This window comes from Silene latifolia, unplaced genomic scaffold (assembly GCF_048544455.1).
Source record: "Silene latifolia isolate original U9 population unplaced genomic scaffold, ASM4854445v1 scaffold_132, whole genome shotgun sequence".
NCBI classification, from domain to species: Eukaryota; Viridiplantae; Streptophyta; class Magnoliopsida; order Caryophyllales; family Caryophyllaceae; genus Silene; species Silene latifolia.
In genome coordinates, this window is record NW_027413132.1 from 612,839 (window position 1) to 684,927 (window position 72,089).

At 38.7% G+C, this 72,089-nt stretch overlaps 1 protein-coding gene and 2 non-coding genes across 3 annotated transcripts in view; all 3 read right to left on the reverse strand.

Moving 5' to 3' along the window:
- Positions 1-3,493, reverse strand: part of LOC141637675 (autophagy-related protein 11) — an 8,654-nt gene extending 5,161 nt beyond the window's left edge. The window contains exons 1-2 of the mRNA XM_074447135.1: positions 1,640-3,493; positions 1-72 (exon numbers count right to left, since the gene is read on the reverse strand). The exon at positions 1-72 is cut by the window's left edge and continues 1,549 nt beyond it. Of these exons, the coding sequence (XP_074303236.1) occupies positions 1-72; positions 1,640-2,580 (1,013 nt within the window). The 5' untranslated portion in view covers positions 2,581-3,493. The remainder of the gene's footprint in view (positions 73-1,639) is intronic.
- A 5,188-nt stretch (positions 3,494-8,681) lies between these two features.
- LOC141637688 (small nucleolar RNA R71) lies at positions 8,682-8,788 on the reverse strand. Its single transcript, XR_012541858.1, has one exon. It is a non-coding gene; the product is annotated as a small nucleolar RNA R71 (small nucleolar RNA).
- Positions 8,789-48,305: 39,517 nt separating this feature from the next.
- On the reverse strand, positions 48,306-48,413 carry LOC141637692 (small nucleolar RNA R71). The gene has a single exon (XR_012541862.1). It is a non-coding gene; the product is annotated as a small nucleolar RNA R71 (small nucleolar RNA).
- Between the last annotated feature and the right edge of the window lie 23,676 nt (positions 48,414-72,089).

Genomic DNA, 72,089 nt, shown 5'->3' on the forward strand with positions numbered 1-72,089 from the left:
GGGCGCAGAGAAGAAGACAACTGACTAGCCAGACAATCGTCAACCAATTTCTTGACTGTACTAACATCCTTGCTGCAAAGGATAAAAGAACATATGAGTAGGAATCAGAAACTTGATAGTATAATGAACAGAAGGCCTGTCAAACAATAAAACGCAATGAAGGCCTTTAAGTTTAGACATTAAACAAACTAAAGGTGGCAACAGCCCACAGTTTAATCTAAAACTAGTGGCAGATTCAACGTTGCTCATAATTTCAAAAGCTACACCAGCAATGAAACGAGCAATAGTGAAATGCAAAAACATAACCCCAGTTATACACTTGTACAATAAGAGCGCAAGACTCAAACTCTCTTACAAAATTTAACAGCGTAAAATTTGTTTTCAGAGATTCAATAAAGCCAAGGATAGGATAAAGCTTAGAGATTGAATCAAAATAAGATCAGAGTATAAATAAGGGCAAAACTCCCCTAAAATAAACTTCCAGAAAAACGACCACTAATTCAGCCTTAGAACCTTTGAACATCCATAAATTACAATTCAAGGAAGAAGGTACAAAGATAAGAATATAAGAAGCCACATATCTCTAAAGTCTAAACCAGCCCCCACATATATAAAATACAAGACAAAGCAGATAACAATCATACATAATAAGTCCCTGTATTCTCAATGGAGTAAAAGCAGCTTCAATTGTAAATTAAAACTTGCCTAATTTTTGCTTTATGACGAGGGGACCCGCAGCCACTACCTTTGGTGTGCACTGGGTAAACCTCCTCACTCCCCCCCCCCCAATCCAAAGGATAACACTATGCTTTTCTGCTAGGAGCAACCCAACAAAAATGAAAAAATCGTTGTCATCTTCTATACCTTCTTCACCAGTCCACCAATAGTACTCCACACTTAGGTTACCGAGTTTGTCTCATCAAGAAAAAGGTTGGGTTACCAAGTTTGCTCAACTCCCCAGCAAATTGCCCCTCTTTTCTTAGACCAATCTCTTACCATGTGACAACAACTTATGTTTCATAAACAGACATAAAAAACAATCTCCCTCAAACAGAGCTACTTTCAAATGACTGATCTTCAAAAGCCTTGCGCATTATTTCCTAATCATGAAACCTCTCATACCCCCAGAATAGTGACAGCAGGAAATCTTAGCCGGGCCAATTACCCTCTCTTATTTCCATCAAGCTACTTTTATTTGTTCAAAAAGAATTGCTACTCAATCTGGACTCTAAAATCTAAACCCTACAACTAAGGTAGCAAAAACTCCTAAAAAGAACAACTATACAATAGAGACTAATATTTATTGGCTGAGCAGTTTTGTTTCAAATAAATTAGATCTATGAAATCAATCCTATGTCTCAAATATATTAATAGCTTCACCCTATCATAAGCCTCAGGAATAGCACAACAGTCATTTTAAGCAAATCTAAGAAAAATCTCACTATTTAGTGTCCACTAGATATCCTCCCTTTCAGAAAAGGCAGGCAATATGTCAATGAGAAACGCATAAAAATAGTACATAGTATGAAATCTTCTCGAAAAGATTAATAAAATCGTATACCACATATCCACATTGAAATCCTGCCTGGCTACACAAGAGTACAGAATATAGAACGGAATAAGACTCTAACTCTCTCACCTTAAAGACTGCATTATACTCTTTTGTTCGATGATATGGCCATGATGCTCCTTGATCATCGACTCCAAATCCCTTATTGGCAACGAAGCTTTACTTGAAAATAGATCTTCAACATCATGTTTCAGCTTCCCAAAGACATGCTTGAACTGTGAAACCTTGTTTTCAAACTGTTTGTGTGAAGAATTACAATTCTCCATTGATTTCTTCAAACTATCTTCCTTCACAAGATCCAACAGACACTTTCGAGAAGATGTTTGTAGAACTGGCATAAGCCTACAAGATCTTAAATTTTCAATGTCCCTATTAAAGTTCAGTAGGAGGTCAGAATGAGCACGGTGCTGTTGCGAATAACACTTCAGAAAATCCATGAAGTTCTGGTTCAATATCCTAAAAAAGTAATCCAAGTTGCGCCTAGCAATCTCTATCGCCCTTTCTTGCACCTTTTGCTCTCTCAGCAGCCTCTCACAAGTTTCAAATTTTACAATTGTCCGACTATATATGGCATACCCACATTGGTAATGGTACCGGAATTGGCGTTCATAAGAAGGCAATGCCTTCAATGCAGGATCCATGGCATTATCCAACGGATGAGGATCATGGTTTGGCAAAGGGGAAGGCGGATTTGGTACATCATGATTTTCAACTTGTTCCGGTGGAGGGGGTCCAGCATTGGCCTGTAACCTAGCTCTGTTAAAGCAAAACACTTCTTGGTCATCCGACGGTAGCTTATATGTCCCAAGAGGTACATGAGATTCAAGCTTCATATCCCCACATAAGAGAAGCTGGTCACCAAATTGAATCCCTCCCATTGTTTCAACAAACCTTTGAATCGCCTCAACAACAGTCGATTCATCACAATCGAGCTCAAACGAATGCCCATTTTCCGCTATGTGAATCAAAATCTTCCCACTATTATATCCACCAGCAACATTTGAGCTCATTATGTACTCAGAATACAATAACCCTTTTACTAGCACCACACCCAAATTATTTCAAATTATAACCAATCAATCTCAATTTGGCAACCCACAAACTAATCTAAAACCACTAAAGCAACACAAATTTCAGCAGAATTTTTCTAAAGCAACACAACAAATTTTTCTAAAACCTAGAAAACTTGATTGCTAGATAACTAAGGTTAGTAGTAAGATTAAACAGCAGCAGGAATTAGGGTATCACAAGGGTTTCCTATATTATCAACAATTTGTGATAAATTCAGCAGATAAAGAAGACCCACCTTATATTACTTCAATAAAACCCTAAATTATCAACAACCCGTAAACATAAACTTGATAATACCCAGAAAATCAACATACCCAGATGAAGATTTGTCAATCTAAGATCAAATTCACAACTTTAGTCAAACTACAGGAAATCCTCCTTGTCAATTCCCGCAAGTTAAATGATGATTTTTTTTTTTATGGGAGTTGAATTGAAGAGATAATAATAGAGAAAGTTTGAAACTTTGTAAAGAAAACAATGAGAGAAAGAAGAATAAATGGGAAAAAGATAGAGAATATGAAATATGAGGGGAAGTCACAGGTAATTTACGTAACCTTTTGATGAAGGGTTAAGTAATTAAGTAATAATAATAATTGGAATTGGAATCTACAAGTTTGATTAGGTCTCTATGATGATCTCCCAAGTTTGATAGAAACAGGAGTAAAACTAAATAAACAGTAAATTAAATGATGATTTTGTTTGTTTTATAGAAATTCCAACGATTTAGGGAACACGCACAGAAGAAGCTTCATCAATAAGTTAAAACTTAAAACTGACTGGCAACACCAGATGAGTTGTGGCAGGATAAGGACTTTGTCACTTGGACTTCTCTCAGAATAAATAAAATTGGGTAGACCCATTAAGATCTAACCTGATCCGTAATATAACTCAATCAAATCTATTATTTCCATTTTTTAGGGTCAAGATCCGAAAAATTCAATCTGTAACCCGATTGACCCAAACTCGAAAAGACTCGTTAATTTAAGGTCGATATCGCTAGAACGATGGACCTGTTGAATGATTAACTCTTGATAGTATCTTTGGTGACCTAATTTTCATTTGCCTACACCTCAAAAGCCCAAATCGATGGGCTACTGATAACAAGCAGAACTCACTTCAACTTATTTCGGCTTTCCATGCAAAAATGTGTGTGTCACCATGACTTAACACTTATTTGGGCTTTCCATACAAATACGCGCTACTAATTACGGAGAACTGTTAATAAATTATAACGGTGTATAACATCTAATAAACGATAAATTTAACATTGATAAAATTGTTCAATATAAAATAATAAAGGAAAACAAGCAAGACATTTTTTTCTATTTTTTTTTTTGTGCCACTCCTATCCATCGGCCTGGTAAAGGCACCAAACCCGGGTTGGCCTTGAACAGACTCATAAAGCAAATAAAGAGAGTTCAAAAACGTAACATAATCCAGTAACAAATTAAACGCTATGGATCAAAGGGAAATTTCCCTTATTCTCCACACACTGTAACTTTTATTGCCCTTTTGAAACGGTCTTCTTCCGCCATCCCTTCTCCATCGATTACTTTTTTATCCCTCTTGTAGCGATAGTTCATACGCAAATAAGCCGGAAAGGACTTGTCTTCAACCTCGACTTTTAGCGTAGCTAATGTGTAAGCCACATTAAAGAATGTCTCTACCAACACGGATTTCGACCGACTTGATTTCTTTTTATAAACTTTTAACTTTTCGAAATAGAATCGTATTACTACAATTGAATTTCTTGGTGTCTCATGCTCAGTATCTGTCACTTAAAGTAAACCATCAAACCATGCTAAAATACATTACGTAGCAAATATACACCATTATTAAATACAAAAAAATCCTCTTAACAATTAGTATATGATAAAAATAGGCTTAAAGCATTAATGAACTTCAAAAGTCACATCTATGCTATCTAATTTTTTTTGGGTGCAAATCTATCTATCTATGTTATTTAATTAAAAGGCTACCTTAACCCCATTTAATTTTATTCCACATCACCATAACACATTCAATTTTATTTCACATGGGATTTGTACACCTCATTAATTTCTTTTATTTTTATTTATCTATGATCTCTGATATCTAATTAAAAGGCTACCTTAACACATTTAATTTTATTCCACATCACCTTAACACATTCAATTTTATTCCACATGGATTTGTACACCTCATTAATTTCTTTTATTTTTATTTATGGAATAATAATTAAATCTATATAATATAGTTAAAGAGTAAAGATCAAGCAAGTCCTCCTTCCCATATTGAGTCCATAAGTCCTCTTAGAGGCCCTTGGATCTTGAGAATGGAGGGCTTAGATTGAAAGGCAAAATGATGATTATAGGGGTGATTAAGACTCTCCCTCATCTACTCCCTAATTAAACACTAATCCCACTACATATACCCTCCCCTCTCTCTCTTACCTTATTCTTCTCAAGCTTACTTTTCTCTCATCCTAACAAAAAAAATACTCTCCTCTCTTCTCTCATTTCTCTACCATCCTAACAAAAACCCCAATAAATAAAAAATCCAAAAAAAATAAAAAAAAAACCCAAATAATTCATCCACTCTTCTCTTCTTCATTCACCACCAACCACCACCCACCCGACACCACCACCCACCACCGCCAACTCAACCACCACGACATTACCATGATCTCATTTTTTTATTTAAGTTTCCGTTTTTTTTGGGTGTTAATTTTGATATTTGGTGTCGTTTTTTTCTATTTGTTTTTTTTGTTGGTTTTAATTTATTTATATATGTATTATCGTTTTTTTTTTATTTTGCTAAAATATCGTCTTGTTATTCATTTTTATCTTTTTCAAATTTCGGGTTTTAAAATCTCACTATTGTTTTGTGAGATCCTTTTATTTTAATTTTAGATCTACTAAAATAGATCTTATATAATGTGACACCCTCATTCATTGCGGAAAAGTAAACACATAATTTTAGATAAAAACTGCATGGATATGTTTGTAAGAGGTTCATTTGGGTAAAAACCTGTAATTTTTAAAACCGAAAACGAAACCTGAACCTGTTATAAAAATATCCAAATGGGAAGGTGTCAAACATGCAAGGTCTAAAGTAAATCTCATAAATAAAACATCGCTAAAGTCGCGAAACAAAGTTATACAACCCAAATATGAAAAAGGGAGACATATGTCCCTAAAAAGTATATGACATAAAAAGTGTTTAAGGGTCACAATAAAATAAAGCCAATCTAGGTCCCAAGGTTACTTTGCTCGCTAGCTCGTCCATGTACCCCATATATGCATCACCTACCTGTCAATCGCATTTTATACAAATACGAAAGCCACAACAGTGGGGAGTAACTCCGAGTTCTCTCAGCCACGAAATGTCATAATTAATATAACATGTAAACATAAGAATATGAATATGAATAACACATAGCCTTAGCATATAGATGCTAGACAATCGTGCTTATCATGTGAACAACAATATAACAACACATAGTCCTAGCATGTGAATACTAGACCGACTCATACTACACTATCATGTGAATCACATAACATCCAGGAATCCAAACTCTATCAACCATAGCCGGCTTGCATCTCACCTTCTATGATTCATAGAATCATCAAACAAGAAAGGACAATATATCCAGAGACAGGTATAAGTTCTTAGTACAGTCAATAGTCACTCTGTAACTCGAGTCTATACCACGAGGTAAGGTAAACACCCTAGTCCTAAACTTGCGCACACCTAGCGACATGCGGAAAACTACCGCATCCAAGACCCATGATAACAACACATGAGTACCCCTAAGGAGTCCACCAAAGGGTTGGCTAGTACTTAAGCTGACCACATACTTCTAAGAGTACGTCAGGAGGTCATGCCCTAACTTGGATATAAACCCACCAAGCTAAGACACAAAGGCTATTAAGCGGTGAACATACACTCGTCAAAGACTATAATGGCCTATCTATGATGAAGGCCGAAATACTCACCTAGGACCTAGTCCCAGCTTGAATACTTTAGCCCACACTACACAAGACAAGTAGGACACCCAATTAACCATAAGAGGGGCAAAGAGTCCAAACTTGCACATACAAATGATCATACACACCCTAGCATATGAAAGGCTACACAATAACATATTTAGCTGACAATTGATGTATCACTTTCATATATACTTTTATAGCTCCCTTTATACCATTTTACATACCGTTTCATGCCTATTTTATCATTTATATGCCTTATTTCAATGAATTGTCGAAATCTTAGCTATTTTGTGTTTTGATGCAGAAATGACTCGTTATGAGTATGATCAAGCTAAGATTAGCATGGCGGAGATGGCATAGAAGAATACACGATGCATGGCACGAGAAACGAGGAAGCACGAAGGCTAGAAGAGAAAGATGAGGAGAAAAAGTCTGTGAAGATGGTTCCTCGATCGAGCAGCTGTCCTCGATCGAGTCACCTCTGGCTCAATCGAGGATCCTCTCTGGCGGGCTTATTTCCGGATTTTCCTAAAACGATTATCTTTTGTTATAAATTAGAAACTCGTGTTTTATTGTTAGACTACGCTTTATTTTACTTGGATACTGCTGGAAAACTCTCTTAGAACCCTAATCTTTCCCTTGTATGGTACTAATCTTTCCTCATTAATTAATCGTTGATTGTTTTATGTTCATTAATTATTGTTTTATGCTTTCAATCATGTTTTCATTCTTAATCGTTATTGTTGTTGTTATCATTATGAGTAGCTAATTCCCTCATCTAGGATGAAGGGGATCTAGGTTAATTAAAAAGGGAAAATCGATTAATTGCTATTGATATCGTTAAAGTTGTTGTTTGATTATTGTACTTCTTCTAGTTAATCAACTTGAGGCCTGAGTTATTAATTAGTGTAGCGAATTGATCCTATCGCCGACCGGGTTAGAATTAATATAGGCTGCAATAATCAAATAGATTGTATCTAATTATAGCGACCGCATGTTAGAATCGATCTAAAGGGCATAATTGAGTCGACCGATCTTATGACCTTAAACAACTTGATAGATTTAGCAATTGATTGATAATCCCCGATTGATTGATCTAGTGAACCGTAAATCCTAGACTTTTAATAATATCGTTAAAACCTTCATTTAATTTCCTGCAATTAGTTTATTAGAATCAAAACAAAACAAAACCCCAGAAATCGGTTACTTTAGACAGCTTAAATATTTACAGACTTAGCTTTCACCGCCTCCCTGTGGATTCGATACCTGTCTTACTACTAGTTATTCTTGTTAGTCCTGAAATAGATTTACTTTGGTTTGGTGATACGAGTTTAGCCACATCAAATTTGGCGCCGTTGCCGGGGAGGCAACAATTGTTTAGTCTGTTTGTGTTTATTTTATCTTTTTGTCTCAGGGAACCCAGTTCCTTGAGACCGTTCTCACACTTTTCTTGTTAGTTCCGTTTATGCCCAGGTCTAATAGGTCCGAGATTATTCCTTTTGATCCTGAACCAGAGAAGACTTTTCGCTACAGACGGAAATTTAATCAAGAAGTGGGTCAAGTAGAAGACTTGAGTATACTTGACGTCGAAACGGCGAGCTCAACAGAGACAGCCGATCGGTCCTACGAAGAGGAAGAGGACGAAATTCCTATTCCGAAATTCCGATTCAACCGATATTCCCAAAACTCCCATCATGCCTACTCTAGCCAGTCACTCTGAGCCGACCTTAGATTCTATCCCACAAGGATTTAAGCTGCCCACTACTACCAATGGAACTTTTGAGATTCGGCCATCTTATATCAATTTGGTGGAACGAAATATGTTTGGAGGGACAGTTGCTGAGGATCCTGCGACGCATATGGAGAAATTTGTCACTTACTGATGTTCTATCCCATTAACAGCTGGAGTGACACAAGACCAGGTTAAGCAGGTGCTCTTTCCTTTCTCGCTAAAAGATGGAGCTGCTGAGTGGTTGAGAGAGATGGATATGGATACTGAAGGAGTTACAGACTGGAATTCCTTGGCTCTTGCTTTCTACAAGAGGTACTTCCCACCTCAAAAGACTAATGCTCTGAGAAATCAAATTACTAGTTTCAAGCAAGGAGCTACTGAAGATTTGAATGAAGCTTGGACTCGCTTCAAGCGTTTAGTTCGATCAGTTCCCCATCATGGTTTCCCAAAGTGGTTCCTTTGCAACCAGTTTTATAACGGGTTGTTTGATGATCATCGTGCCCTTTTGGATTCTTCTGCTAATGGGAGGTTTCAAGATAACACCAATAATGGTGACGCGTGGAAGTTGATTGATCAGATTGCTACCCATACCGCAAGGTATGGAAATCCTAGGGGAAGCACGCGAGGTACCGGTGTTGATAGTGCCCTGGCAGCACAGCTGGAGACTATTTCTGCCCAGATTGCTGAGATAAAGACTACCCAATCATTGGGTAGTAAGGAGAGAGTTCATGCCATGAGTCAACAAGTAGAGGAGACTTGTGCTAGATGCGGTTTGGATGGTCATGGTGCAGCTGATTGTATGAGCACATTTGAGCAGGTTAACGCCTTTCAGGCTTACAGACAAGGTGCACAAGGTACACCTTTCTCCAACTTTTACAATGAAAGAACGAAGGAACATCCGTTCCTTCAATGGTCTAGTCAGAATGTGCAAAACCCGCAGCAGTCACAACCGCAAAAGAATATTTACATCCCTCCCAACAATCGCGGTAATCAACAACAAGGGGGGTATCAAAGGCAAAATCAAGGAGGCCAGCAGTTCAATAATCAATATCAACAGCCTCCTCAGCAAACTCCTCAACAAATTCCTCAACAAGCTCCGAACAATGAGATGGCAGAGTTACGCAATCTTTTGCAACAAACTTTGTCAATGCAAACAGGCAGACGGCTCAAATTTCGAGTGATTGCCCATAACAAGATGCTAGATAATCAAGTGGCTCAGATGGCACTTCAAAACCCATCAAAACAGGCCGTAGGTCTTCCTCCTCAAGGTAAACAAGCTCATGAGCAAGCTAATGTTATTCAGCTGAGGAGCGGTACTTCTTATGTGAATCCCGACCTACAAAGCCTTGAGAAAGACGTGCCCATTATTGTTGATGAGGTCCCTTATATGCATCCCAAAGGATTGGGTAATTTGGAGCTTAGTGATGATGAGAAAGAATCTGACGAAGTTGAAACACGAGCTGACGATAAAAGTAAAAAAGACGAAGGAGCTGAACCTGCAAAGGTTCCTCAATCGAGTCACAGGCGACTCGATCGAGGATCCACCCAGCTCGATCGAGTCACCCCTGGCTCGATCGAGGAACCAAACTTGACAGCTGACGGTGTTTCAAAAGTTGTTTCTAAGGTCAAGCATGTGGGGTAATATCCGTATAATACCCTTTCTTTATAGGACTATAACGCAAATTTTACATGTGATTATAGTCATAAAACGAAAAACATAATGAAACGATAAAGATCAAGGAATAACCTTCGGTCCTAGTGCGAATTGGCAATGAGAGATCAAAGTAGATCTCCTCCTAAATGATGCACCCAAGATCGTCCGAGAAATGCCCTTGTGCTAGAGAGAATCCTCTAATTGCCTTGCAATATTGAGAGGATTGTTTTGTGAGTTTTCGTTGGATGAGAGATCCGAATTTCGAGAGGCACTTTTCTCAAAACCCTAATCTTTTGTGTGAAATGAATTAGGTTACAAGTGAGGAGAGGCTCTCCTATTTGTCTCCTCTCATTCGGCCAAACCGTGAGGCCCCTAGGGAAGTGGGCTTCCACTTCCTTTTAGTTTTAGCTCATGGTCCGGTTCGTAAATCGCTAAAATGTATATGACGCGGTTTAGTTATAAATAAATCATCGGTTATCGGTTATTAAAGCATCAACTAATAATACGGATTAGTTGAAATATTAATACATGTCCGACAAAGACAATATTGTATAATTACATTCAACATACATTTAATTAAATATAAAACGCTTATATTTAATTTACAAATTAACTGCTTAATTCGCCTTAGCCATTATTATTTAATCCGTATTAAATAAAATATCTCAACATCACATTTTGACTAATTATTAGTCAAATAACTCAGACTAACTGGTTAGTCAAATTTGGCATCTACATGATTGTATTTTCATACCGTCACATCTCTCAAACGTATCCTATAGGTGTGACTTTTAGGGACCGTTGATCACCGCCATCAGAATGACAATAACGTCAAACTTATCTAGCAAGCCAACCGTTATTGATAAACGTGGACCAACGGATTATGATACAAAAGTATACCCTTTGATCCTTTTAGAGATTTATAAGTCCTTGCACTAAGCGTAAAGGACACCGCCCCAACAAGCTCCCACTTGTCCGTACAAGTGTATGTGCAATGACGTTATCCGCACTAACCGGAGGACACGGCTCAACAAACTCCCACTTGTCCGTACAAGTGTATGTGCGATAACCGATTCTCATATTCATTTAAAATTTCTCCCACTCAATGTAAAACAATTTGCGGATCCGGATCCACAAAGGTCGTATTTTACAATCGATCTGTATCTAGAGTGGTTTCCCCGACTAGAGAGTAACTTAAGCGATATAACGAATCCGTATCCGAGCATGGCCATGCATTTCGATTCTGACTCCTCGAGTGGCCCCGAGAAATATCGAGTACGATAAAGGCTGAATATTTCCTTCAACTCGAACTCCTTCCGATCTAAGCACAGCATGAAATGACCCAGAAAAAATCTACTTGGCCCCCTGTTACGGATGACTGCGAGAAAGAAACCAAAGTCACCCAAAATCTGCCTTAGTCTCAAGAGACAGTCGATAATCAAAAGAATCGACTCTTAGGATCACCATGGAGGTCCTAACCACGACCGGGCACCGAATGTTATAAAACATTTAGGACTCCACGTCGATGTCACAATTGTGTCCTACGAGATATCCGTATAACTCGCCTCTGTGATTGGTCAGTCAACCGGTTGACTTATGGCTCGTTGAACCCACCATCAACCAACGTCACAAAATAATTGCCAGAGTTATCAGCTCATGTGGGCAATTAAGGACTGAAAAATATAATGTTCGTTCAGTTCACTTTGTGGTGTTCAATAATTGTCGTACAATTCCACATGAAAAACAAAATATATAAAATATCAAAACGATGATGTCGTATAGAGTACAAACGAGAATGAATCTAATCCATAAAAGAGTACTACAACTTAGGAACACGTTTAATTCCCATGGAATTAACGTGCCCTTCATGCTTATCTTGTCGTAATGGTTTAGTGAGAGGATCTGCTATGTTGTCATCTGTAGCAATCTTTTCTATCACTACTTCCTTTTGCTCCACGTAATCTCGGATTAGATGAGCTTTCCGTTGTACATGTCTAGACTTGTTGCTAGACTTTGGCTCCTTAGCTTGGAAGATGGCACCACTATTGTCGCAATAGATGGTGATCGGGTCATTCGAACTAGGCACTACGGATAGTCCATGTAAGAATTGACGCATCCATATCGCTTCCTTTGTAGCTTCAGACGCGGCATAGTACTCGGACTCGTCGTAGAATCTCTTTGTAACATTTGTTTGGAACTCTTCCGGTGATCTGCAGCGCCATTAAGAGTAAATACGAATCCGACCGAGATTTCGAGTCATCTCGATCCGTTTGGAAGCTAGCATCTGCAGAACCGGTTGCGCATAGCTTTTGAGGGCCTCCATAAGTCAATGCCCAATCTTTAGTCCTCCGTAGGTACTTAAGAATGTTCTTGACACCATCCAATGTGATTCACCTGGATCTTTGTTGGAATCGACTTGTCATACTCAATGCATATGCCACGTCGGGACGTGTGCATATCATGGCATACATGATTGATCCTATAGCCGAGGCATAAGGAATCCGTGACATGCGCTCTTTCTGTTCGGTGTCTGGTGCACGAGACTTGCTCAAATGCACCCCCGGAGCCATAGGAAGAAACCCCTTCTTGGAGTTAGTCATCTTTGAATCTCTCTAGGACTTTGTCTATGTAAGACTCTGATCGAGAGATAACATCCGTCGTGATCTATCTCGATAGATACGGATGCCTAGAATTCTTTGTGCCTCTCCCGGATCTTTCATCTGGAAATGGTTTTTCAACCATACTTTCACCGAAGTTAAGAGAGGTATGTCATTCCCAATCAGGAGTATGTCATCGACATACAATATTAGGAAGACAATCTTGCTCCCACTCGACTTGATATAAAGACATGGTTCCTCGACCGATCGAGTAAATCCATTTTCTTTAATCACTTGGTCGAAGCGATGATTCCAACTCCGAGATGCTTGCTTAAGTCCATAAATGGAACGCTTAAGCTTGCACACTTTCTTAGGATGTTCTGGATCGATGAAACCTTCGGGTTGTACCATGTACAACTCTTCCTCCAAAAAGCCGTTTAAGAAGGCGGTTTTCACATCTATTTGCCAAATTTCATAGTCATGAAAAGCGGCGATCGCTAAGATAATCCGAATGGAACGCAGCATGACTACGGGTGCAAAAATTTCATCGTAGTGCAAACCTGGCACTTGGGTGAAACCTTTAGCAACTAGTCGTGCTTTATATATATCTTGTTGACCTTCCACAGAATGCTTTATCTTGTAAAGCCATTTGCATTGAAGGGGACGAACCTTAGCAGGTAAGTCAACGAGATCCCATACGTTGTTCTCATACATAGAGTCCATCTCGGATTGCATGGCCTCAAGCCATAGCTTTGAGTCGAAACTAGTCATGGCACCTTTATAGGTTGCGGGTTCACTACTCGTTAAGAGTAGAACGTCATCTATGTCATGTTCCTCGACCATACCAATGTATCTGTGTGGAGGAATAGAGACTCTTCCCGACCTCCTAGGTTCCTCGGGAATATTCACGCAGTAGGGATTGAAGGAATTAGTTCCTCCAATGGTTGCTTGGTATTTGGTTGGAATCTCCACAGGTCGAAGGTTCTATCACTCTTTGCATTCTCGAGAAATTCCTTCTCTAAGAATGTCACACTAGCCGCAACAAAAACACGTTGTTCGGTTGGCGAATAAAAGTAATGACCAAGTGTTCCTTTAGGATAACCTATAAAGTATGTCTTGACCGATCGCGGGCCGAGCTTATCCTCGTGTCTCCACTTGACATAAGCCTCGCAGCCCCAAACCCGTATAAAGGACAAGTTAGGGACCGTTCCCTTCCATAGTTCATATGGAGTCTTGTCAATGACTTTAGACGGACTTGTTAAGTATTAGAGCAGACTTGACGAGAAGAGCATAACCCCACAATGAGTCGGGCAACACGGTGTGACTCATCATGGATCGAACCATATCAAGTAGTGTTCGATTTCTCCGTTCGGACACACCATTCAATTGAGGTGTTCAGGTGGAGTTAAGCGTAGGGCAATCCCACGAGTCCTTTAGGTGTTGATCAAACTCGTGAGAAAGATACTCGCCACCACGATCCGAACGCAGTGTTTTAATCTTTCTACCCAATAGGTTATGAACCCTATTCTGGTATTCCTTGAATTTCTCAAAGGATTCACTTTTGTGCTTCATTAAGTAGACATAGCCATATCTACTTAAATCGTCCGTGAAAGTGATGAAATACCTATAGCCTTCTCGTGCGGTGATTGACATAGGGCCACATACATCCGTGTGTATGAGTCCTAATAGGTCAGCAGCGCGCATTCCAACACCTTTGAAGGAAATCCGAGTCATCTTACCGATGAGACATGATTCACACGTGCCAAATGATTGAAAATCAAAGGCCGAGATAGCTCCATTTTTGATGAGCTGTTTAACGCGTTTCTCATTAATGTGTCCCATACGGCAGTGCCATAGATACGTTTGATCTTTGTCACCAACCTTTAACTTCTTATTCATTACGTGTAATATTTCGGTGGTCTGATCTAAAACATAAATTCCATTCATGGAGACTGCCTTGCCAAAAATCATATCGTGTAATGAGAAAATGCAATTATTATTCTCTATTACAAATGAAAAACCAAGTTTGTCAAGTGCAGAAATTGAAATAATGTTTTAGAAAGACTGGGTACATAATAGCAGTTATATAAAAATAACTCAAATCCGCTAGGAAGCTGGATCACGTATGTTCCCCTCGAGATGGCAGCCAATCGTGCTCCATTCCCGATACGCAGTCCACCTCACCCTTTACGAGGGGTTCGATGTTCGGAGCCCCTGCACATGATTACAGAGATGAGAACCACAACCAGTATCTAGTACCCAAGTTAAAGTAACTTGCGTGGTTAATCTCAATCATATGAATAAAAGTAGGAAAGGATGAAGACATACCAACAGGTTTAACGCGACCTGCTTTTATGTCCTCATGGTAAACAGGACATGTACGCCTCCAATGCCCAGTCTTGTGGCAATGATGGCATTCCATGTTATCGGTTTTGCTCTTTGTCGCGCCTGATGAGTTACTTGCCTCACCAGGTCCACTCTTACCCGACCACGACTTCTTGAACTTCGGTTTGCCTCTGCTAGGTGCGCTTGAGCTTTGCCCTTACCCTTGCCCTTGTTTGTCACAACGAGAACATCTTGTTTCATGCTCCCACTGAACTTCATGTCCTTCTCGGTGCGTACGAGAAGGAGTGCGATTCATGGGGACTTTTCTTCAAATCATTCATATAGTAATTCGCCCTAAAGAGCGCAAAACCATCGTGGAGTGAATGAAGCATGCGGTCAATCACAATGTTCTCGCTGATTTTACAATCAAGCGTCTCCAGCTTTTCGATATTCTCAATCATGCTGAGAATGTGAGGGCTAACCGGTTGGCCCTTCTGGAGTCTCGCATCAAAGAAGCGAGTGGTATGCTCATAGGTCACGATTCTCGGTGCTTTTGAGAATTCCTTAGTGAGCGTGGTGAAAATCTTGTTTGCACCATGGGCTATGAAGCGTTTCTGCAAATTGGGTTCCATTGCAAAAATGAGTACGTTTTTAATCGCACCCGCTTCCATACAGAAATCGTTAAACTTGGCGATCTCATTAGCTCTAGCCGTGGGACCTGGGTTTGGCGGGATGGGCTCTATTAGATATTTGAGCTTCCCATCAGCAACGGCAGCATTCCGTAATGCCGCCTCCCAGTCCGCGAAGTTTGATCCATCATTCTTCAGTCGAGTAGACTGATTCATCTGATTCATGAAGATCCGAAGCCAGGACTCACGGTCCAATGTGGCACTTGGCATTGGGTCGTTAGTAGGACCAGCCATTTTGTTATTAGCAGTTTAAATGTTCGTGTTCTACACTGAAAAAGGAAGAAAAACAAAAACGAAATAAGCAACTCATCGAGGTGATTTAAGTCTATAAAAATTCATTTTAATCGTGTAGACTCATTGCACTTGTATAATTGATCTCCCTCAAGAATGATACAAGTGATCCCAAGACTCAATTTCTGTAAATTGATAAGCCAACTGTTTAGCTAATTCTTCCGGAAGAACTCTTGGTCGATAGATTTCCGTAAATCCTATCTATAGTCCACCATAGTCACAGGATCGTACGAGTGACCATAGTGTTGAGATAAAATAGGTCAATCGGTTCCAACTTACCCGACGTAGAAGGGGTCATATTATGCCTACCGACGAAGAAGGGACTCATTGGAGTTTGACCTAAAAAGACCGTTCTCAATTTTTGTTTATACGAGGAAGATCCCATCAACTAAATTATAATTCATATTAAGTGAACGAATAACTAGCGTTTGCGTGAATGAATTAATTTGGGTGATGGCTTAAAAAAACGTGTGACATGAGAATGTCAAAGAAAACTAACTCGTGACCTCTATATGTGTCAGTTTTCATGCAATAATTGGGTGGTTTGGTTTTTAGGCGGAATATGATGCATATTATCGTTACGAAAAATAAATAAATGAATGCAATACGTAAATAAAAATTCCTAGTGTGGCCTATCCTAGTAAAAAGAACATAATACAACTTTGGAATCCACCGTTGGACCCGAAAAGCTTGTCTTGATGTTCCATCTTTGTCCATGTAGCGGGAGTGAGCATCCGGTCTCCTTCTTTAGTCTTCTCAAAATTACAATTTAAAATTTACAAATATAAACCTATTTACATTCTAAATAAAAACTGTAATTAAAAGAAATAAAAGGAGATACGAGATCTCAAAATACAACCAAGACCGTGTTCCATCATTACGGTAACACGTTCTACTAAGGCCACACTAAGTTACAACCGTTTGCAAAATAAATAAATAAATACGTAATTAAAAACATTCAAAATATATATAAAAACGATAAATAAAATGCATCAACTAAATTAAATTTATTCGTGACATAATTCCGTAATTATGTTAAATTTATCCAAACCACCAAAGATAATTAAAATTAAGTGACAAAACCGCTTCATCAACTTAATTTTAATTCGTGATAATCCGTTACTTTAAATCGTTTTAAAGTAATTTGATTGTTCGTGGGTGAACCGTTTCACTATCAAGCGAGTGCATAATTCGTATTATGCAAAATTGGCCGAAAAAAAAAAAAACAACCAAAAATTTTTTTTTTTTTTCTTCCTGTATTGCTGTACGTGAACAGTACCAGATTTTTTTTTTTTTTTTTTTTTTTTTTTTTTTTTTTATATGCTGTAAAACCGAGAGCATCAAAAAGGCAAAAAAAAATTTATACGGCTCAAAATCGTGAGCAACAAAAGATCAAAACAAAACGGTTTGATAAAACACAATTGCAATTTTAATCTAATCCGTATAGAAATCAAACTACAATTGTTACATCTTCAACATATTGCAATAATTATCGGTTAAAATTACAACATGTGAAGAACGATTGAAAACAAGAGATCGAACGATCTAACAAATTGTGTGGCACGCAAATCAATGCAAAAACAGAAAACAGGCCGTGACATAGGGCCACACGGTTTTCAAAAATTTTTCGAGACAAAAATTTGTGCCACACGAAATTTTATGCAATCATTTTGATAGATCTTTTACACATTGCAATGAATATCGATTACAATACAATATGCAAAGATCAAAATGAAAACAAAGAACAACTAACACCGTGTATACAAGACACGGTTCCCAACAAAACAAAAAAAAACGCAGCATAAAAAATTTCTGCCGAGGGCAAAAAACATGGCTGCCGCACCAAATTTAGAGAAAAAAAAATCGTTTCTAAATCCGTTTGATGAAAATCACATAGAAAAAATTACGTGGCCTCGCTCTGATACCACTTGTGGGGTAATATCCGTATAATACCCTTTCTTTATAGGACTATAACGCAAATTTTACATGTGATTATAGTCATAAAACGAAAAACATAATGAAACGATAAAGATCAAGGAATAACCTTCGGTCCTAGTGCGAATTGGCAATGAGAGATCAAAGTAGATCTCCTCCTAAATGATGCACCCAAGATCGTCCGAGAAATGCCCTTGTGCTAGAGAGAATCCTCTAATTGCCTTGCAATATTGAGAGGATTGTTTTGTGAGTTTTCGTTGGATGAGAGATCCGAATTTCGAGAGGCACTTTTCTCAAAACCCTAATCTTTTGTGTGAAATGAATTAGGTTACAAGTGAGGAGAGGCTCTCCTATTTGTCTCCTCTCATTCGGCCAAACCGTGAGGCCCCTAGGGAAGTGGGCTTCCACTTCCTTTTAGTTTTAGCTCATGGTCCGGTTCGTAAATCGCTAAAATGTATATGACGCGGTTTAGTTATAAATCGTCATCGGTTATCGGTTATTAAAGCATCAACTAATAATACGGATTAGTTGAAATATTAATACATGTCCGACAAAGACGATATTGTATAATTACATTCAACATACATTTAATTAAATATAAAACGCTTATATTTAATTTACGAATTAACTGCTTAATTCGCCTTAGCCATTATTATTTAATCCGTATTAAATAAAATATCTCAACATCACATTTTGACTAATTATTAGTCAAATAACTCAGACTAACTGGTTAGTCAAATTTGGCATCTACATGACTGTATTTTCATACCGTCACATCTCTCAAACGTATCCTATAGGTGTGACTTTTAGGGACCAGTTGATCACCGCCATCTGTATGACAATAACGCCAAACTTATCTAGCAAGCCAACCGTTATTGATAAACGTGGACCAACTGATTATGATACAAAAGTATACCCTTTGATCCTTTTAGAGATTTATAAGTCCTTGCACTAACTGTAAAGGACACCAGCCCCAACAAAGCAAGCCGAGCCCATAACCATTGCACTACCTTTTCCTCATCGATAACAAAAATCCAAGCTGGATAAGCAGTTCGGTAAGTTTATAGAGGTCGTGAAGAATCTACAGGTAAGTGTCCCTTTTACTGAATTGATTACTCAAGTGCCGGCTTATGCAAAATTCATGAAGGAGATTTTGACAAGGAAGAGATCCTTTGATGCGGTGGAAACTATTGCTTACACTCAGAAGTGCAGTGCCATGTTGCCAATTAATACACCACCCAAATTGAAGGATCCAGGAAGTTTTTCTATCCCTTGTCATATTGGTCATCTTTCTATTAGTAAAGCTCTTTGCGATTTAGGAGCTAGTGTCAGCGTTATGCCGTATTCTGTCTGTAAGAAATTAAATATGGGTCCGTTGACAGTCACTAATATGACACTGCAGATGGCCGATAGATCAGTTAAGCATCCACTGGGGGTGTTGGAGGACGTTCCCGTTCGTATTGGGAAGTTTTACATCCCCGTTGATTTTGTTGTCATGGACATGGCTGAAGACAACCAAATCCCTATCATCTTGGGCAGACCGTTCTTACATACTGTGGGGGCGGTTATAGATGTTAGGTAAGGGAGATTGACCTTAGCTGTGGGGGATGATACAATTATATTTAACTTGGAAAAAGCATTGAAAAACCCCATGATAGAAGAGACTTGTCATAGTATAGATGTTGTTGATTTTACTATTGATGAGTGTCTTCCTATGTGTTTGGACAAGGATCCTCTGGAGATTGCCCTGGTTTCAGATCCAGCTGATCAGATGGATTCATGGAGTCCAGAAGTTCATCAGATTGAGAGGCTTCTAACTGGAGAGGAATGCCCACATCAGAGAGTATACAGTTTGGGTACTACGCCTAAGGTAACTGAGGTAAAGAAACCTGAATTAAAACCTCTCCCCTCTCATCTTAAGTATGAATTTCTTGATGACTGTAAAATGAACCCAGTGATTGCCAATGCTAGCCTAACTGAAGGTCAACTATCTGCTTTGTTGACTGTTTTGAGAACTCATAAAAAGGCAATTGGGTATAGCATTGACGATCTCAAAGGTATTAGTCCTGATTTTTGCATGCACCGAATTCATTTGGAAGAAGGCCACAAGCCTAGTGCACAGGGTCAGAGACGACTAAACCCTCCGATGCAGGAGGTGGTAAGAAAAGAGGTACAGAAATTACTTGACGCCGGTATTATTTTCTCTATATCTGATTCTAAATGGATCAGTCCTGTCCAAGTTGTACCTAAAAAGGGAGGTACTACAGTAGTGAAAAATGATAAGAATGAATTGATTGCTACTAGACTTGTTACAGGGTGGAGGATGTGCATTGACTATAGGAAGTTGAACACGGCCACTAAAAAGGACCATTTCCCACTTTCTTACATTGACCAAATGTTAGAGAGATTAGCGTGTCATAGTTATTTCTGTTACCTAGATGGCTACTTCGGTTTCTTTCAGATACCCATTCATCCTGAGGATCAGGAAAAGACCACTTTCACTTGTCCGTATGGTGTATTTGCTTATAGGAGGATGCCCTTTGGTTTATGTAACGCTCCTGCTACCTTTCAGCGTTGTATGATGGCCATATTTTTTGATTACATAGAGTCTATTATGGAGGTCTTTATGGATGATTTCAGTGTATATGGTACTGATTTTGATATTTGCTTGAGAAACTTGACTAAGGTTTTGCAGTGCTGTGAGGAGAGCAACCTTGTTCTCAACTGGGAGAAGTGCCACTTCATGGTTACTGAAGGGGTGGTACTCGGTCACTTGGTGTCAGGTAAGTGTATTCAAGTGGACAAAGCTAAGGTTGAGGTAATTGAGCAACTCCCGTACCCGGTTAATGTTAAAAGTGTGCGTAGTTTTCTTGGTCATGCAGGGTTCTATCGCCGCTTTATTAAGGATTTTTCTAAAATTGCTCAACCTCTAACTCAGCTTCTTCATAAAGATACTCCTTTTGTGTTTACTGACAAGTGTATTCAAGCCTTTGATAGGATCAAACAAGCACTTATCTCAGCTCCCATAATCCGATCGCCGGATTGGAGCCTTCCTTTTGAGATTATGTGCGATGCCAGTGACTATGCAGTTGGAGCTGTTTTAGGGCAGCGAGGAAGGACAAGGTGTTACATGCCATTTACTATGCAAGCAAGACTCTCGATGATGCCCAAATCAACTATGCTACTACAGAGAAGGAGCTTCTTGCAGTTGTCTATTCTTTAGACAAATTTAGAGCTTATCTTGTTGGTTCTAAAGTTATTGTTCACACTGACCATGCAGCTTTAAAGTATCTTTTAACCAAACAAGAGGCTAAACCTAGACTTATTAGATGGATTTTATTGTTAAAAGAATTTGATTTAGAAATCCGTGATAAGTCCAGGTTTGAAAAATGTTATTGCGAGACCATTTGTCAGTTGCGATTTTCAGGAAGAGAGATTTTGCCCATTGATGACTCTTTTCCAGATGACCAGCTGTTAGTTGTAGCTGCAAATACTCTATGGTTTGCAGATTATGCCAATTATTTGGTAGGAGGTATGCTTCCTCCTGATCTTTCTTATCAGCAGAAAAAGAGGTTTTTGCATGACGTGAAGCGATATTTCTGGGACGACCCATATCTGTTCCGGGAGTGCGCAAACGGTATCTACAGACGATGCATTCCGGAAGGTGAGGTACGTGCCATCCTTTCTCATTGTCACTCTTCTTCTTATGGAGGTCATCATGGTCCTTCTAGGACATTTGCTAAGGTAATGCAATCGGGTTTTTATTGGCCTACTATCTTAAAAGATGCTACTACTTTTGTCCGTTCTTGTGATGCATGTCAAAGGACGGGCAATATCTCGCAAAGGCATGAGATGCCTCAAACTGGAATCTTCGAAGTGGAGATTTTTGATGTTTGGGGCATTGATTACCAAGGGCCATTCCCTACTTCTCATGGGAATCAGTATATTTTAGTAGCTGTAGATTATGTTTCTAAGTGGGTGGAGGCAATTGCCACTCCCACCTGTGATGCTAAATCTATTGTTAAGATGTTTCAGAAGATTATCTTTCCACGGTTTGGAGTGCCTCGCGCAGTGATCAGTGATGGAGGCAAGCATTTCAATGAGCGTCATCTTAATTCTCTCATGAAGAAATATGGCGTTACACACCGCAGAGGATTGGCATACCATCCTCAAACCAGTGGACAAGTAGAGATTTCCAACAGAGAGCTGAAATAAATCTTGGAAAAGGTAGTAAGCAAGAACAAAAAGGATTGGAGTCGGAAGCTCGATGACATTTTGTGGGCTTACCGTACTGCATTCAAGACCCCGATTGGAGCATCACCGTACCGACTAGTCTATGGCAAGTCTTTCCATTTACCTGTGGAGCTCGAGTATAAGGCTATGTGGGCCATAAATGAGCTGAATATGGATCCCTCACTGGCGGGTGAGAAACGACTGATGCAGTTGAATGAGCTTGATGAGTTTCGACTGCATGCCTATGATAGTGCTCGAGTGTATAAGGAGCGAACGAAGAAGTGGCATGACAAGCATATTTTGCCAAGGGAATTTCATGTTGGTGAGAAAGTTCTCTTATTTAACTCTCGTTTGCGTTTGTTTCGGGTAAGCTGAAGAGTAGATGGTCTGGACCGTTCACTGTAGCTGATGTGAACAAGTTTGGGTCAGTTACACTGCAAACTGACAAAGGGGAAGTCTTCAAAGTGAATGGGCAACGATTGAAGATCTATCATGAAGGAGTGTATGTCGGGGTAATAGAGGCTTTAGACCTCTTTGCCATTGATTCTTCTCACCGATGAAGAATTACGGTCGTCTTGGGACATAAAAAAACCAGCGCTCCGAGAGGCGGCTCGGATTTTGTAAATTATTAGTTTGTAATTAGGATTTAAAATTAAGTTTTTGTTATTGCTTTTATGTTTCCTTGAACTTTGAGAGATGAGGAGAGGGTGCTTGATATGCTTTCAAGTATCTTTTGCAGGAATTTTGACGGGATTTGAAGCTATGAGTAACAAATGACGAGAAAAAGAAGCCAACCCAACTTCCTCGATCGAGCCAGAAGCGACTCGATCGAGGATCCAGCCAGCTCGATCGAGCCAGCAGCGACTCGATCGAGGCACCTACGCAGCAATTTAAAAAGTTTAAAACGAAAGTTGGGTAGTCAGGAAATTGGTTCCTCGATCGAGCCAGGCGCGACTCGATCGAGGATCCAAAATAAACCCGGTTCCGCGTTTTGTTTTTACCGGTTTTGTGTTTATTTGCCCTTACTTCTTTCAACTTCCTTCTTCTTATTTCGCCCCTTTTTCCTGCATTCTTCCTCCTTTATCACTCTTTCTCTCTATATTCATCATAAATCATCATCATATCTCACTTAACACTTGTGTTTAATTGCTTATTACTTGTTTACATCACTTCTTTGTGCATATTTTCGCGATTCCTTGCTTTTATTGCTCAGGTAAGTCCCGAATTTGTCTAATTTGTCTCGCACAAATCTGAAATTTCTTGCTTATAACTTGAGTTTATTGTATTAAATCTTCCATTGCTAGTATACAATTGCTATTTCCTTGCTTTCTAGCCCCTTAATTGTTGAAATTCATGCCTAATTTGCTAATTTGGGAATTAGGGTTCTTCAAAATCCGGGTAGAAATTATGCATTAAATTGGTTAGAAATTGTGTTCTTATGCTTGGATTCTTCATTATTTGATACATACTCATGTTCCCCTAAGTTTTTGGATGCTTTCATTGTGATTTTGAGTCTTAAAAATTGATTTTTTGACCCATTATGCCAAAAACCGGGATTGCCATATGCTATGGTTGAAGTTTGATTGTTTACTTGCTTTTATGTAGATAATGTCGACTTCTAGGCAAGGAAATAAGAGGACTCGAGAAAGGAGAGCCCCGGTTCAGCAACCCGAGGTGATTCCCGAAGAAGTTGTGTCTTCGGAGAACGATTTGTCTCCTTTGGACGATTACCCATTCATCGAATTCCGTGACAAAGCACAAAAGGACAGGTTTGAGTATCTGTTAACTAAATCTATGAGTGCCACTCGATGCGTTGATAGAAAAATTTTGCGAACATTGAAGATAGATGACATTATGTTTGGCATGTTCAATGAGATTGGGTTGCAGGGTCTTTTCACACTTCATGAATTATCTTACCCTGCTTTGACTCTTGAATTTCTGAGCTCATTTACTTACTTTCCTAGTGACCATCTTATCAAGTTTCGATTGCTTAATGTTGAACGGTCCTTAACCTTTGACCGTCTGTCACAAATTCTGGGAATAGATAAGCATACAGACGGAGACTTGTATGGTGTTGGTGGGCTGTCCTCTATTCGATATTTTCCATTGTTTACCGGTTATGCGGATGCGGATGTCAGTGCTATGGTTTTGTTGGACGTCCAACACGTTTGTCTTCGTTTATTTTTGAGGTATTTGAGCTATTTGTTGTATGGCCGGAACGATAAGAGCAAGACCTCCACTATTGAGGTCTTAATCCTTGCTAGTTACTTGAATCCTTATCGGGAGGAGACATTCCAATTCTCTCCCCCTGCTCTTGTGTGTTCGGCTTTTGACAGGATGATTGGGAGGTATGGGAACCTTGATTGTGGTGCTCTTGTCACCAAGATAGCTAGGGCTGTTTGTGATTTTGAGGGTGATGACCCCTACGAGCCCATGGATGACTATGAGCCACTTGTTGATGATGACCACCTTCGTTATGACATTTCTTATCTTGACATCAAGAATGGGAAGGACCATTACTGGAGGGTCCGGGGTGAGTCTTACATGCTTCTGCCTTGTGACCGTTTACCTGCTGTAGACCCCCTTGAGGAGAGTACGGCTGTGGAGCGACCCCCACCCGTTACTTATCTGATTCCTGAGGACCTTCTGGTCACTTTTCCTGGGTCTAGTACCACTACCACCACCGACGGGCGCCGACGACGTCGTCCACCCACTACCCATCTGCCTGGCTCATTTCAGCCTGCTCCTCCTCCACCTCCTTCAGCCTATCCTGCTTCGGGCTATGCTTTAGGTTACCATTTTGATCCAGTTATTGAACGAGAAGTGAGGATGCATACGGGCATCAACACTGCTTTGACAGAGAAGAGGATATGGGAACAGATGGAGGCCATGTCTCTTGCTTCAGGGAGACAGTATCGGGGTGTGACACCTACCTATTATACCACCACGAGTGATGACAGCCGTGTGTTTCATCTATATGGAGTGACCCCTACAGAGTTCGGGCAGTTTAGTACTGCCTATGGTGCCTTGGGCCGTCCCTTTTACACTCCAGTCCGCCCCCCTCAGGCTACTTCTGTTTTTGCGGAGGACGCCGGTGTCCCTTGCTCCCAGAGAGGACCCTTTGGTCAGTTTCATGCTTCTACTTCCACTGCTGCTGTTCCAGGAGGAGGTGGCCGTGGCAGAGGCCGTACTAGGAGAGCCACCCGTGGTCGTGGCCGCAGTGCCGTTCCTGATCCTGGGTTGATGTCCCTTTATGCCGAGATTGATGGTTTTGATGATACTGATGAAGCCCAGTAGTGACAGCTGGTTACTACATCCCCCTCTTTCCAGCTGGTTTGGGGGAGGCTTCGCACTCAAATTTGGTATTATCTTTCTTGTTTTGTTTTTATTGCATTTCCTTTTTACCCTCTTCCCTTTGTTAGTTGTGTCCCATAGGTTCTTTGGATTTCGTGTGATCATGCTATCTTTGAGGCGTCACAATGAGGACACTGTGACATTTAGGTTTGGGGGAGTGTGTTTATTTCTGTTTTGTGCTTTTATTTATTGTTGTGTGAAAAAATCAAAAAAATTCAAAAAAAATTGAAAAATTATACAATCCAAAAACATGTTTTTACTTATTTTTATTTATTTTGAGTCGAATCTTGGTGAATTGTATAGCAATGATGATAATTTGCTTTGTCTTTGCATTTGAGTCTCATTTAGTTGTCCATGTACATTGTTTTGACTTGTTAGCTAAGATGAACAAAGCTCTTTACTCAAGTCTTGACCGTCACAATATGCCTTATGCCGAGTAGACTTGACTTTATTTTGTTGGTAAACCACTTAAATTTCTGAGGTCTTTAGAGCTTCCTAGGCCGGGAACATTAATAAACCGGTCTCATTGTTATTTAGGCTGATGAGTGTGGTCTCCTTGTGGAGTATGTAATATCAAACTGCATAAGTGTGACATTAGTTTCTTAGCTTTTGCGCGTTCATATGATTAAGTACATGAGGATAGGCGGTTCTTTTTGTTCAAATATGCCGTACATTACCCAATTTTTGTTAGCCCGTTTGAACCATGTAGCCATTTTATATCCTATTTCTTAGCTACATTCCAGAATTTGCCTACCTTTTTCGGGACAGTCGCAGTTGCTTGAGTCCTTATTGTTATAGCTACTTTGGTTGGGTTGGGACTTTTATTGTCATGTGGGTAGTAGCTATCTTTTTGTAGCAATTGTGTGACTTCTTATGTTGAAAAAGAGAAGTATTATGAAGCAAAGAAAAAAGAAAAAAAAAAAGAAGGTCTCGAAAAGAAAGAAAAGAAAAAAAAAGAAAAAAAAAAGAGATGAAAAAAAAGTTTCGAAAAAAAAAAGAATTCAGAAGAGAAAGAGAAAAGAAGAAAAATGTTTGCTTCATTCAGTTTTGTTAGGAGGTCGTGTGTGGTAATTACTGGAGTCTAATGCACATTTGGAGAGCCTTTACATTTCTCTCATATGTTGTCAAAGTTGAGATTATTTCTCCAGTCGGATGTTTGTTTTATTTCTTATTAGATTTGGCTATTGGTCTAGCGCTGCGACTACCGTCTAAGCCTCACATATCCATACGTGCTTTTGCACAAGCCACTTCTATACCCATGCCACTTTACCACCTTTCTGTCCTTGATACATGTACTTGGTCTGTTTTGTGAATGCGTATTAGTTGGAGAATCTCTTATCACATTAGATTGCATGCATATTTCATAAGTCGAGTGAGAGTCTTACTTCTTTCTATCTTACGCATATCTCACCCCTTATGAGTGCATGAGTGAAACCGCGAGAATCCGACAAAATTGTCTTGCAAGGTTGAAAATTATTTGGCTGAGTCTCGGTATCATGTCACATCTTGAGTAAGAGCTGCGTTAGTCTATTACCCGTGCTTTTGAATTTGTTTTATTAGCACAACTTTGGTCATTACTTTGTTATAGATATGGATGATGCGGTCGTTTCTACACCAAAAATAAATACCTAAGTTACTGCTAACAGAAGTCAGCGGCAAGTAGGGTCGATCTCCACAGGGAGGCGGTGTACTATCTATTTGTCTATTCTATCCGTCTAAATGTCACAATTGGGGGTTTTGAATTGATTTAACTAACCAGAGACTAAAGCGAGGGAAACAGATGAGAGAAATTAACAGCAAGAGAGAAGGGAGTATGCTAGGAGTCGGTCCACCGTGGCAGCTATCAGATCTTATACTATCGGGAATATTAAGGCGATTAGACTATTGATAAGAAGAGCTATGGTCGTCACCTTTCGGTCCTTAAACCGCCCTAGAGCGTAAACAGCTTAACTTTCGCCCTCACTGCAATACCCTATTGTAATTAAGCAAGCCTTCCCTTCCAATCTTTCGATCTAGGTCGGGGTTAACTAAAATTATTGGTCTCCTGCATGCATTCATTCGACCTGATAACAATTAAATTGCCTAATACAATTCTTATCGCAGGGCTAATCTATTTAATACAATTAAAGCATCGCTACCACGGCTTCCCTAATCCTAACATACTACGGGATTTAGCTAGACATGGAAATAAGGGGAATAAGCATAAAGGAAATAAGAATAATAAACATCAAATAAAAAGAGAGGAAGGAGAGAAGAAATTACTGATATAAAATGGTCCGGAAAACAAGGTAGAACAAAAGTAACAGTGTATGTGGAAAAGGAGAAGAGTAACGTGCTGAGAGAGAAGAGAAGAGAGAGTATATGATCCTTGGATGATTACAAATGACAACCCTTACTCCTATTTATAAGAAAATAGGAATAGGATTAAACCTAATGACGGAATTAGAGCTTAAAAGCCCAACCCGTCAGCATAGCCCTCTCGATCGAGTAACTAAATCACTCGATCGAGCAAAGGCATAAAAGGAACTGGTCGATCGAAAGGAAAATTAGTCGATCGAATACTTATTCATCCTAAAACCACTCGATCGAGAAGAAGTGTCTCTCGATCGAGCAAATGGGCTCTCGATCAAACAGAAATAGTTCTCGATCGAGCACCTCTCAGCGCGTAATTCCTGCTTCGCGCACTGAACTTCAAACGGCTGCCATTTCTTCGTTACTTGGTCAAACAGGGTGATTCCGGTGGCATTGGAAAGCTAAAAGGACAAACTTTCATATCCAACTGGAATCACCTGAATATCTGTTCTAGAACTCGAGATATGGCTCTTACAAGCAGGAACTAGCAAATTGAAGCACTCTCTTGGCTCGCCTAACTTCCTTACTCCAATGCGCATCTCAAAATAGTACTTTCCAAGCTCCGACTCAACTCATCTCCTAAATGCATGCGTAGGGACATGTTTTAGGCTTGTTTTCACTCCTTTCGGGTTCATTCCTGCAAATAAGACAAAATAACCCAAAGTAGCATATTCGGGGCATTTCGTAGCATAAAACCACGATAAAAGCATAGAAATACGTGCATAAAATAGGCTAAAAAGACTATATAAAATGCACGTATCAAATCTCCCCAAACCAAACCTTTACTCGTCCCCGAGTAAACTAAAATGCAACTAAAGGAACGGAAAAAGATAACTCAGAGCCAGCTACAAATGCCCACTTAAGCCAATTTAATGCAAGCAAACTAACACTTATAGCAGACAGTCAAATGCAAACGAGTTATAGGATGTTTATAATAAAGCTGAACCGTCAACCTTGCAAGACCTTTAATAATGGACTCTCACGGATCACTCTTTCTCTCATGAAGCAAAGGGTGAACATATATATGTAAGAGAGGAAGGAAAATAGTCGCTCACCTAGACTACGACCCACATAAACATGCATGCAACTAATATGATAGACAATTCTAACTACCGTACATACATTCCAACCAAACAAGGTCCGTCACAGCCGAGGGCTTACAAAAATATGGTAAAGTGAGGCAATGGGTAAGAAAAGGCAAAACAATTATGGGAATGTGGAGGTATAGGTGATCAAGCTAGTACCTAAACAAAACCATATATCAACATCCGATTCTTAAGCAATTATGGGATTAAGCACATGCCCTTCATTTGGCATAAAATCTCACCAAACCAAACTAGAAACACTCCTCATATGATATAGAGTAGAACATAGGAGCAGAAACCGTCAACTAACAACTTCTTTTTTTCCTTCTTTCTTCTTCTATTTTTTCTTCGGTTTCTTCTTCTTTTCTTTCTCTTTTCTGATTTTTCCGATTTTTTCCATTTTTCAATTCTTTTTTTTTTCATCAACCTCCTTTTTCTTCATTATTACCAACTCCGAATTGACAGAATACAAGCCAAAATTTGATACTATGAAATATATACCGCAAAACAACAATCTAAACTAGCTTGACAAGGCAGGCTAAATTTGGATGTAGCTAAAGGGTCAACTGGCAAATTTGGCTAATGTGGAGTTAAATGGGTAAAAATGGAAGAAAGGGAATGTAAGCACCTCCCTGCATGTGACACCAACCACTAACCCGAATGTATGACGGCAAAAAGCAATGGAATTTCATATATGTGCAAAATTGACGATACATGTTATGCAAGGAGTAACTACTCACAATCCTACATGAAACTGGTCATAAATGACACCAGTTTATAAGGCTCTAATCCTTAGAAATTATAAGTAGGTTGCCAAAATATCAGGTCAAGTCTATTCGTTCAGCTAAATTAAACATTAACTCGTAGATATGCAATAAGACAAAGCTAATAAGATAATTAATTCAATGCAAGGCTTAAGCAAAAAGACAAATATAGAGCAATTTCATCATGGGAATCTACCGTTCCGACTCAACCTATATGCTAAAATAAACATGAATTTTTTTTTTTTGAATTTTAACAATTTTTCAAATTTTTATTGAATTTTTTGAATTTTTATGAAATAAATAACAATGCAAACAGAAAATTAAACGTGATTACTGAAATGCAATAAAAACAATATGCGGAACGAGATATGGATGCATAACCTCCCCAAACCAAACCGTACAATGCCCCCATTGTACCAAAACATGGAAAGGAAACGCAAACTAGAGGAGAAAGAGAGTAAAATGCGGAAAACTTACAAGATGCGCGAATAAAGGGACCTCCCCAAACCGACCATGAAATGGGAGGTTGCTAAGGGCCCGGAAAACCGTCTCAGGAAGCTAATCCAAGTCAAAAACACTCGATATCCGTCCAATAGTGGTCGATCGAGTGAGTGGGCATCCAAGAACAGCTCGATCGAAAAGAAACTAGGTCGATCGAGTGGTTTCTTACTTTGCAGGTGGTCGATCGAGCGGATTAATTACTCGATCGAATGAATCCCTCAGCAAAGGTGCTCGATCGAGTAGAAAAATTACTCGATCGAGTAATCCTCGTTGTAATTCTGCAAAACGCAAAAAACAGCCCGCAACTAACAAAGGCAAGCTTAATCGAGATAGTCTATGGTATAAAAAACCATTTATTACAATGAAATTAAATAAAAAGCAAAATAAAATCGCGGGTTGCCTCCGGGTAGCGCTAGCTTCGATCAGTCCCAGCTCGACCTTCTTTTCTTCAAGCCTCTCTAATTAATCACAATCAAAACAGCTCAAAGCGCGCAGCAACCTGTCAAATAGCTGCGCATGTGCTACACAACAGCATAAGTAGCACCAAAGTGGAATAACAGAGTAGGAAATTAAAATAATAAACCGTTTAAGTCTAACAAATTTCCTATGAGCGCTCCTAAATTTATCCACAAAATATAGGAGCGCGGGAGCAATTATCAATATATAGGGGTCCCGATTCAGATTAGCAATTTTGAAATGATAAGGACGGTGAAAATTCGTTAAATTATGCGTCCACATGTGAGGGGGTATAGCTTTGAAAAAGGAAGCATGAATAAGACGAGGCAATTTACAAATAATAATGAAATTACCGTTTACTACCTCAGGTCGATCACTCTTAATGACGGAATCATAGATAAAAGAATTCATTACCTCTTCCGTGCTAGGAGTAATTACCGTCTCAGCTGCTTCTTCATCAACCTCCTCAGTGGAATCCATCCCGTAGATCGCAGCTTCGAGTGTATCCGACTTATTTGTGAATAAGGGAGGTTCACCGTAACCTTCATCATCGTCAAATTCGTCATCCAATATGAACCCAAGTGACGGAGTTAAGCTCCCAATGGCCAACTCAGTCGATCGAGCAAAATACTCACTCGATCGACCAACTTCCTTCCGCAACTCACTCGATCGAGTAGCAAAATCACTCGATCGAGAACTATCCTCCTGCATTCCACTCGATCGAGTAAGAATACTACTCGATCGAGGGCTTCCTTCTGAAATTTCACTCGATCGACTAGTTTTAGTCACTCGATCGAGTGATTCTTCCTGCATAGGGCTGAAATCTTCGCGTGGGGTAGTGAAATATGATAGGAACTCGTCGTCTGAGTCATAGAAGTCATCCTCATCATTGGGCAACACGGTTTTCTCAGGGGAGAAACCGCTCTCAACAAGGTATACCTCTTCTTCTTGCATCTCGGCTGCTAACTGAGCAACTACAGACTCGAGCTCAAGGATTTGAGCATCCGCACGTCTATCACTCTCTTGCCTCACTCGATCATAATTCTGCACTTGAGACGCAAGTATCTCCATTAAAGACCTCGATTCCCGCAACCTCTTCTTCTTGTATCTCATTTGCTAACCGAGCAATGTCGATTCGAGCTTTTCAAGTCGCGAAGAAGTGCGTCTATCATGATCTTGCCTCTCTCGGTCACGATCTTGCAATTGAGATGCAAGTGTCTGCAATAAGGATTTCAGCTCCGCAATCTCTTCTTCTTGTATATCAGGAGGATCTTGTTGCGGCGGCCATTGATAGGGTGGATGTGGCGGCACAACTACAGCTGCATTGTGCTCAGCAGAACCACATCTCCCGTAGCAGATCACCGACTGTTCCATATAATGGGACATCGGTGATGGGTCAAAGGTACTCAAGCCTTCCCTTTGACTGTCTTTCACCTAGAACTGTCTAGGTAGTACCTGTAAGGCCTATCAAAACAGCACTCAAGGAAAAAGATTAAAACGGCCTCAAGGGAAAAATCCCTTGAGGCTAAAAACAGATAAAATTAAACAAATAAATAAATAGATTGCCTCCCCGGCAACGGCGCCAAAATTTGATGCGGTCGTTTCTACACCAAAAATAAATACCTAAGTTACTGCTAACAGAAGTCAGCGGCAAGTAGGGTCGATCTCCACAGGGAGGCGGTGTACTATCTATTTGTCTATTCTATCCGTCTAAATGTCACAATTGGGGGTTTTGAATTGATTTAACTAACCAGAGACTAAAGCGAGGGAAAAAGATGAGAGAAATTAACAGCAAGAGAGAAGGGAGTATGCTAGGAGTCGGTCCACCGTGGCAGCTATCAGATCTTATACTATCGGGAATATTAAGGCGATTAGACTATTGATAAGAAGAGCTATGGTCGTCACCTTTCGGTCCTTAAACCGCCCTAGAGCGTAAACAGCTTAACTTTCGCCCTCACTGCAATACCCTATTGTAATTAAGCAAGCCTTCCCTTCCAATCTTTCGATCTAGGTCGGGGTTAACTAATATTATTGGTCTCCTGCATGCATTCATTCGACCTGATAACAATTAAATTGCCTAATACAATTCTTATCGCAGGGCTAATCTATTTAATACAATTAAAGCATCGCTACCACGGCTTCCCTAATCCTAACATACTACGGGATTTAGCTAGACATGGAAATAAGGGGAATAAGCATAAAGGAAATAAGAATAATAAACATCAAATAAAAAGAGAGGAAGGAGAGAAGAAATTACTGATATAAAATGGTCCGGAAAACAAGGTAGAACAAAAGTAACAGTGTATGTGGAAAAGGAGAAGAGTAACGTGCTGAGAGAGAAGAGAAGAGAGAGTATATGATCCTTGGATGATTACAAATGACAACCCTTACTCCTATTTATAAGAAAATAGGAATAGGATTAAACCTAATGACGGAATTAGAGCTTAAAAGCCCAACCCGTCAGCATAGCCCTCTCGATCGAGTAACTAAATCACTCGATCGAGCAAAGGCATAAAAGGAACTGGTCGATCGAAAGGAAAATTAGTCGATCGAATACTTATTCATCCTAAAACCACTCGATCGAGAAGAAGTGTCTCTCGATCGAGCAAATGGGCTCTCGATCAAACAGAAATAGTTCTCGATCGAGCACCTCTCGGCCGCGTAATTCCGCTTCGCGCACTGAACTTCAAACGGCTGCCATTTCTTCGTTACTTGGTCAAACAGGGTGATTCCGGTGGCATTGGAAAGCTAAAAGGACAAACTTTCATCTCCCACTGGAATCACCTGAATATCTGTTGTAGAACTCGAGATATGGCTCTTACAAGCAGGAACTAGCAAATTGAAGCACTCTCTTGGCTCGCCTAACTTCCTTACTCCAATGCGCATCTCAAAATAGTACTTTCCAAGCTCCGACTCAACTCATCTCCTAAATGCATGCGTAGGGACATGTTTTAGGCTTGTTTTCACTCCTTTCGGGTTCATTCCTGCAAATAAGACAAAATAACCCAAAGTAGCATATTCGGGGCATTTCGTAGCATAAAACCACGATAAAAGCATAGAAATACGTGCATAAAATAGGCTAAAAAGACTATATAAAATGCACGTATCAATGGACAACTGAGACTTGTAGGTGCCTAGACATTTGCTCTGAGTTATTCATTCACCATATGTTTGTTGTTCTTTGGTTGGCCTGATTGCTTTGCTTGAGGACAAGCAAAGGTTTGGTTTGGGGGAGTTTGATGTATCACTTTCTGATACCCGTCGTTGTGAGTACCAAAGATAAAATTTATAATCTCCTATTAAGACTAACCTAGGCTAGTGGTAACAGGGTCGAACCACAAGGAGGCAGATGTAAATTTTAGTTGATTTATGTTCAGTCTGAGGTAACTGTTGTGGGAGTTGGATTGAATTGGTCTATAGCTAAAAGTGAACAAAGGTAATAAACTAAATAAACGATTTAAACAGATAAAAGAAGGGTACTAGGATGGTCGGGTCATTATAGCTTCGGCGGCAGCAAACTAAGTCTGTCTGAATCAAACACAGGTAAGGCGGGAAATAAAGAGGTCCTCTCGGTCCACTCTTAACAAATAGCATCTTTCGATCTCGCTATAGGTCCCTATTATCACTAATACTGACTCTCGTCCTGAAAAGTGACTAACGGTCTATACTATGCCTATCTTTCGATCTTAGCACAGTCTAGTCGATTTAATTGATGGTCTATAACTTCCCCTATCTTTCGATCTAATGGGTCGGTCACAAAATAGGTATCTAACTGGTCGCATGCATTCGATTCGTTAAATACAAGATTAAATTCAATTAAAACGAAGGAAACCCTACGAGGTCAGTCGATCGACCGACAATGTCAGTCGATCGACCAACACGCGAGACAAACCGTGTCTAATCTAATGCCGCCTCTGCCATAAATTGCCTACATCCTAGCACTAAAGAATTAGCTACTCATGATGAAAGTGATAACAACAATAAAACTAATAGCAATTACTGAATTCATGCTTAAAGTAAATAACAAACAGCGATAATACGATAATTGGCTTTCGGGATACTAACTAGCAAATCTATACTAATGAAGAAAGTAAAACAAATAAATGGAATTAGGGCAGAAGGAATACCGAGATTCAGAGGAAAGATTAAGAACAAGAACAGAAAATCCAATGCTAAACCGATGTTCCAAACCCTAACTACTCGAATGAATAAAACTGAAAGTTACTGTATGAAATTGTGATAAAAACTTGGATCTAAAACTGAGATAAAAGCTTGATCATAAACTGAATGTTTTATGTTACGTTATATAGCAAATAACGTAACATCTTACTTCCTAAACCTAGCATCATGGGCTTGCGCTTTCTCGGTCTTCTAATTCTCGCCTGGAATAGAAATCGTCGATCGATCGATAAGGCTGGTCGATCGATCGCTCCTCAAAAAAGTAGCTTTCGGAACCGAACATTGGTCGATCGATCGAGGATTATGGTCGATCGACTAATGGAGCTGCTACTTGACTTCTTTTAACTCGTGGACTTGTCTTTTGGGCCTTGGATTGCGCACCAAGCTCGTTCCTTAAGCAATTCCTTTACGTCATTTGCAATGCAGATTACTCGGGGACGGATTTAGCTTGATTTCCCGTTGAATTCTCCACATTTCTGCAATAATGTACAAAATACGGAAGTAGACGGAAATAGGGAGAAATGTAGCATAAACTACAAGAATGAGCTCTGAAATGCGTGTAAAATGGGATGTAAAACATCATATAAAAGACACGCATCAAACTTCCCCAAACCAAACCCTTGCTTGTCCCCAAGCAAGAACTAGACTCGATCTAATGACCTAATGGAACGAGTTCAATCTCAGAGCGAAATGCAAACTGTTAAACCTAAACTAATTTAATGCAAAACCAACAATCAATTAGTAATGCGAATCATGCAAACGAATTACAAAGTCGTTAAAGATTGCTGAACCGTCAACTGTAGAGACTTATCAAATTGGACTCTCACGGGTCGCTCAAATCACTCAAATAAGCACAGGTGAATAATGTATAAGATAGAAAGAAGTAATTTTGTAGTGACTCTCACCTAACTACGACCTATGAAAACATGCCAGCAATAAAATATGAAAATGACCTCTACGACCGTACATACGCATTCCAACCAAACAGATGACCAATGACACATGCCGAGGTATATATGGGATATGTGAGGTATGGGTAAGAAGAGGCAAAACATTTTATGGTAAAGTGGAGGTACAGGTGATCAAGCTAGTACCAAAACGGAACCAAGTGGCAACATCCAACTTCTTGCTCGTAATCAAACGAAACGGTGCTATAGCAAGCACAAAACTCACAATCTCCAAACTAACAAATCAATAAACTCCCCATAGGATATAAATGAAACATGGGAGCAAAAATCGCCAAAAGATAAGGATTTAATTATGCGAATTGATTTCTTCCTCGAATCTCAGTCGATCGACCATATTTGGCAGTCGATCGACCCATTTGAACAGTACAGAACCTCTTTTTTTTCATTTATTTCCGAATCATTTTTTTTTCTTTTGTTTCTTTCTTTCTTTTTTTTTTCATTTCATTTCCCAACCGAGCATATGCCACCAAAAATGAGTAACAATCCCGAAAACACAGACTACTAGCTTGACAAGGGACAACTAAATGTAGGATGTAGTAATGGGACAAAAAAGGGATATTTTTGGCAGTGTGGAGCTTATGGGTAAAATGAGAAAAGGAAACCTCTACCACATGTGTCAACAAACCACAGACCGAATGCATACAGGTATTAAGTAGATCAAATTCATATTCATGCAAATTAAGGAAACATGTCTCATAAAGAGTACTACTCACATTCCTAAATAAACCGGTCATGAATGTCACCAGTTATAGGCTCTAATTCTCAGAAATATGATGTAGTTTTCCAATTATTAAAGTCAAATCTAAGGTCCAGCAAAATAATTTAACGAAAACTCACAGATATGCATATACGATTCTACTAATAACATGTTAATCTAGCAAGGCTCAGGCGAAACAGGCGCAAATGCAAAATCATCATAGAAATACTACCGTTCCGACTCGACCTATATGCTAAAATAAACGTGCATTTTATGGAAATTTTTGAATTTTTTCAATTTTTTTGAATTTTGATGTATATGAAGAAATAAACAACAATAATGCAAAACAAAAAATAAACGTGAATGCAAGCAAATATGCGACGCAAAACCCTTCCCCAAACCAAATCGCACAATGTCCCCATTGTGCAAAATCATATAGTGAAGAAAAGAGAAATGGGAATTTGCGAGAAAATAAATAAACAAGACACAAAGGAGAGATATGGAACTCACAAGACTTTAAGCGCAAAGAGGAAACCTCCCCAAACCAGCGTGAGCTAGGAGGTTTCAGCAGCCAGCAGTGCTATCAATAAGAGTGCCTGAAAGACAGAAAATACCACGTATAAGACTGAGAAAACAATTTTTGAAACGGTAAAATTTGTGCACAAATAAGAGAACTTGAAGAAAGAAGTAATATGACGGAAAATAAAGCGGAGTAGAAAACTCCCTTAGGTCCGCATATCGACCAAACACAGCAGGGGAGAGGTCGTGAACGAATATAGCAGCAGCAGTGGTCGATCGACCTATGAGATCAGTCGATCAACCAGATGGGAGTGAACAGTAGCTCCTGTAAACCTGCAAATCAGTCGATCGACCATAAAGACCAGTCGATCGACTGAAAACACTGCTGCAACCTCCAATTTCTTCGTATTAGCTCAATAATTTGAGCTAACAAGCTCTAAATACCTGCAAGTACACAATAAACCGCGCCCAAAAATTGCGCAAAACCCAGAATAAAGCCTAAAGTACTTAAAAATCCTAAGCAAATAAAATAAAAGCGAAGTTTTCGCGCACACAAAAAGCAATAAAATTGTCTTAACAAAGCAAATAAAGAGAAGTTCGTAACGAGATTGATCAACTAATAGTTGATTAAGAAGGACCACGGTATGGCCCACTTCGTCGGCTTCTGGCTACTAGAGGTAGCCTCAATGGTGCTCATCTCATCAGCTGCACCCTTCTTAGCTTCAACAGTCGGAGAGCTCAATGGATCAACTTCGTCATCCCCCCAAGCAAAGGCTCCCTTGGGTTCAACGGAATCTAAGTCAGACCGTCTCACCTTGGTTGGCTCATCTTCCACTTCCTCATCAGTCCCATAGCTTAGGCATCCAAGGCCTCCTCTTTGAATGATAGGCTTCTTTACAGCTGGCACAACTTGTAGCACTTCCTTCCCCAAACCAGCTCCTGCATTATCTAAAACAACAGATTCTTCCTCCTTCTTGCTCCCAATCTGGGGCGGAGGGGTTAACACAGCAGTAGTGATAGGGACAGGCAATTCAGGAAGCATAAAGTACGATTTCTTTTCAGAAATCGTGTTACAAGTAACAGGCCACATGGGATCCTTCTTTTTAGCAGGTTGGGCAAAAATGATAGAATGTTTCCCAACTTTGAAGGTCAAAGTTCTATAGCCTACGTCAATAACTGCACCAGCAGTGTGCAGAAACGGCCTTCCTAAGATGATCGGTATATGGGCATCCTTAGGCATGTCAAGGACAACAAAGTCAACAGGGAAGAAAAACTTCCCTATTTGGACGGGTATGTCCTCTAGGACTCCTATAGGCTCGACCGCAGATCGGTCGACCATCCGACTGTCATGTCCGTGATAGCAAACCGGGTTAACTTGAGTTTCCTAGCTAAACTCAAGGGCATGACACTTATACTAGCCCCTAGGTCACACAATGCCTTCTCAATTGAGAAGGTACCTATTTTGCAAGGGACAGAAAAGCTACCCGGGTCCTCTAACTTATGGGGCGCAGTGTGAGAGAGATAGGAGCAAGACTCCTTAGTAAGTGCGACAGTGTGCCTTTGTTTCAAGTGACCGCTTTTTGGACAACGGTTGTTTCATAAATTTAGTATAAGCGGGCACTTGGTTAACTAACTCAAGGAAGGGGACTTGAACATTCAGACTACGGATAACTTTCTCAAACTTACTTGAAAGATACTGTTCCTTGGTCGGCACGAGTCTCTCTCGGATATGGGGCATGTGAGGAGTACCTTAGCCCTCTCCTCCAATTCACGCGCGCCGCATCCTTGGACTTAGGCTGAAAGTCCGTCACCTTCTCTTTGTTGAAGCTAGACCCCTCCTCGGACCGTCTCAAATGAGAACCATTGACCGTCATTGGGTCAAACTTGGGACCGGGATCGACCCATCAAAGACACTCGGGTCTTGTCCTAAAATCTTCGGGGACCGTGGTACCCCGAAACAAGTGGTCTCGTAGATTATTTGGCATTAAAGGACGAAATTCTTCAAAGATCAGCAGCGATCTCAGTCGATCGACCACTCTCCTCAGTCGATCGACTGAGATGTACAGTTCCAGAAGCTCTTGTAACCCGTGCTTCAGTCGATCGACTAGGTATATCAGTCGATCGACTGAAATACCTGGCAGACATCTTTTTCTTTGATTTGTTCGTTGAAGCTTTCTCTTGACTTGTTTCCGGCTCATCTTTTCCAACAGCGTCCTCAACCATGGCAGGACCATCAAGGGTGGACCCGCTCCTCAAAGTGATGGCATTTAAGGTCTCCTTTTGTTCAGGTTGAGTGGGTAAGTGTCCGGGAGCTCGAGTGTTACTTTTACTAGCCAGTTGAGCAATTTGGCTCTCTAGTAACTTCATCCCGGCCTCTCTTGCTTGGGACTCCTTCAGCAACAGATTCTTGAGCTCGGAAAATTCAGAATTCTGTGATTGTTGCTGCTGTGGCACATAAGGGGGCTTTTGATATTGCTGTTGCTTTTGATGAGGTGGTATATAAGGTTGTTGCTGCGGTGGAGCTTGAGTTGGGTTAAGGACATTTTGGCTCCTCCAACTCAAGTTCGGATGGGTGTTCGGCTCATAGTAGGTGTTGGTCTGCCTATAGTGTTGAAAGGCAGCACATGATTCGAAGGGACTAGGGCAGTTTTTCGAGACATGGCCCTCACCTCCACACCTTTCACAGACGAAAGGAACGTCTGACACAGCATTAACTTGGTACATCCCACCTTTAGAAGCTCCTCCTAGCTCATACTTGTCAAATCTCGCAGTGAGAGCCTCAAGTGCAGCAACAGAGGAGGATTCAGCAGCTCTCCTCTGGTTCCCTCTAGAATTCCCATACTCGGCCTTGTGGGTAGCTAGATCGTCAATGATCTTTCACCCCTTGGTTGCTCCTAAATTTTCAGCGAATCGTCCATTGGCTGCAGCATCCAAAATGGCCCTCTGATCGTCGTACAACCCATTGTTAAAATGGTTGCACAAGCTCCACTTTTCGAACCCATGGTGCGGTATGGTTCGCACCAACTTCTTGAATCGGACCCATGCCTCGTGGAAATTCTCATCTGGCCCTTGTTTAAAGCCCGTGATTTGAGCTCTAATAGCGATCGTCCTTGAAGCTGAGAAGTACTTCTTGTAGAACGCCAATGCCAATGTATTCCAATCAGTGATCCCTTGAACGGCTCGGTCCAGATCTCTATACCACTCCCTTGCAGCATCACGAAGGGAGAAGATGAACATGGTCTCCTTGATTTGATCCTGGGTCACGCCAGCTGGTGGGGGAATGGAGCATCAGTAATCAATGAAGGTCTCCATGTGCTTAGCTGCATCTTCATTTGCAGCTCCCCCAAACTGGTTCCTCTCGACCATAGTAATGTAGGCAGGCTTTGGTTCGAACCCCTTGTATAAATTGTCGGCTGTCGGCTCAGAATAACTAGCTATACTTGCCTCCTCGGCCATGACTGGAATTTCCGGAGAAGTAACTGTCTCGGCTGAAGAAGTGGAAACGGGCGAAGATGGTGGATTATCTTCGAACAGTTCGTTCTCGTAGTAGCTTGACAGAGTACCCAACTCTTCCTCTGTCGGTAATACTCTTTGTGTTCGTCTCAGCTCGCGCAAGGATCTTTCAAGCTCAGGGTTCAACGGTACTAATTCTCCACCCTGTGACCTGCGCATAAGAAGAAACTACAAAAAGAATATAAGAAAAGTTTAAGGAACAGATGTCCCTTAAACTAAGAAAGACTAAAAATAAAAACAACTAAAATTAGGACTATTGCCTCCCCGGCAACGGCGCCAAAATTTGATACCCGTCGTTGTGAGTACCAAAGATAAAATTTATAATCTCCTATTAAGACTAACCTAGGCTAGTGGTAACAGGGTCGAACCACAAGGAGGCAGATGTAAATTTTAGTTGATTTATGTTCAGTCTGAGGTAACTGTTGTGGGAGTTGGATTGAATTGGTCTATAGCTAAAAGTGAACAAAGGTAATAAACTAAATAAACGATTTAAACAGATAAAAGAAGGGTACTAGGATGGTCGGGTCATTATAGCTTCGGCGGCAGTAAACTAAGTCGGTCTGAATCAAACACAGGTAAGGCGGGAAATAAAGAGGTCCTCTCGGTCCACTCTTAACAAATAGCATCTTTCGATCTCGCTATAGGTCCCTATTATCACTAATACTGACTCTCGTCCTGAAAAGTGACTAACGGTCTAAACTATGCCTATCTTTCGATCTTAGCATAGTCTAGTCGATTTAATTGATGGTCTATAACTTCCCCTATCTTTCGATCTAATGGGTCGGTCACAAAATAGGTATCTAACTGGTCGCATGCATTCGATTCGTTAAATACAAGATTAAATTCAATTAAAATGAAGGAAACCCTACGAGGTCAGTCGATCGACCGACAATGTCAGTCGATCGACCAACACGCGAGACAAACCGTGTCTAATCTAATGCCGCCTCTGCCATAAATCGCCTACATCCTAGCACTAAAGAATTAGCTACTCATGATGAAAGTGATAACAACAATAAAACTAATAGCAATTACTGAATTCATGCTTAAAGTAAATAACAAACAGCGATAATACGATAATTGGCTTTCGGGATACTAACTAGCAAATCTATACTAATGAAGAAAGTAAAACAAATAAATGGAATTAGGGCAGAAGGAATACCGAGATTCAGAGGAAAGATTAAGAACAAGAACAGAAAATCCAATGCTAAACCGATGTTCCAAACCCTAACTACTCGAATGAATAAAACTGAAAGTTACTGTATGAAATTGTGATAAAAACTTGGATCTAAAACTGAGATAAAAGCTTGATCATAAACTGAATGTTTTATGTTACGTTATATAGCAAATAACGTAACATCTTACTTCCTAAACCTAGCATCATGGGCTTGCGCTTTCTCGGTCTTCTAATTCTCGTCTGGAATAGAAATCTGGTCGATCGATTGATATGGCTGGTCGATCGACTGCTCCTCAGCAAACAGTAGCTTCTGGAACCCGAACATTGGTCGATCGACTGAGGATTATGGTCGATCGACTAATGGAGCTGCTACTTGACTTCTTTTAACTCGTGGACTTGTCTTTTGGGCCTTGGATTGCGCACCAAGCTCGTTCCTTAAGCAATTCCTTTACGTCATTTGCAATGCAGATTACTCGGGGACGGATTTAGCTTGATTTCCCGTTGAATTCTCCACATTTCTGCAATAATGTACAAAATACGGAAGTAGACGGAAATAGGGAGAAATGTAGCATAAACTACAAGAATGAGCTCTGAAATGCGTGTAAAATGGGATGTAAAACATCATATAAAAGACACGCATCACTTTCGTATATACTTTTATAGCTCCCTTTATACCATTTTACATACCGTTTCGTGCCTATTTTATCATTTATATGCGTTATTTCAATGAAGTGTCGATACTGCCGCTATTTTGTGTTTTGATGCAGAAATGACTCGTTATGAGTATGATCAAGCTAAGATTAGCATGGCGGAGATGGCATAGAAGAATACACGATGCATGGCACGAGAAACGAGGAAGCACGAAGGCTAGAAGAGAAAGATGAGGAGAAAAAGTCTGTGAAGATGGTTCCTCGATCGAGTCACCACTGGCTCGATCGAGCAGCTGTCCTCGATCGAGTCACCTCTGGCTCGATCGAGGATCCTCTATGGCGGGCTTATTTCCGGATTTTCCTAAAACGATTATCTTTTGTTATAAATTAGAAACTCGTGTTTTATTGTTAGACTACGCTTTATTTTACTTGATATCTTTGGAAAACTCTCTTAGAACCCTAATCTTTCCCTTGTATGGTACTAATCTTTCCTCATTAATTAATCGTTGATTGTTTTATGTTCATTAATTATTGTTTTATGCTTTCAATCATGTTTTCATTCTTAATCGTTATTGTTGTTGTTATCATTATGAGTAGCTAATTCCCTCATCTAGGATGAAGGGGATCTAGGTTAATTAAAAAGGGAAAATCGATTAATTGCTATTGATATCGTTAAAGTCGTTGTTTGATTATTGTACTTCTTCTAGTTAATCAACTTGAGGCCTGAGTTATTAATTAGTGTAGCGAATTGATCCTATCGCCGACCGGGTTAGAATTAATATAGGCTGCGATAATCAAATAGATTGTATCTAATTATAGCGACCGCATGTTAGAATCGATCTAAAGGGCATAATTGAGTCGACCGATCTTATGACCTTAAACAACTTGATAGATTTAGCAATTGATTAATAATCCCCGATTGATTGATCTAGTGAACCGTAAATCCTAGACTTTTAATAATATCGTTAAAACCTTCATTTAATTTCCTGCAATTAGTTTATTAGAATCAAAACAAAACAAAACCCCAGAAATCGGTTACTTTAGACAGCTTAAATATTTACAGACTTAGCTTTCACCGCCTCCCTGTGGATTCGATACCTGTCTTACTACTAGCTATTCTTGTTAGTCCTGAGATAGATTTACTTTGGTTTGGTGATACGACTTTAGCCACATCAACAATCCAACAATATCTCCAATATCAATAATAATCCAAATTCCAGCTAACCAACAATACCATAATCCATGAGAACAAGCTAAAATGGCAAAGAGGCAACAAGACTCAAGCATAAGGCATCCAAAGCATCCAACAACCAACATGTGAAATGATAATCACAAATATCAAGGCATAACATAAAACATCCAATAACAACCAATCTCACCTCAAAGACAAACCCTCGACCCGAGTCCCGCGACGGGTCATTGGTCAAATCGAGGCTGACCGGTTTAAACCTAGTTTGACCAAACTCATTCGGTCAAATGGCCCACTCGTAGTCTTGGCCCATTTTGGCCCAAATCACAACATTCATTACAATATCATTCTCATGCAATATTCCAATTTCTATCATGTGAACACTATCAACATAAAGAAAACATTCCAACTTACAAAATAACTAATTCCACAAAATTCTCGCATAATAAAATAGCATAAATAACCGTCTCACACAAGGGTAAACTTTTCTATAAATTTTTAATCGATAAAACGACGCCATTTACTCATACGGACTCCGAATTGAGTGATTCAAGTGGCTAAACTACCTAATTTTTCGATGCCGTTCAATCTGTCATATTTTTGGAAACATTGGAAACCGTCTCGGTCCGGTACAGATGCGTTCCAGCCAAAACACGGACTTGTCACAACACATAATTCCTCATCCAAATTTGTTCCAAACAATAATATACAAATGGGTAACATAAATTAAACATAAGCATACTCATCTTACTCCATTCATTCATTTATCAACAAGATCGTCTCAAACAACAACAAACAACAACAAACGACAACAAACAACAACAAACAACAAATACAACTACTAATGTGACATTAATTCGTCGAGTGACTCGGAATAGTTACCTTAAGCTAGAAAAAGAGAACAATAAAACTTGAGAAAGAGCCCTAGAAACCAAAATCACTCATCATCTTCTACAATATATGAGTCCCCTAACTCATCTTCAAAATCTTCACCTATACAAACAATAAAAACATGTTAATTAGCCTTAACTCGAAACCCTAGAAAAATGTGTCTTAAACAAAATTGGGGGAAATGAAAATAGAGTTTACTATTAGATGGGGAATGAAGAGAGGATTCCGAATATATAATTTTTATGCGATTTGGTGGAGAAAAGAAGAAGTTATGGTGGATTTAGGGTTTGGTAAGGATGATTTTTGAGATGAATTTGGTGTTTGGAAGAAGGAAGTGATAGAATGAGAATTGAGGAAATGAAAGATGAAGGAGAATCATGGAGGATGGAGGGTGCACGGTTTGGGGTAGGGTGTTTGGGTGAGTTTCAATTGTTTACGTTTTGGTTCGTTTCGACGGAAATTAGAAATATTCGTCGAACGCGATTTCCGAGAATATTAAAGTTCTTAAACACGATTTTACTAAAAGATTAAGTACTCATATGCCCAATATCCAAACTCGTTTACCCAACGACCGTAAGAAATGGGAAAATCCCAATTTTACGACTTTTATCCGAAATCTATTTTATCAAAGGAAAAGGTTTAAATATAGTTTAAATCACTTTTAAACATTTCTAAACGATCAAAAATAATTACATTTCTTCAAAATAAAATAAGATTATATTTTATCAAATAAATTTTATTCCAAATAAATTAATATAAAATTAAAATAGATTAAAATTTTACTTTTAAAATATAATAAAAGTCTTCAAATTTACGGGGTGTTACAATCATCCCTCCTTTTAAGAAGTTTCGTCCCCGAAACTTAGAAGAAGGAACATTGTATATATGTAGGTCAATCTCTTTAAAATCAAGTAAACACAATCTTCAAAATGTGAACGTATGAAATATAAGTGTCTTTTCAATGGAACGGAATATCCTCGTTGGCCGGTCAAGAACATCAACATTCCAAATCAAAGACATAAAAATATATATTTTTACACCAACAAATGAGAAAACCAATTATCAGACGTCTCCAATAACGAGCTTTACCACTCATTGACGTTAAAACCAGTGGAAAACATTAAAACATTTTCAAAAATCTTTAGTTCGAAACTCTATAAAAAGGATAATAACTCCACTAGCTATGACCAAACTCTAACTACGACTTTTAAACAACTAAGCAAGGACTACTAACGCGGAGAGTATTTAAGAGAAGGAGAGGAACACTCGAAAAGATAGCTAAAACTCACAAGAATTAGATAAAAGAAGGAGAATTACCTCACGAGAAAAGTTCGGGATATTTAGCTAACATAGAAGATTCAGGCTCCCAAGTTTCTTCTTCGACATTTCCACAACGCCAAAGGATACGAACTTGGGGCACAACTTTGTTTCTAAGTTGCTTGTTTGCTCTTTCGAGGATTCGGATTGGCCTTTCTTCCAAAGTCAAGTTAGGCTCCAAATCTGGGATTTCTTCTTGAATGATGATGTGTCGTATTTTTATATTATTTTCACCCCTCTTTTAGCTCGATTTTACATGACAATTGCACTTTATAAAATGATTTTATGAGCTAATTCCGTGTTCTAGGTGTTTTGCATGCATTATTGTGTTTTTGTAGAAATGAAGCAATTGTCGGATTTTTCCTATCATTTTGGCATTCACCGAGAATCACGAGGCTACTTGAGACGAGTCTTGGCCATGGAAGGTCATTTTGGGAAGATTCTTGCAACCCCAAGTATATAATTTACTATATTTTATATACTTATTTTCCATAATTTTATATTGATTTTAAGCATTATAGTGTATTGTAATAATAAATTCCTTCCTATAACATTTTACTGCAATTATATAATTATTTGTAGGAAGAAGCTATTTTGATGCTGATATTAGCTAAACAGCTAAGCGAGGCGATGAATAAAAACTGGCAAAACAATTAAGGACTTCAAGCTCAGACTCAAACTCTCCAAGTCCACAAAATAAAAACGAAGTCGTCCAAAATAAAATGAAAGCCAACTATTGAATAATGTTGACAAGACCATCATTTTACAAATGATAAAATAAAGAAGCATATTCGTAGAAGTTGGTGCATTGAACATCAATTCTTGAAGCATTCAATTTGATGATGTTACATTGAAGGATTTTTACGAGCAAAACGCATGCAACATTTACATGGGTGAAGAGTTATTCTGACAATTACAACATGAAACCTCTCAAATTAATTCTTTAATTCATGAAACATTCTTTATGTGAAGAAACTTCATGCACTAAAAGCGCAAAACCGTAGGAATAATTTTATATGTAATGTATTTATATTAATTATTTGTTCAAAACGTACATGTATAATTAAATTTGAAAGCTCAAATGATCGCCTATATAATGGAGGTGATTTGCTTTTGAGAAGTACGAAAAACATAGAGACATAGACAACAAATAATAAAATAATTAGTTCCATATTAAATTCTATCCATTTTCTCATTATTTACATCAATTACCTTTATTATATTTTAATATTGTTTATGCTATTATTTGACCAATTTATATATTGTTACCATGTTCATATTTATTCATCTTATTGTTGTTAGTCTACTCATAATTATGTGTGAGTAGTTTCTTAATCTAGAGGAGGAGAAGCCATGTTTGATTAGCCATTTACACATGTTGAATTAGAGAATTATATTATCAAATTGTTGCTTATAATACATGCTTGTTTCATATTGTTAATCTTTGATTGTTGGCCATAATCGTTGATTAATTTGTTATTCATTTCCTAAGAGCGAAAGTCGGGAATTGAATTAGGCAAAGTATGTTTTAATAGTTCGATCTAATTTGTGCGAGAGCTCCTTAGTAATCGTTCTATGGTTGGGTAATAGACCGAGAGGAAATTGCTAATAACCTAAACAACATTTGATTTTATGTTCGTCTTATTTGACATCAATTTATGCTAATCTACATGTGTGACCCCATTCACCCTAGATCCTTATTCATATTTGTTTACAACTTATTTTTCATCATTGCTTTTACTTTAATCAAATCAAACCAAACCAAATCGTGACCGACCTTGATAGAATTCTACTCATAGCTTGTCATATTGCATCCAACGTCTCCCTGAGATCGACCCCTACTTCCCTAACTACATTCATTTGTTGTTAGCTATGCCTAGGGTATTTTATCTTTGTTAGGTACGCGATAAGCCTACCAAATTTTGGCGCCGTTGCCGGGGAGCACGGTTTTGTTTGCTTTGTGATTAGTTGATTTCTATCTTGTTTTTCTTTGTCTTAAGGAGCACTTGTTCCTTAAGACCGTTACTCACGATCTCCTTTAGGTTGTTGTCTTATGCCCAGGTCCTCTCGGATTGGTGAATTACTTCCAATCGATCCCGAGCCCGAAAGAACTTTGCATAGACGACTACGCTTCTTTAAGGAGATTTCTGAAGCTACATCTATTGAAGGACTTGAAAGTGTGAGGAGATCTTACAAAGAAGATATTCAAATTATTGAGGAAGAGGGGGATTCTATTTCAACACCACCAATCAAGAAGATGGTTCGTTTATCCGATCACTCCAAGCCCACCGTGGCAATGCTTCCTAGGGGCATTGTTACTACCCAAATTGGTGCGGCATATTTTGAAATCAAGCCGGCTTTCATTAGCCTTGTTGAGAGGAAGCAATTTGGTGGGAGTCCAACGGAAGATCCTAATTTACATGTTCAAAATTTTTGCGACTATTGCTCGATGATTAGGCAACCGGGGGTTACACAAGCTCAAATTAGGGAGATACTTTTCCCTTTTTCTTTGAGAGACAAAGCCAAGTTGTGGATTAATAGCCTTGATAGAGCCACAATGGAAATTACCGATTGGGATTCATTGGCTCTTGCATTTTATCAAAAGTATTTTCCCCCGGAGAAGACCCAACAATTGAGAAGCCAAATCACGGGATTCCGTCAAAATGGTCATGAAAGTTTGTTTGAAGCATGGGAAAGGTATAAGGAGTTGCAAAGAGAGTGCCCTCATCACGGGTTAGATCCATGGTTCCTTGCCATTACATTTTATAATGGTTGTTGTGCCGAGTCTCGTCGAGTTCTAGATTCCGCTAACAACGGGAGGTTTGACCAAATTGATACGGAACTTGCTCATTCTACCATTGAATCCATGGCGGTGCATGATTCCCAATACGTCAACTCTCGTAACACCCCATTGAAAGACAAGGAAGAGGATACAACTATATCTCTTTTGAAAGCTCAAGTGGCTCTTCTCCAACAACAAATGGATAACCGAGGAGCAAGCTCATCCCAATCTCAGGAACAAGTGAATGTTACTAGCCAAGTGATGGTGTGTGAAGCTTGTGGAGGTGCGGGACATTGCACCGCTTTGTGTAGGGCATCTATTGAAGAGGTGAATGCTTTTCAAAGTTTTAGACAAAATCTCAGTCCTTTCTCCAACACCTACAATGACGCTACAAAGTATCATCCAAACTTGTCCTACAAGAGCACCAATGTGTTAAATCCACAACATCAAATCCAAAATGTGCCACAACAACCAAGGCATGTTCAAGCACCCCCACCGGGTTTTCAAAATCAAATTCAAAGGCCTCATTATGAACAAAATTTCCAACAAAGCTTTCAACAACCCTTCCAAAATCAACAAACTCAAGGTCAATCATCAAATTACCAACAATCCAACCAAGGATCAAATAAGATTGAGTCTTTGTTGACACAAGTGGTTGAGACACAAAGGAATATGGCCGCCCACATTCAAAAGAGCGATCAAGCTAGGGATGCAACATTAAAAATGCTTGAAACCCAAATAGCCCAACTTGCCACCTCAAGTGCCCAAAGACAACAAGGTCAATTACCACCTCAAGGTGCACAACCTCATAACATCGCAAATGCTATCACTTTGAGGAGTGGTACCACTTATGATGAACCCCTTATGCCTAACGATGATGGTGGGGTAGTTGGTGAGGAAAGTGGTGATGTTGAAGATGGCAACAAGGTTGATAGGTCGAGAAAGGTTGAGGATGTTTCAAAGAAATTTGATGAGCCAATAGTGGTGGAAGATATGGAGGATGTTCCTCCAAAGAAGGATGATCAAGTCAAAGAGCCGGAAAAGATTCAAGTACCTTTCCCTCATAGATTAAAGAAGGCCCAAAAGGAGACTCAATTTGGTAAGTTCATGGAAGTGGTGAAGAATTTGCAGGTAACCGTTCCTTTTACCGAATTAATCACCCAAATCCCTTCTTATACTAAGTTCATGAAAGACATTTTAACTAGGAATAGGACTTTTGATAATGTTGAAACTATAGCGTTCACCGCCGAGTGTAGTGCTCTTTTACAAAATAAGTCCCCTCCCAAGTTAAAAGATCCTGGTAGCTTTTCTATTCCATGCACTATTGGCACCTACACTATTGATAAAGCCTTATGCGATCTAGGTGCTAGTGTGAGTGTGATGCCATACTCAATTTATGAAAGGCTAAACATGGGTGTCTTAAAATGTACTAGTGTCACCTTGCAAATGGCGGACCGTTCTATAAAACGCCCTTTGGGTGTTTTGGAGGATGTGCCCGTCAAAGTTGGAAAGTTTTTCATTCCGGTTGATTTTATTGTTCTTGAAATTGTCGAATATTCACAAATCCCAATCATTTTGGGAAGGCCATTTTGACATACCGCGGGCGCGGTCATTGATGTCAAGAATGGTAAGTTAACATTAGAAGTAGGTGATGACAAGGTCACTTATAATTTGAATAATGCTATGAAGAGTCCAATGCTAGAGGAGTCATGTTATTTCCTTGAAGTTTTGGATGTTGTTGATGTTATTGTAGATGACTCATTGCCTCGATCTTTAAGCAAAGATCCTTTGGAGGCACTTTTGTTGTTGGAATCTTTTTCAGGTGATGGAGATATTGGAAGTGAAGAAATTGATGCTTTGGAGGTGGAATTAGATGGAGAGGAGCTACCATTGGAGGAAAGCTCTCAATTCATAGGTTTGGTTGCTACTTCTACCAAGGTTGAGGTACAAAAACCCGAGCTTAAACCCCTCCCCTTGAATTTGAAATATGTTATTCTTGACGAGTCGGAAATGTGTCCGGTCATAGTTAGTGCTCACTTGAGTGAGAGTCAATTGTCTTCATTGTTGGATGTGTTGAGAACACATAGGAAAGCCATTGGTTATACACTTGATGATTTGAGGGGTATAAGCCCCGATTTTTGCATGCATAGAATTCATCTTGAAGAGGATCATAAACCATGTGTCCAAGGTCAACGTCGTTTAAATCCTAACATGCAAGACGTGGTAAAAAAAGAAGTCATGAAACTTTTGGATGCGGGAATTATTTATGCAATTTCCGATTCGAAATGGGTAAGTCCGGTCCAAGTGGTTCCTAAGAAAGGAGGGACCACTGTAGTAAAAAATGATAAAGATGAACTCATCCCCACTAGAATTGTGACAGGATGGCGCATGTGCATTGACTATAGGAGGTTGAATTTGGCCACAAAAAAAGACCATTACCCATTGCCCTTTATTGACCAGATGTTAGAGAGGTTGGCATGTCATAAATACTTTTGCTACTTAGATGGTTATTCGGGATTCTTTCAAATACCAATTCACCCCGATGACCAAGAAAATACCACTTTTACTTGCCCTTATGGTACCTTTGCCTACCGTAGGATGCCCTTTGGTCTATGTAATGCACCCGCAACCTTCCAACGTTGCATGACTAGTATTTTCTCGGATTTTATTGAGTCAATCATGGAAGTTTTTATGGATGATTTTAGTGTCTATGGCACTACATATGATGCATGTTTGGCTAACTTAACCAAGGTTTTGAAAATATGTGAAGAAGTAGATTTGGTTTTAAATTGGGAGAAGTGCCACTTCATGGTGAATAAAGGAGTGGTGCTTGGTCATCTTGTTTCGGAAAGAGGTATTGAAGTGGATCGTGCTAAGGTCTAAGTTATTGAACAACTTCCCCCTCCCGTGAATGTTAAAGGTGTAAGGAGCTTTTTAGGCCATGCGGGGTTCTATCGTCGTTTCATTAAGGATTTTTCCAAAATTGCCAAGCCCCTTACCGAACTCCTTTTAAAGGATGCTCCTTTTGTGTTTACTGATGCTTGTCTTGAGTCATTTAACAGGATTAAGATAGCTTTGATCTCTGCACCTATCATCCAATCACCGGATTGGAATTTACCATTTGAATTGATGTGCGATGCTAGTGACTATGCGGTATGTGCCGTTCTTGGACAAAGAAAGGACAAAGTGCTCCATGCTATCTACTATGCAAGCAAAACTTTGGATGAAGCTCAAATAAACTATGCCACCACCGAGAAGGAGCTTCTTGCTATTGTCTATGCCTTAGACAAATTCCGCTCCTATCTGATTGGATCCAAAGTCATTGTCCACTCCGATCATGCCGCCTTAAAACATCTACTGTCAAATAAAGATGCAAAGCCAAGGCTTATTCGATGGATCTTGCTCTTGCAAGAATTTGATCTTGAGATTCGTGACAAGAAAGGGGCTGAAAATGTTGTTGCCGATCACCTTTCCCGCTTGAGAGTTGATGATGGAAGTATTCATATTCCAATTAATGATTCTTTTGCCGATGACTCCTTGTTGATGGTGGATTCAAATACTCCGTGGTATGCCGATATTGCCAACTATCTTGTTGGTCATGAGTTGCCACCAAACCTTTCATATCAACAAAAGAAGAAGTTCATGCATGATGCCAAGTTTTATCTATGGGATGATCCTTATTTATTCAAGCATTGCTCCGATGGATTGTATCGGAGATGTATTCCACAATGGGATGTGAAAGGTGTTCTAGAAGGTTGTCATTCTTCCCCTTATGGTGGTCACCATGGACCATCTAAGACCGTTTCTAAGATTCTCCAATCCGGGTTCTATTGGCCTACCATGTTCCAAGATGCCAAGAATTTCGTGATGACATGTGATGCTTGCCAAAGAACTGGGTCTATTTCAAGGAGGCATGAGATGCCTCAAATAGGGATACTTGAAGTTGGAATTTTCGATGTATGGGGTATTGATTACCAAGGCCCTTTTCCTTCATCAAAAGGTAATCGTTACATCTTAGTCGCCGTTGACTACGTCTCTAAATGGGTAGAGGCAATTGCTACTCCAACCAATGATGCTCGTCATGTAATAAACTTGTTCAAGAAAATCATATTTCCACGTTTTGGTGTCCCTAGGGCGGTGATTAGTGATCGTGGCACGCATTTTGGGGAAAAACAACTTGATGCATTGCTTGCTAAGTATGGAGTTTCCCATAGAAGAGGCTTGGCCTATTATCCACAAACAAGTGGCCAAGTTGAAGTTTCAAATCGTGAGCTCAAGTACATACTTGAGAAAGTTGTTACCAAGTCAAGAAAGGACTGGAGTATGAAGCTAGATGACGCCTTGTGGGCATATAGGACCGCTTTTAAGACACCTATTGGCACCTCGCCATATAGGTTGGTCTATGGAAAAGCTTGTTATTTACCCGTGGAGATGGAGCAAAAAGCATACTGGGCAATCAAGGAGCTTAATTTTGATGCTACTTTATGTGGTGAGAAAAGGTTATTGCAACTTAATGAGCTTGATGAATTTCGTTTGCAGGCCTATGAGAGCTCCCGTCTTTATAAGGAGAAAACAAAACGTTGGCATGACAAGAAAATACTCAAGAAAGATTTTCAAATTGGTGACAAGGTGCTCTTGTTTAACTCCCGAATGAAGATTTTTCCGGGAAAATTGCGATCAAAGTGGTCCGGACCATACACCGTCATTAATGTCAACAAGCTTGGCTCTATTGAAGTAATGACCACCAATGGAGAGAAGTTCAAAGTCAATAGCCATCGTTTGAAGATTTATCATAAGAATGCTATCATTGGAGTTGTGGAGGAAGTTTTCTTGGACCTTCCGTCTTTGACAATTAATTCTCAAGCTTCATTACGTCGTGCGGGACATAAAATCAGCGCTTCTCGGGAGGCAACCCGTGTTTTGTTGTAATTTTGAAAAATTTATTGCTTTCGTAGAATTAGAGACTTCTTTTTTAGTTTAGTTGTTATTTGAATTTTACATTTGTAGGTGAAAGAAGAAGAGCTCAAGAGGAGCCAAATGATGAAGAAGAATATGTTGAGATGTTATTCCACCCGAGGGCCCTCACCCATCCTTGTATCCTTGGCCAGAGGGTGGGTTTCCGTCTTCTTCTGATCATGTTGCGGTACTTATAACCCTTGATCCATACTATTGTGGTTCGGATTATGGAGTTGAAGGCTTAGGAGGCGGCTATGGAGGTTATGATTATTATGGTGGCAGCTCAAGTGGTGCAAAGGGTATTTATAACTATGCTAGTGACTACCAAGCTGAAGGTAGTTCCTTTGATGGTGCGTTGGGATCCGGAGGTGATCACGCACCCAATGATGAGCCCAGCCACTGCTGGTGGCCCTTTTCTTGATGACGAAATGTATGACCCCCTTGTACATACTAGCTTGGGGGAGGCTAGATCGTTTAGTAAGTTTCCTTCCTTTGCATTTAGTTTTTCATTCCCTTTCCCCATTAAACGTATTGTACCTTGCTGGATAAGTGCTAAAAACCGTTTTCTACGGTTTGATGGTTGTTTCTGTGTGCACATTGGGGACAATGTGATGTTTAGCTTGGGGGAGGAATTTGCATCTAGTTAGAGCATATTAGTTAGCTTTGCATATAGTTTAGTTGAAAAAAAAAATCAAAAATTTGAAAAATTGTTATTCTCTTGTGACTTTGTGATGCTTACCCCCACTTGAGCTTACTATGTTCTCTCCTTGCTTATCCTAATTGTAGCTTTATAGCTAATGATTCGTACTTATCGACGGGATTTTGCATACATGGGGATGTCTTGACATAGTGAGTGGATGAAATTTAGATCTAGTAGGCTTGATCTTGACATTGGCAACCTAAAAAATTGGTAAGGTAGAGCCTCTAACGACCGGTGCATCTATATCCGGTCTCATCTAGGTGTGTGTAGGTCTCCTTATGGTGTACGTCATGTCAAAACGCATAAGTATGGTCTTTATCTCATTTCTAACGAGCATTGCATTCATATTTTGCGAGCATTTGAAGCCGTTCACATGACTATTGTTGCCCATTTTGAAACCCTCTCACACATTTTCTCATATCTAGCTACATTAAAAACTTGCCTACCTTGTTGAGCTACTAACTTTATCATTTGTGTTTGGGTGCTTATTTGGGATATTGCTCAGCTTATGTCATTGTGAGCTTGGTTGGGCGGGTGCGATTTTCGTACCTTTGTGTCTACTTGAAATGTTATCTTGAGATTGAAAAAGGAGGATGAAAGGAAATTGAGAAGTTGAGAAAAAAAAGTGAAATTTGTGAAGAATGAAAAAAAAAAAGTGAATTGAAAAAAAAAAGAAAGTTGAAAAAAGTGACGAAAAGAAAGAAAATCAAAGAAAGAAGCATGATCAAAATGAAAAAAAATGAATTTGTTGAAAAATTTTAGAAAAGAAGAAGAGAAGAGGTTTGTGAAATAACTTCTATGTTGTTAATCATGATTTTTGGGAAGTTTACTTTTGTTTTGAATTAAAAGGAAGTCGAATTGCTGATTTTGGCTTCATGTCCTCTACTTGGGATTGGGTTAGAGTTTGGATTGAGCATCCATGCACATCTTGGTTAGTTGCTAGCTTAACTTAGCACCACTTTCCATAATTCATTTGTTCCCCCTTCTTACCCATATCCCTTTACCTTATTTTTACCATTGGCTTCTTTCTATGCTTGCATTTGATTGCTTTGACTTGTGGACGTGGAATGATTACCATATTAGGTTGCGGGCGCACTCTCATGAGTCGGAGTAGGTGAGTGCCACTCAAATAAATTGCCTTTTACATACAGATGTGTGCTTGAGTGAACCGCGAGAGTCCATTGTCAAAAGATCATGCAAGAGCCGAAAAGTTTAGATGAAGTCTTTCATGCTACGCTGCCATGTAAATCTCATCCATGTTTTTGCATTCTCCCTATGCCCATGTTGTTTCGGGATTATGATTCATTGTGCTTGTTAGCTGATGTTGGGATTTGCAATTGATAAGATTTAGTGACTCGTTGCCCTTGTCTTGATTTGTATGCTTGCTTGAGGAAAAGCAAGGGCTTAGCTTGGGGGAATTTGATGTGTCGTATTTTTATATTATTTTCACCCCTCTTTTAGCTCGATTTTACATGACAATTGCACTTTATAAAATGATTTTATGAGCTAATTCCGTGTTCTAGGTGTTTTGCATGCATTATTGTGTTTTTGTAGAAATGAAGCAATTGTCGGATTTTTCCTATCATTTTGGCATTCACCGAGAATCACGAGGCTACTTGAGACGAGTCTTGGCCATGGAAGGTCATTTTGGGAAGATTCTTGCAACCCCAAGCATATAATTTACTATATTTTATATACTTATTTTCCATAATTTTATATTGATTTTAAGCATTATAGTGTATTTTAATAATAAATTCCTTCCTATAACATTTTCCGCAATTATATAATTATTTGTAGGAAGGAGCTATTTTGATCTTTGATATTAGCTAAACAAACTAAGCGAGGCGATGAATAAAAGCGGCAAAACAATTAAGGACTTCAAGCTCAGACTCAAAATCTCCAAGTCCACAAAATAAAAACGAAGTCGTCCAAAATAAAATGAAAGCCAACTATTGAATAATGTTGACAAGACCATCATTTTGCAAATGATAAAATAAAGAAGCATATTCGTAGAAGTTGGTGCATTGAACATCAATTCTTGAAGCATTCAATTTGATGATGTTACATTGAAGGATTTTTACGAGCAAAACGCATGCAACATTTACATGGGTGAAGAGTTATTCTGACAATTACAACATGAAACCTCTCAAATTAATTCTTTAATTCATGAAACATTCTTTATGTGAAGAAACTTCATGCACTAAAAGCGCAAAATCGTAGGAATAATTTTATATGTAATGTATTTATATTAATTATTTGTTCAAAACGTACATGTATAATTAAATTTGAAAGCTCAAATGATCGCCTATATAATGGAGGTGATTTGCTTTTGAGAAGTACGAAAAACATAGAGACATAGACAACAAATAATAAAATAATTAGTTCCATATTAAATTCTATCCATTTTCTCATTATTTACATCAATTACCTTTATTATATTTTAATATTGTTTATGCTATTACTTGACCAATTTATATATTGTTACCATGTTCATATTTATTCATCTTATTGTTGTTAGTCTACTCATAATTATGTGTGAGTAGTTTCTTAATCTAGGGGAGGGGAAGCCATGTTTGATTAGCCATTTACACATGTTGAATTAGAGAATTATATTATCAAATTGTTGCTTATAATACATGCTTGTTTCATATTGTTAATCTTTGATTGTTGGCCATAATCGTTGATTAATTTGTTATTCATTTCCTAAGAGCGAAAGTCGGGAATTGAATTAGGCAAATTATGTTTTAATAGTTCGATCTAATTTGTGCGAGAGCTCGTTAGTAATCGTTCTATGGTTGGGTAATAGACCGAGAGGAAATTGCTAATAACCTAAACAACATTTGATTTTATGTTCGTCTTATTTGACATCAATTTATGCTAATCTACATGTGTGACCCCATGCCCCCTAGATCCTTATTCATATTTGTTTACAACTTATTTTTCATCATTGCTTTTACTTTAATCAAATCAAACCAAACCAAATCGTGACTGACCTTGATAGAATTCTACTCATAGCTTGTCATATTGCGTCCACCGTCTCCCTGAGATCGACCCCTACTTCCCTAACTACATTCATTTGTTGTTAGCTATGCCTAGGGTATTTTATCTCTGTTAGGTACGCGATAAGCCTACCAAATGACATGGCTCAGATCACTAATGTACTTCCTCAACTGAGATACATGGAAGACATCATGAACCTTGCTCAAATTCGGGGGCAACTCCAAACGGTAAGCAACGGGACCAATCTTCTCAAGCACACGGAAAGGTCCAATGTATTTGGGACTCAGCTTTCCTTTCACACCAAAACGTTTCACCCCTTTCATAGGTGATACCTTAAGGAACACTCGATCATCAACCTCAAAGGCAAGTGGTCGACGGCGGACATCGGCATAAGATTTCTGTCAGTCTTGAGCGACTTTCATACGCTCTCGAATGATCTGAACCTGATTGATGGTCTCAGTCACCAAATCGGGTCCCAACACATGAGCATCTTGGACTTGATCCCAATAGACCGGACTACGGCACTTCCTACCATACAAAGCTTCATAAGGTGACATCTTGATAGAAGTATGATAGCTATTGTTGTAGGAGAATTCAACAAGAGGTAAGCACTTCTCCCAAGAAGTGTGGAAGTCTAAAGCACAAGCACGGAGGAGGTCCTCTAAAGTCTGGATAGTCCTCTCAGTCTGTCCATCTGTAGCGGCATGAAAAGTGGTACTCATCAGTAGCTTACTACCCATGGCTTCTTGCAAAGCAGTCCAGAAACGGGAACATAATCTCGGGTCACGATCTGAAACTATATCCTTAGGCACTCCATGGTAGCGTACTATCTCTTTCACGTAGGCACCAGCTAGGACATCTAATCTCCATGTCTCCTTGATAGGTATAAACCTAGCACATTTGGTCAATCGATCTACAACCACCCAAACCGCATCTTTTCCGCTAGCAGTCTTAGGTAAAGCCATCACAAAGTCCATGGAGATGGACTCCCATTTCCAAAGGGGAACATCCAAAGGTTGTAGCAAACCCCGGGTTTCGATGCTCAATCTTCACTTTCGACAGGTAAGACACTTGCTAACATACTCTAGGACATCAATCTTCATCCTAGGCCACCAAAACTGTAATCTCAAGTCTTTATACATCTTGTCACCACCAGGATGAATAGAGTAAGGAGAAAGGTGAGCTTCATCAAGGATCTTCTTCCTCAACTCGGCTACTCTCGGAACATACATCATACCTTGGTAACGAAGGTATCCATCACTATCCACCACACAATCCTTAGCTTGCCCAAGTTGGATTTTTGATTGAATGGACTTGAAAGTAGCATCCTCAGGTAGGCAAGTACGGATCTCACGGTAAAAGTCGGGTTCTGCACTCAAGGCACTAAGATAGTCAAAGCCCTTGCCAACAAGGCTTATCCCTAACTTTTAAAATTCTGTGGTAAGTTCATCAGGTAACACACGGATAGTGCTCATAGAGTGACTAGTCTTCCTACTCAAAGCATCGGCCACCACATTTACTTTTCCTTCATGATAAATCAACTCGGCATCATAATCATTCACCAACTCTAGCCATCTTCTTTGCCTCATATTCAATTCTTTCTGGGTAAAGATACACCTCAAACTCTTATGATCGGTATAAATGCGGCAATGAGCTCCAATAAGGTAATGCCTCCATGTCTTCAAGGCATGTACCACGGCGGCTAATTCAAGATCATGAGTCGGATAGTTCACCTCGTGAACCCTCAGTTGTCGAGAAGCATAAGCAATAACCCTTCGGTTTTGCATCAAGACACAACCTAGGCCATGCTTTGAAGCATCACAATAAACATCGTAGTCCACACCATCCTCAGGTAAGGTCAACACCGGAGCGGTAGTCAACCTAGTCTTCAACTCTAATAAGGCATTCTCACACTCATCGGTCCACACATACTTAGACTCCTTCTTCAACAATTGAGTCATCGGTCTAGCCAACTTAGAAAAATCTTTCACGAATCGACGGTAATAACCCGCCAAACCGAGAAAGCTTCGAATCTCAGTCACATTTTTCGGACTCTTCCAATCAACAACGGCCTCAACCTTAGAAGGATCTACCATAACACCATCTTTGGATATGACATGTCCAAGAAAAGTTACTTGATGCAACCAAAATTCACATTTCGAGAACTTAGCATACCACTTTTGACGACGTAGAATGTCTAAGATGATACGGAGGTGTAGGGCATGTTCTTCATCATTCTTTGAGAAAATCAAGATATCATCAATGAACACCACCACACACTTATCGAGGTACTCACTAAAGGTACGATTCATTTGATCCATGAAGATATAGGAGCATTAGTCAATCCGAAAGGCATCACTTTAAATTCGAAATGACCATATCTCGTGCTGAAAGCAGTCTTAGGAATATCGGACTCACGCACCGGAATTTGATGATAACCCGATCGGAGGTCAATCTTGGAAAAAGTAGAAGCACCACGTAATTGGTCAAAGAGATCATCAATTCGTGGAAGAGGATACTTGTTCTTGATTGTCACACGGTTGAGTTCACGATAATCAATGCAAAGTCGCATAGATCCATCCTTTTTCTTCACAAAGAGGACGGGGGAACCCCAAGGAGAAGCACTAGGCCTAATAAAGCCTTTCTCAATCAAGTCATCAAGTTGAACTCTCAACTCCTTCAATTCGGAAGGTGCCATACGATAAGGAGCTTTAGCAATAGGACCGGTTCCGGGAACTAGGTCAATAGAAAATTCGACATCCCTTTCGGGAGGAATCCCGGGTAACTCATCGGGAAATACATCCGGAAATTCACAAACAATGGGAACATCCTTCAAGGAAGGAAGAGAAGGAGAATTAGAAGTAGTCACTACGCACAGGAATGCTTGATGACCCTTCTTCAAAGCATTCACCATCTTCATAGCTGAGATCAACTTCACACCTGTTTGCTTTCTAACCCCTTGATAAGATACGCGAGTACCCAAAGGGCTTTTAAGAACAATATTTTGATCTCGACATTTAAATCGAGCATGATAGGTAGATAACCAATCCATGCCCAAAATAACATCAAACTCCTCAAGTGGAAATCGAAGGAGGTTAGCCGGGAAAATAGATCCCGCTATCGATATAGGGACATCCGAATAAAAATAAGAACAAGAGAAGATGTCGCCGGAGGGTAAAGATATTGATGTACTATCTCCAAGTGAAGGTTCAAGAGGTAAATTGTCGGAGAATTTCATCGATATAAATGACAAAGAAGCACCGGTATCAAATAAAACCGAACAAGGGACATCAAATTTTAAGAACGTACCAGTGACTATGTCTGGGTCTGCCTCAGCCTCAGCACGGCTCATCACAAAGATGCGACCTCTCGGCCTCTCAGGAACAGCAAGAGTAGTAGTAGTCTTCTTCTCAGGACACTCATTAGCCTTGCGTCCAGGCTTGTTGCAGGAGAAATACACAATTTGCTTATCAAAGCAACCAATTCCGGGATGCAAAGGCTTCTTACAATGATAGCACATACGACCCTTAGGATTTTTGTCGTTGTTAGGAGCTAGAACACGAGCACCTTGATTTGCTTGTCCACTTGGAACAAACCTCTTCTTGTTAGGATAAGAGGGGGAAGAAGTAGGCACAGAGGGTCTAGAAGGAGCAACATAAGGCCTAGAAGTGGAGTAGAGTGGCCTCTTGCCAAGGGAAGTACGAGAAGCACGAGCCTCTTCATCAATAGCCCGAATAGAGCTCTCGGCCCATAATGCATCATCATAGATTGAGACAAAGGAAGTAGAATACCTACGGATCAAGCTCTTAAGCTTTGGAGTAAGCTTGTCAAGGTAAAAGAAAGCCTTTTCTTCTTCATTTTTGACAAGTCTAGAAGCATAGTGAGCAAGTTCATTGAACTTGTCGGTAAAGGCTTGGACAGAAAGACTTCCTTGCTTCAAATTCATAAACTCCTTAAGCCTTTGTTGTTTCAGATCTTTTGGATAGAACCTAGCCTCAACTAGATCCTTAAAGCGATCCCAACCAAAGCCAGGCTCAAGAGTGGAAGTAGGACTAGTCATGGACCACCATCTATCAGCTTCTTTCACAAGGAAATGAGAAGCCAATTTCACTTTGTCTTCTTCACGAACATCATACAAGGCAAAGCTTTTCTCCAATTCACGAAACCATTCGGTGAGTGCCACCAGGTCTACTTCACCACCATAAGTTTGAGTCTTGTTTCGAGTCAATTGACTTGCCACCCAAGTGTAAGAACCGGGTCTATCACCTTCTGGAAACTGAGGAGGGGGAGGAGGAGCTGGTTGGTTTTGCTGATTCTGAAGAATCTGAGTAAGAGCTTGCAAGATTGCATTATCAACGTTTCTTGTAGGAGCCATCTTGTAAAAGAGAACATTGGTTAGCACCTAGCAAATAGCAATCACAAAGAGACTACAACATAAGGTCCTAAGTCTACCCATCCTACCCATCTCTCAAGTTTATTATTTTAAGGTCAAGTTATTTACATTGGGGGTGCACAAACGTGCGTCGGGAGCAAATATGCTCTGATACCAACTGTGACACCCTCATTCATTGCGGAAAAGTAAACACATAATTCTAGATAAAAACTGTATGGATATGTTTGTAAGAGGTTCATTTGGGTAAAAACCTGTAATTTTTAAAACCGAAAACGAAACCTGAACCTGTTATAAAAATATCCAAATGGGAAGGTGTCAAACATGCAAGGTCTAAAGTAAATCTCATAAATAAAACATCGCTAAAGTCGCGAAACAAAGTTATACAACCCAAATATGAAAAAAGGAGACATATGTCCCTAAAAAGTATATGACATAAAAAGTGTTTAAGGGTCACAATAAAATAAAGCCAATCTAGGTCCCAAGGTTACTTTGCTCGCTAGCTCGTCCATGTACCCCATATATGCATCACCTACCTGTCAATCGCATTTTATACAAATACGAAAGCCACAGTCAGTGGGGAGTAACTCCGAGTTCTCCCAGCCACGAAATGTCATAATTAATATAACATGTAAACATAAGAATATGAATATGAATAACACATAGCCTTAGCATATAGATGCTAGACAATCGTGCTTATCATGTGAACAACAATATAACAACACATAGTCCTAGCATGTGAATACTAGACCGACTCATACTACACTATCATGTGAATCACATAACATCCAGGAATCCAACTCTATCAACCATAGCCGACTTGCATCTCACCTTCTATGATTCATAGAATCATCAAACAAGAAAGGACAATATATCCAGAGACAGGCATAAGTTCTTAGTACAGTCAATAGTCACTCTGTAACTCGAGTCTATACCACGAGGTAAGGTAAACACCCTAGTTCTAAACCTGCGCAGACCTAGCGACACGCGGAAAACTACCGCATCCAAGACCCATGATAACAACACATGAGTACCCCTAAGGAGTCCACCAAAGGGTTGGCTAGTACTTAAGCTGACCACATACTTCTAAGAGTACGTCAGGAGGTCATGCCCTAACTTGGATATAAACCCACCAAGCTAAGACACAAAGGCTATTAAGCGGTGAACATACACTCGTCAAAGACTATAATGGCCTATCTATGATGAAGGCCGAAATACTCACCTAGGACCTAGTCCCAGCTTGAATACTTTAGCCCACACCACACAAGACAAGTAGGACATCCAATTAACCATAAGAGGGGCAAAGAGTCCAAACTTGCACATACAAATGATCATACACACCCTAGCATATGAAAGGCTACGCAAGAGCATATTTAGATGACAATCCAACAATATCTCCAATATCAATAATAATCCTAATTCCAGCTAACCAACAGTACCATAATCCATGAGAACAAGCTAAAATGGCAAAGAGGCAACAAGACTCAAGCATAAGGCATCCAAAGCATCCAACAACCAACATGTGAAATGATAATCACAAATATCAAGGCATAACATAAAACATCCAATAACAACCAATCTCACCTCAAAGACAAACCCTCGACCCGAGTCCCGCGACGGGTCATTGGTCAAATCGAGGCTGACCGGTTTAAACCTAGTTTGACCAAAATCATTCGGTCAAACTGGCCCAGCTCAGAGTCTTGGCTCATTTTGGCCCAAATCACAACATTCATTACAATATCATTCTCATGCAATATTCCAATTTCTATCATGTGAACACTATCAACATAAAGAAAACATTCCAACTTACAAAATAACTAATTCCACAAAATTCTCGCATAATAAAATAGCATAAATAACCGTCTCACACAAGGGTAAACTTTTCTATAAATTTTTAATCGATAAAACGACGCCATTTACTCATACGGACTCCGAATTGAGTGATTCAAGTGGCTAAACCACCTAATTTTTGGATGCCGTTCAATCTGTCATATTTTTGGAAACATTGGAAACCGTCTCGGTCTAGTACTGACGCGTTCCAGCCAAAATACGGACTTGTCACAACACATAATTCCTCATCCAAATTTGTTCCAAACAATAATATACAAATGGGTAACATAAATTAAACATAAACATACTCATCTTACTCCATTCATTCATTTATCAACAAGATCGTCTCAAACAACAACAAACAACAACAAACAACAACAAACAACAAATACAACTACTAATGTGACATTAATTCGTCGAGTGACTCGGAATAGTTACCTTAAGCTAGAAAAAGAGAACAATAACACTTGAGAAAGAGCCCTAGAAACCGAAATCACTCATCATCTTCTACAATATATGAGTCCCCTAACTCATCTTCAAAATCTTCACCTATACAAACAATAAAAACATGTTAATTAGCCTTAACTCGAAACCCTAGAAAAATGTGTCTTAAACAAAATTGGGGGAAATGAAAATAGAGTTTACTATTAGATGGGGAATGAAGAGAGGATTCCGAATATATAATTTTTATGCGATTTGGTGGAGAAATGAAGAAGTTATGGTGGATTTAGGGTTTGGTAAGGATGATTTTTGAGATGAATTTGGTGTTTGGAAGAAGGAAGTGATAGAATGAGAATTGAGGAAATGAAAGATGAAGAGGAGACCCATGGAGGATGGAGGGTGCACGATTTGGGGTAGGGTGTTTGGGTGAGTTTCAATTGTTTACGTTTTGGTTCGTTTCGATGGAAATTAGAAATATTCGTCGAACGCGATTTCCGAGAATATTAAAGTTCTTAAACACGATTTTACTAAAAGATTAAGTACTCATATGCCCAATATCCAAACTCGTTTACCCAACGACCGTAAGAAATGGGAAAATCTCAATTTTACGACTTTTATCCGAAATCTATTTTATCAAAGGAAAAGGTTTAAATATAGTTTAAATCACTTTTAAACATTTCTAAACTATCAAAAATAATTACATTTCTTCAAAATAAAATAAGATTATATTTTATCAAATAAATTTTATTCCAAATAAATTAATATAAAATTAAAATAGATTAAAATATTACTTTTAAAATATAATAAAGGTTTTCAAATTTACGGGGTGTTACATATAATTTGTTGATTTTAATGTTAGATCTACTAGATAAGGAATAAATTTATGAACAAAATAATCGTATTACCTCCTTGGTGGTGGTAGTTGGTAGTGGTAGTTGGTGGTGATTGTTGTCGGTGGTTAAGATTAAAGTTACACACGTTTTCTATTAAAGTTACACACCGTCTATATTAAAGTTACACACACGATATATTATTATGGACTAAAGTTATACTAACTTGCCTTTAAATTAAATAAATTTCAATGAATTAATCAAAATCAATTAAAGTTACACTATTATGGACTAAAGTTACACTGTCAGTGAACTAAAGTTATAATCAGAAAAAACTAGAGTTACATAAACTCAAAATAATGTAAAAAATGGACTATACAGCTGAAGTTATATTATCAAGGACTAAAGTTACACCCTTAAAGAATTAAAGTTACATGATTTTGAATATTTTCATACAATTTATATATTAATTTGAAATTACACATCTTGTGAATTGTAACTTTAATCCAAATTAATGCAACTTTAGTTCTTTATGGGTATAACTTTAAACCCTTGTAGTGTAACTTTAACCAAATTTGAATTTTAAGTATTGATATATAAATTTCAATGAGTAAGTTTATCCGTGAATAAGGTGATTTTGAATATAAAAAATTGAATTTATATAATTTTAAGTCAATCTGATATAACTTTAGAGTTTTACGATTATAACTTCAGTCCAATTTTATGTAACTTTAGTATTTCATAGGTAAAACTTTAAACTAAAAAGTGATTTTGTAATTTTAAGAGATGTTTACGACATTTCAGTATTTTTCGTGTAAATTTAGTATTTTGCGAGTGCAACTTTAGTCCAAATTTATATAATTTTAGTCTTTTTTGATAAATTTATTTGATTTTAAGTCATGTTTTTAGTCCTTTTTGTGTAAGTTTAATCTAAATTTGTCTAACTTTAGTCCAAATTTTTTTCCATATCTAAAACCAACACAATAACAAGATGAGATTGAAGTTGCACATTATGCCATTGAAGTTACACATAATGATATTAAAGTTACACATAACGGGCATTAAAGTTGCACATAATTACCACAAAATATATAACAAGACATTTATAAAAAAACAACAAAATCAACCAAAAACGATATTTAAGAAAATAAATATAAGATGAGATTCCCTTTACGAAATCTGAAATTACATGTAGTGGGCATTAAAGTTACACATAGTGGCATTGAAGTTACACATAGTCTTTTTCGGATTTCTTATTTATCTCGAACCAACTAAAGAATGCAACTTTAATGTTTCAAGGGTACAACTTTAGTCGTAAATAGTGTAACTTTAGTCGTAAATATTGTAACTTTAGTCGTAAATATCATTTTTTTTTTGTATACTTCATATAACAAGACACACAAAAAAGACTAAATCTATTTTTCGAATTTCATTTTTAGTCTTTTCAGATTTCTTATTTATCTCGAAAAACAAAAAACAAAAACAATTTGAAAAAAATAAAAAAACCGAAATAAAAACCAACAATACTGGATCTGAAATTTAAAAAACGAAATAAAAATCTCAAATAAAAAACCCGAAATGAGAACAACTAGATCTGAATAATAAACACACAAAAATAGAGAACACACAAAATCTGGAAAACACCCAAAATTGGAAAACACAAAATTAAATACCAATATCGAAAAATGGAACAACACACAAACTCCAATATCAACCCACAAATTCTTAAAAAAAAAAATACAAAAAATACAAAAGCAGATCTGCAAAACTGAAAAGATACAGGAAGGAGAAGGACGGAGGGTTAGTCGCGGTAGAGGTGGAGAGGATGGAGGCGACAGGGGAAGGGAAGCGGCGAGATCTGTGGTACGGTGGGTCGTGGTGGCAGCAGATCGAAGGCGTAGCGGTGGTAGGGTCGTTTTGGGTGGAAGGTGGTAGTGGTGGTTAGTATTGTAAATCTAGTATTGTAGATCTAGGGTTAGAAGGAGAGAGAAAGGAGGCAATGGTGGTGGTGGTTGTGGGAGGATGTGGTGGTTGGCTCGGGTTGGAGGGAGGTTGGAGGCCGGGTTTTGATGTCGTGCGGTGGTGGCAGGATAGGCGAAGACGGAGAACGACAGGAGGAGAGGTGGCTGGTCGTGGTGTGTCGAGGGCGGCCGAAAGAAGGAGGGGCTGCGGTGATGGATCTGGTGCGGTTGGTTGGGGTCATGGTGGGTGGGTGTTTGTGTCGGGTGGGCTTATGGGTGGTGGTGGTGGGGAAATGAAATGTGAGATTTGGGTTTTTAATTTATTTTGATTTGTGATTTAATTGAATTTTTGAGAAATCTGGGGAATGAAATGTGGGAGAGTAATGAGAGAGAGAGAGAGGTGAGAAAAATAGAGAGATGATGAGGGTGTGATAATGAGAGAAGAGGCTGATTAAGCGAAAGTGATTGAGTTAAGGAGGTAATTAGAGGAGACTCATTTTTGGCCCTTTATTTAGATCTAATCTCAGCCCTTCATCCACTCCATCCAAAGGCCTATAAAAGGACTTAGGAACTCAATTGATGTAGTGGACTCATAAGAACCTTACTATATAGTTAAAAGTCTAACTAAAACATTCAATTTTATTACAAGTGAATATTCTTATAATTAATTTTCTTTATTATTTTTATTATATAATGACCATAATTAAAAATTTAGAATAACAAAAAAGACCAATTTAAATAATAAAAACCGTGAATTTTTTATCAGATTTTTACTCAAAATTTGATAATTTTAACCCTTGAAAAGCAAATAAGGATTAAGTAGGAAAATAAGTAAAGGGAGTTGACAGTAGTCACAGTACAGAGTATCATGTTATGTTTAATTTTCATAATTCACGTCCTATTTTATCATTTGCCGTGTTTCCAAATAATTCTCTATATACCGGTAGTATATTAACCAAAAGAAGGAAACTTATACAATATCCGTGATTTTTTCACGGGTTTCAAAACTAGTTGTTCTTTAATACTTATTGACAAACTCATATTAAGAATTATAATCGCGCTTATTCTAGCATACGAAATACATTATATTATTAATAAGAATCGACAAAAATTTAGATTATATGTGAGTTAACCCTCTTAATATCCTCTATGTACTAAGAGAATAAGGATGATCAAAATTTTTCTCTCCAAATGAACCCTTACTTAAATTAGGAAATAAACTATACTAAGTAGTATCTCGCACTTCGCGCGACCTGTTTGAAAATTTTATAATTATAATCGAAGAAATAATATAATTAATATATGACATTTAATATCTTTACTTATAAATATAAATAATTTAACTTTCTCAACTCTTATTTTATTAGGTTTTACTTCAATGTTTTAAAATAAAGTACATACAGTTTTAATTATAACTAATAAGTGATAGTTAGCTATTCATGATAAACGTTATTATATAAATAATTTTGTGACTTATAAATAAATGTATTCGTATAATGAAACAATCAATAAGTTCTTAAGTTAGATCATTTCACGATACGTTATATTCCAAATCAATTAATATTTGTTCAAAACGATGTGAATATAATTTGATGCATTTTTCAATTTTTAATGTATAACGTGTGATGTTTATGTATCAAAAATATAGAGTCAAAGCTCAACTTATTCAAATGTTTTGGTTGTGTATTTCTTACATATGCTACGTGTCAAACAACATATTTATAAGAAATTTGCACCTTTTGTTTTTTTTTGAAACAACTACATGTAAAATAGGGTTAATTGATAAACAATACCAATATAAGGACTTTTTTTCATAATCAGTAACAACATAATCAATAATTAGTAATCAGTACCAAAATATTAACTTTTTTTACGATAGGTATCAAGTCGCCTGAAAATCCATCTTAACCTACTCGAAAAGGTCCAAAAAAAACCATCATTCAAGTACAAATCTCCACCCGTTATCACATTATTTACAACCTCTTAAATCTCAAATGTATTTAATTTGTCCAATATATTTTCTTCATCATCACATCATAAAAACTTTTCTCTTAGTAGTTATCTTTAAATTTTATTTTTAATAAATACAACGACTCTTCCAAATATATTCTTCTTGATAGATTTAATGGTCTATGGCCCTGTTCTTTTGGACTGAAACTTATAGGATCTCGAATCGAATCGAACTTATAAGATCTCGAATCGAATCGAATCGAACTTATAGGATCTCGAACTTAATCGAACTTATAGGATCTCGAACTTAATCGAACTTATAGGATCGAATCGAACTTATAGGATCTCGAATCGAATCGAACTTAAATTAAGTGACGTATAGGATCGAATCGAACTTATAGGATCTCGAAATGAATCGAATCGAACTTATAGGATCTGAATCGAACTTATTGGATCTCGAATCGAATCGAAATTATAGGATCTCGAATCGAATCGAACTTATAGGATCTGAATCGAATCGAATCGAACTTATAGGATCTGAAGTTAACTTAAATTAAGTGACTTTAAGTCTAAAAGAACAGGGCCTATGTATTATAACTTTCTCAAAATATTTTTCTTTAAGTAACTATAACGCATTGTGAGACACTCACTTTAATCATCTATACATATCAAAATAATTTAATAAATATAATGGAATGTATACTCAATTTAAAGTATTTTTTGCAATAAAGGTAATGATTTACATTTTAGAATTTTTTATCAAATTTTTTTATATAAATTTAAAATCAAATCACCGTAATTGTTATGTAATTTTATAATATATTTATTAAACCCTAATTAATACTTTGCTGAGATTTATGTAGCATTTATTATGTTTATATTTAATGTTCAACTGTAATTATGCAGACACTTCGTTTCTGCACCTCCCGCCAAACAGTCAAACACCCAGTGATGATTGGGCCGCATGTTTAGCATATGTCGCGATTTTATGACGTTTCTTAAATCGGTTAATAAAAGGTAACTCATACAATTGTGTCTACCACATGGTTGTCATCTAGGTGTCATTACGGTCGTTTTGGCAGTAATTAGAGTTCATTTGGAGTCCGGGTCAAAAACCGTCTTCATTTCCTAAAACCGTCAAATCTCGAGTCAAAAAACAATGTGCTTGTCTACCTAAGGTTAGGATGTCATAAAATGTTATGATTATATCTCATTTTGAGTCTCATATCACTTCTTTGGGCTAAAGTTAAAGTTTACATTACAAAATGTGCATTTCATTTTGCTAAAATGATAAACCGACCTTTAGGCCCGTTTTACGAGGTGATAGCAACTTTTTTGGGTCAGGCCTATTTCACAGAAAATTCTAGATATTTCTCTTAGATTTCCAACGTCACCAAAATCACCTTAATCCGAGTCTTGTAGAGAAAGTTATGCCTAAAATATGACAGGCTGTCAAAGGCATTTTCTCGCGCAGAAGAACCCTACCCGAGAAAGGACGCAGTAAGTACTGCGCCTCTTCTAAGGGACGCAGCACCTGCTGCGCCTTTTCTCAGGGCTTTCTTTTTGTCCAAGTTTCCGTGTTTCAACTAAGTCGGTTATTTCCGAACCTTTCTTTCCTATTCCTTTCCAATTTCTACCCTTACCATAATTCCTCCGTGTGTTTAGTATAAATAGAGGCCTTTGCCTCACATATTTTTCATGCGAGTGTCCGCCTTCTCTTCTCCCTTTGCATTTTAAGACCTTGCTCTAAGATTTCGACGCCTACGTGCTTGATCAATTGACCATGTAAGCTCAGATCATTCTGAGTACCAGTCACGTTTGCATGACCGACCAATTTGACCACTACACATTTAAATTAATCAATCTTTTAAATTCCTTTTTTAAGGGCACTTTCATATTTGCATAGATCGAGTCGAGTTACCACTAAAAACCGATTTAGTTAAATCTCGCGACGCTAACATGTAAGTCTGAGGGTGTAAAATTCCAATTTTATTTATTATACTTTTATTTTGTATTTATTGATATAATTTTACTTCAAAAGCATGCTCGCAACCAATTTTAAAACCCCTTTTATAAACTGTTTTTGCGAAACAATGGAAATCAGACGTCGAGAAGAAACGCAGCAGCAGTTGCGCCTCTTCGAAGGATCGCAGCATCTGCTGCGCCTCTTCCAGAGGCTGCCGCTGCTCCTGCTCTTCTTCTTCTTCTTCCTCGATCTTCTGCAACTTTTCTTATTTCTTGTTTCTTTTGTTCGTTTTAATATGTAATCACATCTTAATAATTCGTTTTCAAATTATAACGTTTAATCTCGACTTAAATCCCTTATAATCAATATTTGCGGGTTTTTGTCATCTTATTCAAACCCGGATTTAAGAGGCTCGATTCACTCATATCAAGTCCCTTGATTTCGTCTGTGATATATGTTTTAATTCCGTTTTCTTCATCAATTCTTAATCTTTAATTTCCGCCACTAACCTCAAGTTTGTATATAAACCCGTTTTCGACATCGTAAATAATATCTAACTTGTAATAATTCATTTCAATCCGTTTTATCATTTTATGACGGTTCCTGATGCATATAATCTGACTAAATCACTTTCATTCGACTTATATATCAATAATCTATCTTAATCAAACAACCAACGATAACAATTAACAAATATGACTTTCACAGTCAGAAACCAATTCAAGAACAGTTGCATGAACTGATGCGCCTCTTCTAAGGAAGCAGCAAATGTTGCGCCTGTTCTGAGGTGGTTTCTGCCTCTTAATGTAACACCCCCATACTCCAAGTGCCTTACCAGGACCACTCAGGTATGAAGATATTACCATCTCGGTTCCCCGAGGCATGATATTCATAAGACAATAACGAAACAACTTAAATGATATAACTTTAGTGAAAAGTACAACTGAAACCAAATCCCAAAATACGGGTACAAGTTCTTAAAACCAAATCTCTTTGAAATCTTTGAAATGTCATAAAACTAAAAGACTACAGCGGAAGACTTCTATCGTCAGACGGTGGCACATCCTAGCTATCCCAGTACTCAACTCAACCTGCTCAATTACTGCTCACCATCCCCGAATGGATCACCGCAGGTTTACAAAACAACAACCGGGGCCAGTACTAATCACACAACTCAATATATCAACAATAAGATAAACAGACAGTTTAACCGTCACACACACACTCAATCACACCAATCCCCAACAATCTCAATCACCGACTGTCCACTGGACCAGCCCTGCCAGTGGGGGACCGCAACCGTTCCCACCTAAGCCCCGCTCATCATACTGAGCGATAACCCTGTCCATTAATGTGCACATCCCCTTCCGTGGCGGGTTCCACGAAGGGCGAAACTAGGGCGTGAAGCCACTCCCGCAAGTGACTCCACTCAGCCGAGAACGCATCTCGAGAACCATAGACAAACAATCACAATCACAATCACAACCGTCACAATACAATTACTATATCAAACAATCAATCTCAACACATCAACAATCATCCCATTATGGGACTAATACTGAGTAGGAAATCCTACCTGGAAAGCACAACTATCAGACGGTCTCTA